This window comes from Colius striatus, chromosome 1, assembly GCF_028858725.1.
Source record: "Colius striatus isolate bColStr4 chromosome 1, bColStr4.1.hap1, whole genome shotgun sequence".
Classification (NCBI taxonomy): Eukaryota; Metazoa; Chordata; class Aves; order Coliiformes; family Coliidae; genus Colius; species Colius striatus.
The window spans coordinates 70,068,789-70,134,583 of NC_084759.1; the positions used below are offsets into that span (position 1 = coordinate 70,068,789).

The 65,795-nt window shown below is 39.0% G+C and overlaps 2 protein-coding genes across 3 annotated transcripts; both read left to right on the forward strand.

Annotated features, from left to right (window-relative positions):
* The first annotated feature begins 20,125 nt into the window (after positions 1-20,125).
* Positions 20,126-31,428, forward strand: LOC104552184 (granulocyte-macrophage colony-stimulating factor receptor subunit alpha). Its single transcript, XM_061988522.1, has 9 exons — positions 20,126-20,205; positions 25,929-26,058; positions 26,151-26,326; positions 27,099-27,238; positions 28,219-28,257; positions 28,986-29,124; positions 29,667-29,754; positions 30,307-30,388; positions 31,263-31,428. Exons 1-9 carry the CDS (start codon positions 20,187-20,189, stop codon positions 31,332-31,334), a joined length of 885 nt encoding a protein of 294 aa, XP_061844506.1. The 5' UTR covers positions 20,126-20,186; the 3' UTR covers positions 31,335-31,428.
* A 9,893-nt stretch (positions 31,429-41,321) lies between these two features.
* On the forward strand, positions 41,322-56,644 carry LOC104552394 (granulocyte-macrophage colony-stimulating factor receptor subunit alpha). Of its 2 annotated transcripts, XM_061988523.1 has the most exons (9): positions 41,322-41,441; positions 47,374-47,503; positions 47,596-47,771; positions 49,064-49,203; positions 52,548-52,586; positions 53,576-53,705; positions 54,098-54,191; positions 55,076-55,157; positions 56,301-56,644. In XM_061988523.1, exons 2-9 carry the CDS (start codon positions 47,376-47,378, stop codon positions 56,373-56,375), a joined length of 864 nt encoding a protein of 287 aa, XP_061844507.1. In that variant the 5' UTR covers positions 41,322-41,441; positions 47,374-47,375; the 3' UTR covers positions 56,376-56,644. The 2 variants fall into 2 exon arrangements, with proteins under 2 accessions (XP_061844507.1, XP_061844508.1); XM_061988524.1 differs by lacking the exon at positions 55,076-55,157 and having other exon boundaries at positions 56,301-56,386.
* Positions 56,645-65,795: the final 9,151 nt, after the last annotated feature.

Here is a 65,795-nt window from a genome sequence, read left to right on the forward strand (position 1 = left end):
TTACCTGGAAAAAAAAACCAAACCAAAACAAAAAACCAAACCACATGCATACATACAAATACATATACATAAAGATTTGTTTATAAAGCTATTTTAGCACAATGCAGTGAACAAGAGATCGTTTAGTGAATGCTGTCATTGTTTAGGAAGTGCTATGAAACACCAGCAAAATGCTTTAAGGAAGATATTTCACCACCTGGTTCATTCTGGTACTGATCTCAGCTGTAGCAGCAGCAGCTGTAATATTTGTGCCACACCATCCACACAGACTGCTTGTTGCACCCAGGAAGTCAATTCTGATTGACTGTAAAGGGAAGGGGTGAGTTGTGTTATTACTGATGCCCCGGAAAGCTATGGTGTGTGGCAAGAGAAAAAGTCAGGGAAAATATCATAGAATCATAGAATGGTAGGGGTTGGAAGGGTCCTTTAGAGATCATCTAGTCCAACCCCCCTGCAGAAGCAGGGTCACCTAGATCAGGTCGCATAGGAACATGTCCAGGCAGGTCTTGAAGACCTCCAAGGAAGGAGACTCCACAACCCCTCTGGGCAGCCTGTTATAAAATGAAAAAAAAAAAAAAAGTAGTTTTCAAAAGTTTATAATACAGCATGGAGTGGCTGTAAAGGGCTAATCCATTCCCATGAAATGGACTAATCAAAATACTCCTAGGAACACATACGTACTTTATGAAAATCAGAAGTAAAGGTGAAAACAAAGATGGAAAACACTAAGAAAGTTGAAATACTTGAGGCTACGTTAACATTACTTTTATGGAAAAGACAAGTCAAAAGGGGACCTGAAACAGGAAAAGGAACAAAATAAATATTCAAGTAGCAACAACTTTCACCATTAGAAACAAAAATGGAAATAATTTGTGAGGTAATAGAAATGCATTTGGTTGGAGAGAGAAAACATGGGGACAGAAAAGTAAGATTTTTAAAGTAAGTCTGAGTAAACTTAGAAAAAAACAACCAACATGAGACAAAGAAAGACATTTCAGGAGATATCATTGCTGTTTCCCAGAGATGACTTGCCTCTAGGAGTACCCTTTGTACAGCACTGAGAGGCACTTCTCCACTCTGTGCAATCAACTCCAGGACCTTGCTCACATGGCCACTGTGACGGTAGACAGTGTCAGCAGGTTGAAAACAGGACTAGACAGATTTGTGGAAAGCAGGTACTCGTAAAGCTTCTAAAAAGTATTAGAATGGATGTTCCTCTCAGTATTCCTAATTCAGCAGCTATAGATGCAGGGGAAATACTTGGGGAATAGGTTGCAGGAGGTAGACAGAGTTGTGGATTATATCTGTGTAGCACTTCCTATTGCCACAGGTGCAGACAGAAGAGCAGGTGGACTGCTGGGCTGACCCCACAGGGGATTTCATTTCTTCATGTGCAATGATTTGGCTCACAGAAAACAGCAAAGTGAAAGCATTGCAACATAAAGACATCCAAAGTGACCACGAGAGAATGAAAAGCTGTCCATACATAGAAGGCTTTAAATTCATAACTTTTCAAATAAAGTGTATATCCATCTATGGCAGCATAGATGAGCAGAAAGACAGAATATTTCTTCTCAGAGGTACACAGACAGCACAGCGTGTTTCAAGTCATGTGCTACAAAGAGCTTTATGCTAGCATATGGTGCTGAAATTCAGTCTATGAAGTGCAAAATAAAATTCATTGACAATATTTTTTTAAAAAGGATTACTGGTAAAATATGCTTGCAGGCAGTCCAGTTAATCTAGCAAGATAGAAAGTATCTCAATAATCTAAAAAATAAACATAAAGGAAAGAAATGCTTTCAATATAGTGCATTTTTTTTGTTTCAAGAAAGTGTTCTTAATATTTAAAAAAAACATACTACACCTATATTTTACTCTTTCTTTAATATTTTGTTTATTTTCTTGCTTTCATTACTGAGCTTCAACTGCAGTCAGTGCCTGTTGGTTGCTGCCCAGCAATGCCTGCTTTACAGTAGTGGATTGGTGTCAGATTGGAGTTGGAAGAAAGAGGAAGTAACATAAGAGGAGCTGCCAGCCCATACGTCACTGCGGCTGCAGACATTGTAAGCGTTTGTGCAAAATCCATCTGCTGAAGCTGGGAAGTAGTCAGTCAAGACAAGAAAAATGAAAGCAGCGAAATCAATCCTCAGGAAACTTAAGAGCTATTGCTTGAAGGTTGGGGAAAATTAACCATTTAATTGTAAAAATTCATGAGCCTAGAGTGTTTTCTGAAGTGTAGATCTGTTCATTCTACATGTTTCTGAATAAAGTCCTTTCTTAAAAATTTGAGGGAATTATAATAACTTCCCAAATACAAAAGTTAACATTTTAAGAAACAACATCTTCTAATATTTTGTTTGAAAATTATAGTAAAATTGTCTAAAAACACAATTTCAAGTCTTGTAAAATATTTTAGTATTTTCAATTTAGAGAGTAAATTCAATTATTAAGCAATGAAATATTTTATTCACAGCTGTAATGCACAGTCTTAGCTAAGGAGAACCACTTGGACTGTTTGACTTATTAAGACTAACTAAAACTTATACTTCTTTTAAGGCTGTCAGTATTTTTTAAATCCCCATATGTGATAGTAGACAATGTAGAAATTGATTAGGAAATGTTGACATAAATAATATAGGTCAAATACATTTTAAAGATCTGGGTAGCTGAAGAATCAAAAGAGCAGTACTATTAAACACATTTTACAAAACTTAACTTTATTTTAATTCTTGTCAAATCATGGATACCTATGCATTGTTTGGGCTGAGAAACAGCAAAGATCAGCCCAGAAGAGTGCCTTGATTTGAGACTATGAAAAATTGAAGAGACTTCTGTTTTTCACAGAATCATAGAATCACAGAATAGTAGCTGTTGGAAGGGATCTTTAGAGATCATCTGGTCCAACTTCCTGCCAAAGCAGGTCCACCAAGATCAGGTCACACAGAAATGCGTCCAGGTGGGTTTTGAAGACCTCCAAACAAGGAGACTCCACACCCTCCCTGGGCAGCCTGTGCCAGGGCTCACTCACTCTCACAGTGAAATAGTTTTTCCTTGTATTTAAATGGAACTTTTTGTGTTCCAGCCTCATTCCTTTACTCCTTGCTCTATCACTGTATACAATAGAAAAAAGGGATGTCCCAACCTCCTGACACCCATCATTTAGATATTTATAAATACTAATGAGATCTTTCCTCAGTCTTCTCTTCTCTAAACAGTCCCAGTTTCCGCAATCTTTCCTCATAAGAAAGTTGCTCCATTCCCCTGATCATCTTGGTGGCCCCGCGCTGGACTCTCTCCAGAAATTCCCTGTCCCTCTTGAGCTGGAGACCCCAGAACTGGACATAGGACTCCAGATGAGGCCTCATCAGGGCAGAGTAGTGGGGGAGGAGAATCTCCCATCCATCACTTAGATGTTTGTAAATATTAATGAGATTCCCCCACTCAGTCTCCTCTTATCTAAACTAAACAGCTCCAGTTCCTGCAGCCTTTCCTCACAAGAAAAATGCTCTAGAGGCCATACTCCAGATGAAGCCTCATCAGGGCAGAGTAGAGGGGAAACAGAACCTCCCTCAACCTGCTGGCCACAGGACCTTCTTGATCATCCCAGGATGCCACTGGCCTTCTTGGCCACGAGGGCACATTGCTGGCTCATGGTTTGTTTGCTGTCCACCAGGAGTCCCAGGTCTCTCTCTGCAGAGCTGCTCTCCAGCAGGTCAATCCCCTGTCTGTACTGGTGCATGGGATTATATACTCCCCCAACCAGGACTCTACATTGGTCCCTGTTGAACTTCATGAGGTTCCTCTCTGCCCAACTCCCAGGCCAGTTGAGATCCCACTGAATGGCAGCACAGTCTGCTGGGGAATCAGCCAGTCCTCCCAGCTTGGTATTATCAGCCAACTTGGTGAGGGAACACTCTGTCCCATCCTCCAGGTCGTTGATGAAGATGTTGAACAAGACTGGCCCCAGAATCGATCCTTGTGGAAGTCCACTGGCCACAGGCCTCCAACTCGACTCTGTGCCATTCATCACCACCCGCTGGGCTCTGTCATTCAGCCAGCTTTTGATCTCCCTCACTGTCCACTCACCCAGGCCACACTGCCTGAGCTTTCTGATGAGGATGTTATGGGAGACAGTATCAGAAGCCTTGCTAAAGTCAAGGTAGATGACATCCGCTGCTCTGCCTTCATCCACTCAGACAGTTATGCCCTCATAGAATGCTATCAGGTTGGTCAAACAGGATTTCCCCTTGGTGAATTCATGTTGACTCCCCCTTTTAAAAGTCTTATTTCACAAGTACTGCTACAAAAGGCTGAAGAGATCAAGGTATATATTTTCTTTCATTCACTAATTCTCGTGATCCCCTCCAGAGTATGTAAACTGTCTCTTCTATTTGCTTTTTCCCATTTAAAACAAACAAATAAACAATCAAAAAGATGTCATACAAAAACCCAATGGAATGTTTCAATTTCTTACTCTTCAAGCCTTAAAAATTGCTGTGTGCTTCTTAGTATACACATCCCTCTCTTTTAATTTTTTTTTTTTTTTGCTGTGATACTGTGACTGGTTTACATTCAGATTTCCCTATATGCAGACTCAATAAATCAGTCATGGCTTGAGATTAGAAAACAGTGCATTTAGGTCCATGTGTTATGTTATTTCAAACACTAAAGTAATTATACAACATAAGGCCAAACCAACTGCCTTTACTTCTAATGATTTAAATCCAGTTGCTCTGGAGAGTATCAGACATGAGGTGTGGGTGTACAAAAACCATGCTTTCTAACAAGGAACCACATAAAGTGAGGTAAAGACTTCTCGAGAATTTTAACTATATTTAGAACTATGATTCTATGCTGCTTTTCAGTGAGAAGAGTGTGACACAGCATCCAATGGTAATAGTAGCAAACCTGACCATAGGCATAGTACTTCATTTTTAAAGTTTAGAAAAATTATTTCACTCTTTTTTCTTCTGCTTATTAGCAAAATATGTCAATTTTATCTGGTTTAAATGTGGTTTGTACATTTAATTTAAGGTAGCACATTAGCAATTCCAACATATTTCTTCTTCCTGTCTTATACCAATAACATACTACCATTGCTGACTTCAGTGAAAAGCCATTCATTACCAGGTGGTATGCTTTCTGGAGCTTTCTTGTAATTTGTAATAATCAAAGATAAAAAGGAAGACACCTCAGGGGCTTACTTTTTAAAAAAATTACACATTGTTAACTTATTCAGAAATGCAAGAATGGTAGGTATTTCACACTTTTTTCCATCCTTAGTAGACTCTCACTCTGAACTGGATAATTGTTTCAGTTCATCAAAGTGCTGCATTGGAACCATCTATGAATTTGGGCTGATCAAAACATTGTGTCATATAATTAAAAATATTCATAAAGCCAATGCACTGTGCAGTACTTCATCCAGGGTTTAGCTGCCTAGAAAGAGGAATATCTGATTAAAAAACCCATAAAGCCAGAACACTAAACAACACTTAGTAGTTAGCAGCTATTTCTTTTATAGTTATCTGAACCCTGTTCTGAGCTGGTTCCAGCGAAGTCCCATGCGTGTGACTAAAGGACAAGGGGTTTCCCTTCTCACATTCCCATGATGTCTAGTTCATCATGTTAGCACAATCAGCATTTGTAGTCATGTGGTTGGGGCATTTGGGGTGGTCTTTAGTTCCACCTTGGTTAAAAACAGTGGTGGAAGAGGGGAAAATCTCTTGCTTTGCACTGATGTGAAAAAGGAGTTTCAGGGATATGCGCTGTTGAAAATGAAATTTCTCACTGCAAATTGGTCATGAGGCAGGCTTGAAGGATATCAGTGGGGTATAGAGGATATCCTGAAACTGATATGTACATGCTATCAGGAAGGAATTTTGATATCACAATTTTCTACTGCAGTGACTAAATTACCACAACTTGGGTCTCTCAGTCTTTTTTTGAAGCTGATCTTATGTTTCTGTTTCACATGATAGGGATGCCAGCTGTCCACACGGTCTTCTACTCTGTAGCCTCAAAATGTAATGTTTCTTTTGTTGTGGATTATTTTTGTGATACTTTTGAAACTAGACAGATGCATATGTTCATATATCAATGGAAGGCTTGCCAGAGAAAGTACTTTCTTGGAGAAGACATCTTTTTGCTTTCCAAAAATTATCAGCTACAGCAAATAGCCATCAATTGACCATGAAAGTAACCTTCAGATATAATGCCTCTGCTCCAGTTTCTTTGGTTTTCTACATCTGTAAAGGTTAAGATCAATTACAGTCAAATCCTACATGCCAAGATTTATGAGACAGCAATGTGCATGTTAGGGGTACATTGCAGGGTGTGCTGACTTTATATCAGGGATGGGAATGAGCCATATAAAGGAGTTCAATATTATATAGGCATGCTTGTTCTCAGAAAATCAGGAGGAATTGGTGAAAGGTTTTAACTATAAAGGTAATGCTGATAATATTGTGATTACAAGTTCATTAGACTAAATCAGACCCATTTAGTGTCTGTCTTAGGATATATACTACTTTTAATGGCAGAGAGAAAAGAGAGGAAAAGATGGGGAAAAAAAAGTCTTAATCTTTTCTGAGTGAGGAACTGAGCCATGGAAAGATTATATAAGTTTTCCAAATCATATTAGAAATAGCTGAAATCACTAGGAATTATCACTGTTCTGAAATTTTCATTTCAAACTTTGTGAACTATATAGAAGAAACACAGAACACTGACCAGAAGCTATCTCATTATGCAAACAAATTCCCTCTGGAATGATGGTCAGATCAGCGATGAATCACAATAATTTTGATGACAGGCAGCCTAAAAGACTAAGGCTTGAAAGAATGACTTATATTTTAGCATGAAAACAATAAATTTGCATCTCGGATATTTCTAGTAACAGAGCCTGCAGTATTGTAAAAGATAAGCTATCTTTCATAAACATTAATTTTCTTTCAAGGAAACTTATGAAACTTATGACACAGAAAACTCCTAGACACATAACATATCATAGAATCATAGAATTGTAGAATTGTAGAATCGTAGACTTGTAGGAGTTGGAAGGGACCTTTAGAAATCATCTAGTCCAACCCCACTGCAGAAGTAGGTTCACCTAGATCAGGTTGCATAGGAACATGTTCAGGCAGGTCTTGAAGACCTCCAAGGAAGGAGACTCCACAACCCCTCTGGGCAGCCTGTGCCAGGGCTCCCTCACCCTCATAGTGAAATAGTTTTTTCTTATATTTAAGTGGAACATTTTCTGTTCCAGCTTCATCCTATTACCCTTTGTCTTGTTGCTAGCTACTATAGAAAAAAGGAATGCCCCAACCTCCTGACACCCACCCTTTAGATATTTATAATTGTTAATAAGATTTCCCCTCAATCTCCTCTTCTCCAGACTAAACAGCCCCGGTTCCTGCAGTCTTTCCTCGTATGAAATATGTTCCCCTGATCATCTTGGTGGCCCCACACTGGACTCTCTCAAGCACTTCCCAGTCCCTCTTGAGCTGAGGAGCCCAGAACTGGACACAGTACTCCAAATGAGGCCTCACCAGGGCAGAGTAGAGGGTATATATTTGCATCTCATCTCTAGTTTATCCAAATTTTCCTGCTCAGATATTCAAGCACTGATGACAGAGTACTTATTAGATATACTTTATCAGCTACGAACTTGGGGAATGAAATAGGAGAATAATAAAGTACATCATGTTCCCCTTTATGTTTAGAGTCAGTTTGAATCATTTGATAGCTGTTGTGCTGCAAACAGCAACTCCACATGGTCACAGGTGCGCCATATGCCCATTGCTGTATTGGTACTACTAAGTTCTGTGTATATTATTGTATATCTCAAGGAGGCAGAAACCTCAATGTCTCCTTCTTTAATTCTATTTATCACCTACCTTGCACAGTTAACAGAAGGAAGCTGAGCTACTAAACCACCACATAGCATGTAGAGTACCTTCTTCATAGTCCTTATCTACCTGGAGTGTGTAGCATATAGACAGAGAACAAAAAAACAAAGAGACCCTACTGGGAGAAGGCAGGTGGAGAAGGCCTTAAGATACATGTTTGGTTGGTTTTTTAGTCACAAATCTGGGTATGGGATTAATCCTCCTTTCAGGTTTCTGCAGTCAAGGACCAGGATTCAAACACCAGCAAACTGACATCTACAAGGAGCTAGGTGTTCAGATTTCCATTACAGCTAATGGAGATCTAGTTAAAGTAACAGGTCAACTACAGAGAGGAAGAAGGGGAAAAAGGAGAGGGAGACTCGTCTCACCTTCAGGTAGACTCTTAAAATAAATCTGATTAATCACACTGTAAACTGCTTTGATTAGATCTCTGCTCATTTCAATTGAATTTCAGATGGACAAATTAAAACAAAAAAGAAATGGACTCCAATAAATGTCTTTTTTTTTTCACTCCATTCCTTTATTGGAGCATCATTAATTTCTCACCATGCTTCCTCTATACAATTCATTTAGGAATGTCCTTCAGAATGGCTGATTCTATTTTCCTTCCTAGACGACATACAGAAAACATTTCAGATGCTCAAAAGCAATCCTTTTAACACTTATAAACTTCAAGTCTTAATTTTTATTCTTCCAACATTAAGGCCTATAACTAGCAGTGGCAAAGTTTCTATTGATTCACAAGCACTTATTAAAAGATTGCTTCCTGTCTAGATTGCTGGAGATACTGTCAAGTGCAGCCTTCTGAATTCTCCATCTGATTCTTTCAATTTACAAGTAAGGAGTCTTCTAGTGTTACCATGGGCCACTCATTACCTAACCAAGAAAGACAACATATATGTGTAGATGACATTCTCAATGAAGACAAGCAGGTCATATAATTGTGCTTGTCCAGACTTTTATCTTCTCATTCCATCTGGAATTCATCAACAAAAGTTCTTCCACTGTGGTATCTCAGTCTACTATCAGTAAGAGTACACTAAGCAAGAAGTCATACGAAATGGCAGTGACCTTTGTCCGTTCATCATGACACTTCCAAGGCATTGTCGTAACTCAACTTGGAGCAACCATTGCACTCTTTGGAGCAACTATTCTGACCCAAAAGACTGATCTATCTACAGGCATTGTTATTTGTCATTGGAGAGAGAGAAGAGAAGAGAAGAGAAGAGAAGAGAAGAGAAGAGAAGAGAAGAGAAGAGAAGAGAAGAGAAGAGAAGAGAAGAGAAGAGAAGAGAAGAGAGAGAGAAGAGAAGAGAAGAGAAGAGAAGAGAAGAGAAGAGAAGAGAAGAGAAGAGAAGAGAAGAGAAGAGAAGAGAAGAGAAGAGAGCATTTTTTTTAATAAAATCTGGACATTTTAGGCATTTAACCAATCTGATTAGAAGACATTTTAGAAAGTTTTGTAAAAAGAACCTTCTGAAAGCTACAATTTTGCCTGAAAATAATTTGAGAATTCATGGTGTTTTTTTTTCTTTTTGCAGTTTCCCAGTGGAAGGTACTTGATTTTTCTGACTAAATAATAAGGTTTTTTCACTTGAGGACTACTGGATAGAAGAGAAGCTGGGTTAAAATCCATCAGCCAGAGTCAGGCTGTTTTAGCACAGTCTTTTGTTCCTTGCCAGAGGAGAAAGTGAGGGTTTCTGCCTCTGGAAAGAATTTCAGAGAATAAACCTTGCCTGAACTTTAAAAAAGGAAAATTGTTAGAACCTACCTTTGACTGAGCTTCACAACTTTGCAGTCCATCCATGAATCACTCCTTCAGTCCCACAAGAAGGACAAACACTTTTCTGATTGAGAATGATTGAGAAGATGAGAGGATACAGTCCTTTATAGTGCTATTCCCAAATGCAAAGCATGGGTAATCCCCCTATAGCATGCTGGAGAGTCCCAATGACCTACCTCATTTTGTGCAACCAGATCAGCTAAATAGTAATTCAGTCAGATACCTCTTCAGTCCCAGTTGCTGTTTCCTTTTCCAAACCCTTACTAGTACATTTGCTCACATAAGCAGTACCAGCTCCAGTGAAGCAAGATGACTCAAAGGTTGCCTGACTGAGTCAGGGTTATCAACATTCTGTTAAACTGCTCCTTACGTTTGGTCGAGTCACATTAACTTAGTCACTTTCATTTTGTTTTATCTGATACACGTATGTGGCTAAACGCTTTTCTTCCTTTTAAGCAGTTATTCCTTAATTTAACACAGGTTTATTTCTGAAGAATCACTGTAAGTGTTCTTATCTGGAAAAACCTAAGGGGAAGATTGGGTAAACTCTGTGCAAGTACAATAGAGATAGCTATTTGTAGTGCGTAGGTAATCACATCACTGAAACTAGCAGCACCAGTACCAGCAGAAGATCTAACTTTACATAGCTGTCTGTTAAGATCTCAGCTTTAGGAAAACAGAAACATATTTAAATCAAAGCTGGTTTGGGGTACATCACATGAAGACTAATCAACATTTTATCTTCTCCTGAAATTACTAGTAAACTGCCTTGACTGGGTCATTATTTCTAATAAACAGTATCTAAGTTAAGGAGTAAGAAGTGTCCCTGCATTTTCTCACCTGTAACTACTTTTGCTGGTAAGAATGACTATACACAGGTGACATCCCAGAGAAAGTGCTGTTAATGTGTTGCTCAGTTTTATTTCACTTCTGGTTTTTTTTTTTTCAGGAAGAAAAATCAAAGCACTGGAAACTGATTTTAACATGCATTGAATGTAGGCAATGAAATGTAGTGATAGATATTGCCAGGACTGCAGGAGGAAGGGGAAAGGGCCTGGGAGAGAGTGAGGAGCAGAGAGAGAGGATAGGGCAAGGGAGAGGGAGCAAAAAGAGGGAGAAAAAGCAAAGCAGAGGAAATATCAAGGCTGAAGAGGAAGATGACCCATGTTCCAGGGAAGGGAAGGGGAGCGGAGGGGAGAAGGGGAAGGGGAGAAGGGGAAGGGGAGAAGGGGAAGGGGAGAAGGGAGGAGAGGAGAGGAGAGGAGAGGAGAGGAGAGGAGAGGAGGAGAGGAGAGGAGAGGAGAGGAGAGAGAGGAGAGGAGAGGAGAGGAGAGGAGAGGAGAGGAGAGGAGAGGAGAGGAGAGGAGAGGAGAGGAGAGGAGAGGAGAGGAGAGGAGAGGAGAGGAGAGGAGAGGAGAGGAGAGGAGAGGAGAGGAGAGGAGAGGAGAGGAGAGGAGAGGAGAGGAGAGGAGAGGAGAGGAGAGAAGAGAAGAGAAGAGAAGAGAAGAGAAGAGAAGAGAAGAGAAGAGAAGAGAAGAGAAGAGAAGAGAAGAGAAGAGAAGAGAAGAGAAGAGAAGAGAAGAGAAGAGAGAAGAGCTAGGACTCAGAGTTAGCTATATCTGTAGCTAAAATTCTTTATCTAAATTATCTCACCTTTTCTATTTTTAAACAATTTGTTGCACATGAAGAAAAAGAGTAGTATTTTGCTTGATTGAAGACTGGATTTAGATTTTAAATAGTGATAGACTCCAGCATAGATTATTTCGTTATGAAGAGCTCCAACAAAGAATCCAATATCATTCTGCAATTAATAATTAAGTAAATTGTTTCTTTTAAAATACTATTTTCATTGCTAGATATAGAAAAATTAGCCCAATACAGGAGCATTTATTTGTTACAAAGTTTTTCTCCATATTATAAGTTAGCGTGTTACCTGCGTATATTTGTTCCTCACCTGACAGCTGCAAATCTGTAGTATCAGATGTTTCCATATTTGTCTGCTTTGATTTGCAGTCTGAAACAAAAGCTTAGAAGCATAAGTTTTTAGTGTGTTTGCTACAATAATGTATATATATATATGTATAAAATCACAGAATGGTTTGGGTTGGAAGGGAACTTTAAAATATTGTACAGTTCAAACCCCTTGCCATAAGCAGGAACATCTTTTACCAGATCAGGTTCCTCATCTTCAATATTTCCAGTGATAAGGCATACGTAACTTCCTTGGGCAATCTGTTCCAGTGTCACACTACTTTCATCATAAAAGAATTCTTCCTTAAATCCAGATAAGTCTATCCTCTTTCACTTTAAAGCAATTGCTGTTTGTCCTGTCACTACAGGCCCTGGTAAAAAAAAAAAAATCTCTCCATCTTATAATCTCATTTTATGTATTGAAAGGCCACAATAAAATCTCTGCAGAGACTGACCTTCTCCATATCAAACAACCCAAACTCTCTCAGCCTTTCTTCAGAGAACAGGTGTTTCAGCCCTCTGATTATTTTTGTGTGCCTCTTCTTGACTTGCTCCAACAGGCCCATGTCTTTCTTCTACTAGAGACCACAGATCGGGCATAGTGCTCCAGGTGAGGTCCTACCAGAGAGGAGAAAAGGGTCAGAATCAGATCCCTCGCCTTGCTGACCATACTTCTTTTGATGCAGCCCATGATGATTGGTTTTCTAGGCTTCAAGCACACATTGGTAACTGATGTCCAACTTTTGACCCACCAGTATCCTGATTCATTATAGGAACTGCCCCAACCCATGTGCAGGGTCTTGCATTTGGCCTTGTTGAACTTCATGAGGCTCACATGGTCGCAGTCCTCAAGCCTCTCAAAGTCCCTCTGGACGGCATCCCTTCCCTCTACTGTATCAACCATCCCACTCATCTTGGGGTCATCTGCAAACCTGCTGAGAGTGCACTCAATCCCATCATCAATGCCATTGTTGATGTCAAATATTACTAGTCCCAGTAGAGAACCTTGAGGGACGTCACCATTACAGATTTCCACTTCGACATTGAGACATTGACTATTTTAAAACTTTGGATATGCTCATCCAACCAGTTCCATAGACATCCAATAGTTCAGGTGTCCCACTCTCTCCAGAGACAAGAATGTTGTGGGGATGCCAAATGCCTTAGAGGGGATTGGCAACTCTGAGTTCAATATGAATAGGCAGAAAAAACACCAGAATAGATAAACCTATATTTTAGAGTTTAATGCATAGAATGGCACAATGCTGTTACTTACAAAAAAAATGTGCAGCTTTTCCTTCTGAAATTAGGGTACCTTTTGTCAGTATTTGGGGGTGAACAATTATAGGAGAGTAAAATAGATCCAAACCAAAGAGCAGAATGTCTGAGTAAGGGATGACCGAGTGCAATCAAGAAACAAAAATATGCCCTCTGAAAGCTTCATCTTGCACGCAGGCAGTACTTTGCTGCTTTCCAGGTTGAGTAATCAGTCTCTTTTTTTCTGTTATTTGGGAAAATTCTCAAAGTGGCCACATGATGGTAGCCTAGGATCAGAGACAAGCAAGCTAAATACCAGAAGTAATGGAAATAAGGTGAAAAATTACCTCTTGTATGCTGAAATCAAATCGAACATCGGGATCAGTCATGGCCATACAGTGAGCAGCTGAGCTATATTTCAGCTTCCAAGTAGTGTAATATCCATGATAGGGCTATTGAGGTTACCTACCGGATAGCCCTATACTGAGATGTGCTAGGTGTCTGGAGTTATGTACTGTTATGGACAAACCTATATCTAACTAACTTCTGCTTACACATCCCTTATTGTGTGAGGTCAGCATATAATCAGTTGAAGTTGCCTACAATTTCCCCTTTTCTTCTGCAGTACAAACAGAAGGATAAAATAACAAATTTACTTAATATAGTCTCAGAGTGCCTTATTATTTTAAAAAACAAATAGCTTTGCCTATATGCCAGAAATGAAGGAAAAGAAGAGTTTTGGACAAAACCAACCAGTTCTGTAGTTTGAAGAGATTTGGCAGTATCTGTACATTTGAATCAAATTCAGACAGCTGATTCTCAGCACTGATTCTTGGAGGAGTATAAACTCTGCTTGTAATATTTGAAGCACAGTTTGATCATGTAAAAAGATTAATACAATGATTGTGTTCTACAAAAAACATCACTGGCCCTGAAGTCAGCCTGAGGCTTAGGTAATTCTACACAGACATGTATATTTGTTGATGGAACAAATGAATTAATAAATTAATTAATAAATAAAACCCAGTTCTAAACTATATCCAAGCTGCTGATATCACTCGCTTCATGACTCTAATACCTCACATAAAAGGTGATAAATCTTAAATAGATTAATTCAGAGGAATAAAAATAAAAATTAATGGAATATTCTCTTTTGATTGTCAACTTCTTCTAGACGATAACAGTAATGATTTCTCCACCTTAGGTAAGACTAAATGTAAATTTTTGAATTCTTGTGTTTTAAGCTAACAGTTACAAAGTTAGTAATATAGTTGATACAATTAGTCTTGTTTTAATAAGAATACAGATTGGCCCCAAAAGCATCTGCTAAAATCTGCTAGTCTTCTAAAGGATGTTTTTAGACTACTCTGGCATGCACTCCCCTCCCTTTAATTACGCAAACAAAATTATCCATCCTATTGCAGAGCAGCTGAGGGGAATTTAATCTTCAAGTTGACTGGTTTGGTGAAAACATCCATGTGTAGGTAAAACACTGATTATGAGACTCTGATTGACAAGACTGGTATGCATATGTAGGACCTCATATTCTATGTAGAGATGATATTGGGCATTTTTGTGAATTTTCATGAAGTCATACATTCCATAGGGTTAGTTAATTTGCCTATCATGTGGTTTACTCTGTATAAATATTTAATGTTTTCACTTTTCTGATCTATATGAAAAGTTTTCATAATTAAGGAAATTCACTTGATAAGAAGTTAAGGCTTTTATAACAACCCAGTTTCCTGTATCCTAATTCACTATAATGTTTACATCATGACCCAGTCTTTCCAGTGCTGGACTCAAGGTTCCAAGTATCATTCTCTTCTGAGAATCTGCAAGGTCCAGTTTCAAGAATTACAGAAGCCGTGTAGACGCTAGCAAGACTCTTTCAATTCCTCTACATTTCAACAATTAGAAAAACCATGTTTTTCTTCTCTCTCGTTTCCTGTTTTATGCAGACAATAATCGCACTGGACAACTTTTCACAGACATTGCCACAGTACAATCCATCCAAATAAATTTTTGGCTTAATTGTGGACTTCTATTTACCTGCTGTTTACTGTCACGCTTGGTACAATTATTCTTTTAAGAACTACAAATAGCCACATAACATAACTCTTCTCAGATCAGTGTCACTACCATTCCAACATGCTCCTGCATCTGTGTGCTTCAGCCTCTCACTGGCTTCAGGAGGGTATTTTACTTGCTAAAGGGACTTTGGCAGGAAGAAGCATCAGCTTTGAAAGTCAAAGAAAATTCTATGTCTTCTTACTGACTCTCCTTGACTCTTATGCATTCTACCAGGCTGAAAGAGACTCTCTTGATTTCTATTTGAAATCACAACATTAACCTTTCTTGGCATGTTTATCCTGTCACCCTCAGTTTTAACATGAAGCCATCATTGAAGGAGAAACAAAACCTAAACCATAAAACCCTTCTGGTATAAACCTCATCACTGGCACTATAACATTTGTTTTTCAGGAAAAGCCTTTTACTGGAAGGCAAAGACACACTTGAAATGTCAATTTTCTGACATTAAGTCTCAAAGAAATTAATTAGCTGAATAATTCTTCACAGTTCTGTAAGTGAAGAGGAGCATTTTTTTTCTTTTGGCTTTGGATTCTTTGCATTGTTATATTTTCACTGTAACTCTGCATATCTTTTTACATTTATTCCCACAAGCCTCCAATGAAAAGTTCATTGCAGAGTGTTTTATGTGATATGGTACTATTTAGAAGGAAGAGGATAAACAAGGTGCAACATTCTCTTAAGAAGAAACTGATGCCTGCTCTCACTCATATTGCATTACTTCATCTGTTATTAACCACAAGATGTGTAGGAATATAACTCATCTATCTACATTTTCTGTTTGTTCTACAAGAAGCTAATCAGAAAAAAAAAAAAAAAGAAAATAATTACAATTTAAGGCAAGTATCATTCCTCTGTGACTGCCTAAGAGTAGATACTGATTATATGCTTTGATCTTTTTCCTTTATTTCTCACAGTTTGTGTTCTAAACCTTTTGATCTGTTTTGGCAACAAATCTGTCCCTTTAACACGTAGCTTTTAATCTTTTTGCTATTTGTTATTGCAGAGAAAGTATCCCAGATAGAACAACTTTACAATCAATAGATGGTGGAAAGAACATTTTAAAACTTTTTCTCTACTTGAGAGCTTGCAAAACAGAGATTTCAACTATTTCATTTGGAAATTAATTGCAGTACTAAATAGAGCTTTGTGGTGGTTTAGCCAAGTGTTCACCAAGTCATAAAATGTCTCCCCCTCCTAAAATGGACAGAGGAGAGAGAAGTATAACAAACAGCTTATGAGTTGAGATAAGGACGGAGAGATTGCTCAGCAATTAGCATCATGGGCATAACAGACTCAATTTGGGGAGAAAAAGGTTTGATTTATTAAAGGAACAATAAGAGCATGGAAATGAGAAATAAAACTGACTCTTAAAAAACCACCTCCTCCCACCCCTCCCTCTTCCCAGGACTCTCCTTCCTTCCTCTGCCAGCGGCGCAGGTGATGGGGATTGCGGTTAGTTCATTACAGATGGACTTTGCTGCTGCTCTTCTCAGGGGGAGGCCTCCTTACACTTCCCACTGCTACAGTGTGGGGTCCCTCCCACGGGAGACAATCCCTCATGAACTTTTCCAGTGTGGGTCCTTCCCATGGGCTGCAGTTCCTCATGAACTGCTCCCTCGCATGGGGACAGCTCCTCACACCCTGTCCCAATTTGGGTCACCCACCGGGAGAACTGTCCTTCAGGTACCGACTGCTCCAACCTGAGTCCCTCACAGGATCACAAGTCCTGACAGCAAACCTGCTCTGGCGTGGGCTCCTCTTTCCACACAGGCTCCCAGGTCCTGACAGGAACTTGCTCCAGGGTGAGCTTCCCACGGAGTCACAGCCTCCTTCAGGCATCCAGCCTCTCTGGCGTGGGGTCCTCCATGGGCTGTGAGTGGATCTCTGCTCCCTAGTGGCCTCCATGGGCTGCAGGGCCTCAGCTGCCACACCATGGTCCTCACCACATATCATAGGGGAATCTTTCTTCCAGATCCTAAGCACTCTCCTCCCCCTCCTTCTCCACTGACCTTGGTGTCCTCAGAGATGTTCTCACATTCTCACTCCCTGTTGCTGCTTCAGTTTTGCAACTGTGCAGCAACTTCTCCTTCTCAAATCTGTTATTCACAGAGGTGTTACCTCCATCACTAATTGGCCAGGCCTGGGTCAGCTGCAGGGTCCATCTTAGAACTGACTGTCCCTAAACCTATCAGCTACAGGGGAAGCTTCTAGCAACGCTGTGTTTAAAGAAGCCACCCCTGTAGACCCCCCACTACTGAAAAACTTGGCCCAGGCAAAACCACTACAAGCTTGAAAACTAGTTCTTCCCTGAAGTAAGCATATAGCCCAGCACTCACAGAACTTCTCTGAAAACGACAATAAGCATAACCAATTCTTCATTCAGAGCTCATAGGTGAATGTAATCTAAGCCTTTCCTTAGTTTGTGGGAGAGACACTAGTAACATGAAACACACCTGTAGCAGCTGCACCCAATAAGAAAGAGTATTGTTGTGTGGATCCTTGTAGAGGTTTTGACTGAAGCCATTCCAGGCATTTGCCAAAGCATACCCTTCCCACACACATGCTCAGGATGCAGAAATGCTGATAGAAAAGAGAAAGGTCACAAAATTAGTGTTTTGCCTGCAGCAGTAGACTAACTTGATGTTTGAGTTTTTGCCTTTGTTTCATCAATAAACAGACCATGAGTAACTTGCATGCTGGATTGTCATGAGAGTACTTGTCTTACAAAGTGTGCCACAAGTGCTACAGAGGTGTAGTTGGTTTGACTGAATTTACTCTGGTTGTTCAAAGTGTCATAAGTAATGTGATTTTCCCAGTGGCCAAATGGAGAATCCACACTAGTCCCAAGATCACTGGTTAGTTTTTGTTCTACCTAAATATATTTATCTAAAAGAATACTTCACAGCTTGATGATTACTTTTCTGTACACTATAGAGTAGTGAAAGGCAGGCAGGGATGAAGATCTTGTTTTCCATAAGAGCAGTCGGCTTGCCTGAGAGATGTATCAGTTTGCAAGTTACCTAGAACTCTCATAATGAAAGCTTTTTTGTTTCTATTTTGATAGTTTCACTAATTTTCTGAGATTTGTTCACAATTTAGTGGTTTTAATTGCAAACAATTAATATATTCTTTCAGGAAAAATGTAGTGAGTGCAACTTATGTGCAAGTTCACTAGGTATGACATCTTGAGGCTCAATTAAATACTAAGATCTGAACCAAAAATAAGTTCTTTCTCTCTCATTCCTAACAAAGAAAATATCACAAGTTTTATTCTGCATGATCTGAAGCTGCTCTTTTCATGAGTGGCTTCACCTGATGCCCCCTGTGTTTGGTCATGGATTACCTAGTGATGTCTATGATTCTAGATCAGGTCCTGTGTTTTTACTCCTGGTTGGCATGTAGAGAGTGTATATCTAGTATTTGATTGTCTAGAAGACTATATATATTACTAACGAGATTTTGACTGCTTTCTTCTATGGCCTTTCTAAGTACTTCCATTTCATTAACTTCCTTTTTTTTTTTTTTTTCCTTGGCAAGCTGCCCCTAACAGGTTTAAAGACACAGTGGGAATATGCTTTTTTATTACTTCATTAAAAGTGAGTATAGAATTAACTGATACTTTGGAATGCAGCAATCTTACCAAAGGACATAAAATACATAACCATAAAAATCCAATAAATGACTGGACTATTGCAGTTGTTTTCTTTGATAATTCATTTCTCTGCTGATGGATGATTCATACCTCAGTTAAATGTTCTAAGAAGTTCTCATTTATTAAACTAGAAAATAATACCAACAGGCTTGCAGAAGAACTAGTATTTCCTGCCATCCCAAGAAACTTTGACGTCAGTGTGATTACATATCTATATCCTTTCCATAGAATATTTGTTTCACTCTGTGCAACTTTTAGGTGCATATGACAATCAGTTGTTTGGCTTCGAATCTACACAGCATTGCTGTTATCTAGCTGTACAGATTACACATACCTTATAGACAATGAGGTTTCAGGTTCACAGATATAAATCTATCCCCAAACCATAATTCACTCCAATTTTATAGAAGGTTTTACAACAGAAAGTGAGAAAGAGAACAAAAGGTCTTACTTCTGTAGGTCCTGAAATTAAGTGTCTTAGCAGTGAACATGTCCTGTTGTTTATGAATAAAATTGAGGAATTGAGACCTGAAGAAGAGGAAACATCTCAAGAACCTCCCCTGAATCCTCCTCTGCCCAAAAGAGCAACAAGAACAAAAGCTGATGGGAATTAAGCTGTGCAAAACAGGGGCAGACAGAAGCAGGACAGATTTGATCTGATTTACCATCCCTCCAGTAAGATATAACAAATAGTTATAGCAAAACTCATACACTCAGTGAACATTACAAGTAATCAGATTTAAATGCTGTTGACTGTTTTAGCAATTTCATTTTCCTGTTCAAATTACTTAAAGGTGAGAAAGGCAGGGGACTCTGTAGTCAGACTGTACTATGTAATACATGAAAAGGCAGGTGCTGTTTCTCAGAGTTCACAGAGAATTGTTTTGCTGGACAAGACTTTTTCAGGACCCAGGCATACTCTTCCATGTCAAAAGCTGTCAACATGGCAGAAAAAGCTTTGGCTTTCTCATTTCAGAGCCTGGTAACGAAAGCATTTGTGGATGCCTCTCTCTGGGCTAGTGTAAAGCTAGGAATGGCTGTTGCCAAGCCCAGAGCACCACGCTTAATTCTCCTATGCAGAGTGGTGACCCTAAGCAGTAAGCAGAAAACAGCAGCATGAATTGAAAAAATGATACCTGACTTATACCTGAGCAAGAAAATCAGTTCCTATATTCATCTACTTTTGAGATTGTGCCCTGTACAGAAGCCTACGTGAAAAAAGTGTGGTAGAGATGAGTGAAAATTATGTGAATGAAGCAATAGTGTCCCTCTGCTCTGACCTATTTGTCTTCCCATAGAAAAGCAAAGTCTGTAACAGCACTTTTCTCGAGTGCATTACAGAAGTACAGGGTAAGGGAAATGAGTAAGAGGAAGGCGGGATTTTTACACCCTGTTACATGAGAGGTTCAGAAGAACTTAATAATGAAATCACATTGTCAAAGCACACAAAAATAGGCCACCAAGACAAATTCACAACTTCCATCCTTTTTGAGCCTGTTACTGGAACTGCCACAAGGAAATGGTTATTCAAGGAGGAGGTAGGTTTGCTTTTGGCTTTATCTATTTTACTTCAAAGAAGCTAATCAAAGAAATACTGCATTTTGTTATTTGTTCTGTTTTTAATGTTAAAATAACTATGAGAGGTGGATAGACAGTACTTGCAAATGCATGTTTGGCTAACTAAAATTAGCCAATATTTTAATGGTGTACTTTTTCTACAGTCTGAAAATAATATGAAAATATTTATAAATTAACAGTTCCCAGTATTAGGCCTAATTCTCATAGCACTATTTTTCTTTCTAATTTAAAACCTGCATTATAGCATTGAAAATTACCCATATCACTTTCTCTTGAAAACACAGTTGAACTGAAAATGTTCACATTTTAGCTCTTTATATCTACAGTGCAGAATCAGTATGTAGAGTGAATTCCTTTTAGGAATACTGGCATTTAGGTGCCAGTAGAATGGAGGTATGTTAATTTCTTTTCTCTTATTGCAATTTTAGTACTGAAGTAGAAGTTTTCACATATATGTATGGCTCTCTGAAAATGTCTTGTGAACATAGGCACAATTTTTTCCTCATAGCACATCCAAGATGTAAGCAATAATTCCATTTCAAATATTCCCCCAAATAAAAATAACTTTCCAAGTATTTCAAAGGCAAAATTGGGAAATAAAACTCAGAAGTCTAGTCTTAAGTACTATACCCAGCACAGACAAGATATTTCATTAACCAAAAAAGAGTCATATATATTAAAAAAAAAAAAAAAAGAGGGGAGGGGAGTGTTGCTTTTTTCAATTAAAAACCTTCCTTTCATTGGTTATAAAAATCATAGCATTATTGAGACATGATAAGCTACACATAACAATAATCATCAGATTATTGGGCAGATCTATTTTCATTTAATCAGTAGAGAATCAGAACTTCAGCCTCAATGGTATTTTCAAGTTGGTAACATGACCACCTCCTGTGGACATCTGTCAGGATTCAGCATGCTTTGAGAGGTAGCTGAGTGGCTTGTGCTGTATCAGGGAGTCCAGTAGTAGCCAATTTTCATAGAAAGTTTATAAACTAAAGTGCAGAAAGAAAACCACTTCACACAGAAATATTTACAATTACTTAAGATTTTTGTCAACATTCTTCTCAGGAATTATTTGAGATTTTAAAGAAAGTTTGGACCACCTCTGGTACTGTTCTACTGCAACTGTTTTTTCTAAAGAGACTATCATGCTAGCCCAGATGTGAGAAAGAGGAGGAGAAGACATTTTGAAAAATAAATTCAAAGTTTTCAATGAGAAAAGAGTAGTGTCAACATTTGTGTTTAGTACTTGCATTTGGATTCCAAATGATGTAAGAGGGGAAAAGAATTAAACTTCCTGGATTCACCTCACAAAGGTGGATAGCTTAGCCTTAGAGGAATCCCTCTTATCCACTGATCACCCTGGACTATCTTTTCAGTGATTGGCAGGAAATAAAGAGTGAAGCCTTCATTCATCTCATTCTAGACTAGGCTGAATCAACTGTGTATTGAGTAGCTCTTTCTTTCCCGACACTATTAAGGCAGCGCAGAATTACCTGTAGGCGTGTATACACAGCACTTGGGTAAGTTTAGGTATGACAAACCACATCCCCAAATTTGAAGGCATTAAGTTAAAAGGTTAAAGCAATTTGATTTCCTTTTGTTCACTTCCAATAGTAAGCATGTTATTTACAATCCTTTACAAATTGTCTGATCCATTGTGTCCAAGAGTCAAGAGCAGTGTATATATTTTCTATTCAAGGACTACTGAATAAAAGTAAAAATTCTCTTGGGCTCAAAGCTCAGAAGTGAGATCCTGTCCTTCTTTATTACTAATCCTGATTACAATAGTGGATTGCAGAGCCAAGTTTTATTTTCTCTGATGTTTTTTTCTGCAGCTACCTCTCCTACGCAGTTCCCAATATCTGCCCAAGAAGGGGGAGGTAATCTAAGATGACTCAAGAAAAGTAAATAAATAGATCAATAAAAGCTCTATGTGTGGTTAAAACAGTGGCTTGTTATGCCTTTGAGTGCAATCACAATCATCACATCTGTCTCAATTAAGTTCTTTACCTCTTTCATGAAAATGTGAGGAATGTCAAGAAAGTTTTCAAATACAGCCAAAGAAATTAAAATATAGGAAAAGCTATTTGTGTATGAAACTAAGGATGCTAGTAAGGATATTAACATACTTGCATACTTGTATTTCATTTCCATTATCAAATAATATAGGAGACAATTCAGAAGGAAGAGTGCACTTCAGAGACATGAAATTGTTCTTTGCATCACATCTCACAGAAAAACATCATGAGAGTATGGTCCTACATCTTTTTTTAAGGAAATAGTGCTAAAGAAGTTACAAATAGGGAGTTACTAAGTGAGGAGTGGTTAGATGAGAAGCCACTAAAACAATTCATCTAGTCCTCAAGTACCAACTGGAAAGAGGGGAAAAAAACAATTTCTCAATGAAATAATGGGAAAAAATTTTCATGAAGACTTATTTCTGTTCCAGGTGTTGCTAAATATAGGAGTAAAACTGTAACACACTGTGAATGAATAAAATAGTCACAAAAATAAACCTTAAAGGAAAGTAGACATACTTGCTTACTCTGCTAGACATTTTTTAGCAAATCCACACAAAGGTGAATAAATAAAAAATGAAAAATAAATATCCACAAAATCTGGAACAAAAGATCTGTCAGAAAAAAACCCACATTGACTCACACTTACCTGAGTGATCTTCTCACCATGTGCTTGATGTTGGCATGAATGTGACACATTACACTTGATTGTGGCTATTGTGTAGGCAGAGTAATGTTTTGTCTGTAGAACTTGGGCTGATTAGTTTACAGAATACCTGAGTATAGACAAATCTCTGGAATATAAAAAACTGAGGCCATCGCTGAAGAGGCCAAAGTTTTGGTTTCATTTGCCTTTTCTTTGACCACAGTAATTTTAGCAGTTGCTTTCACCCAATTTCTCACGTTGTCAGTCAACTCAATTGCTTATTAGGGCACATCTGAATTGGGTTGTAATCTAATTTGACACTAGAATAACCTTTTTTTCTTTTGATTTGCTGCATTGCCCAAGACTTCAAAAAGCCCTTCCCTCTAAGACCCTTGAACAGCACCTGTCATCATACTTTGGACTGCCATATTTATGTCACAAATTCTTGATGGGAAAAAGACTCCTCCATTTCTCTTGTCAGTGAGGAAGTGAATTACACAGATTTGATTGACCCTGAGTCATAAAGTGAATCTGTGGCAGACCAGAGAACTGGGTAGAGTTCTCCATCACCTCAGTACAGTACCATAATCACTGGACTCTTGAGAGTGTCTATTATATACACATATCTATAAACTTACACAGAAGTTGAATATAAGAAACTCTATACTGAGAGCTTGGATGCCTCATAACTAGATAGGGGTCAACTTTTCTTGCAGCATCAGAGAAAGCTTAGACTTACTTCTCTCCTCTGTATCTTTATCAGTTACCCACACTGACATTTCAGATGAGCTTGTTCTATTGTTTCTGGTAAAGGATGATAAACCAGATTAAAGAAAAAACAAGAAGAAACAAAACCTGCTGGGGTAGGATGAGCATTATTCTTTTTAGTGATGATCACTTATTCAGAACTACTCACTGTGGGGCCCCACAAGGAATGGCACTAGCACAGCCAGGGAGGCGAGATGGAATCAGAAAGGAGACACAGAGGGAAGGACAGGGATGCTTAGGCCCAACACTGCTGTTGAAAGTGTTACTGAATCAAGCTCTCAAAACAGTTTCAGCCTTCCTCTTGGAAGAGAGGAAGTTGTCCAGAAATCCAGAAGTATTCTAATAACTTATTATCTCTTGAACAATTCTTCCTTATTTACAAAGTTTTCAAAATCAAGTAGTTGCTAATCTTGGGACTCCTTTGCAAAGTCCTGTCCCTGACAACATTTCTCCTGGTGCATGCTGACTCTCAGTGTGATGAATGTGAAGTGAACACTTCCATAGATGTGTTCTGAGGGATGGGGTTTAATTTGACCAGGTCTATTTGTGGCTAAGCAGCACAACATCGTATTAGGTCGGGTTTCCTAGATAACAGCCTTACCCTCTGGAAACTGTGATCCTAGCCAAGTTTATTATGTCTATAATACACTACCAGTGTACTACACTTGTAGTACACTCAGATGAAAGAATTTTCCTTCTATAGAGTAATTCTGAAAGCCTTCATACAGTCTGAGGCAAGCCATGAAAAAGTATTAGGTACAAGCATGTGTTTGAGCTTCTTCTCTTCTGGAGAAAAAATGCCATTTCTCACATTACAGCTTAAGAGAAGGAACCAAAAGGAAAATACAACTTTTGAATTCTACGTTTGCTCATATGTTGGCAAAGGATATAGTAGACTTCAAAAAGGATTCAAAAGGAATGAAGGAAACTAATGGGAGGTCAGCCTTTCTCAGACTGCTTAGCACGGTTATCTGTGAGGTAGCTTTAACTCACCAGCTTGCTGGTAGCTGAGAGAGCATGTAGGTTTACTCAGTACTTCCTCTCCCCTTGTATTTTCTCTCTAAGTGTTCAGTGAAGGCAAAATGCTCAATAACAGCATTTCTTATGGAATCAACGCGGTCAACTGCATGATCGGATGCTTGTGGGAACATAAGGAAGAAGAGACTTCCAGCTTGGACAGGAAGCAGCCACTTATATTCATAATATGGTAGCTTCTTAATCATATCTGAGAAGATATGTTAGATATATAGGGAGTCTTAAGGATAACTTGGGACATACATGTAAAGGTAAACAGTGGTGATACTTAAACTCAATGAACTGCTGTCATGGGAAGCTGTGACCTGGTCCTTCAATTCATGATGACAGTAGTTAAAAAGAGGTATCACAAGGTCATTACTTCCTGTGGAAGGTCTCACCTTTTACTAGGAGATCTCACCTTTTGCTAAGGAAGAAGCAACACACAGAATTCATTCCGTATGGGAATACACAACCTGAATAGTCTGCTGACTTAAGGGAACTATCAACTTATGCTTCAGCTTTCTCTCAGTTTTATATTAATGACATGGATATTCAAGCCTGCTTCATTCAAGTTCAGTGAAAATAAAATTCCTCTCGTCTTTGAATCCAAAAAACCAGAATCTCAGCGAATGTTTTCAATTCAACACAGAAAAACTATGTCATTCTCTTTAAAACTGTGACACTTCTGCAGGGACTAGCTTCAGGAAGCAGTCTCAGGGTTAGGTTGTAATCACCCAGCAATCTGTGTAATCACACAGAAGAAAATAGTGGACAGCTTATATGAAATTTGTAGTCCTTTATGAGTTAAACAAGGGGCAAAGTGTTCAAGATAAACAGGGAAAAGAGAACTTGCCTTGTTCATGGCTATATATTGTAGAATTTATACCCCAGGGTAGACTGGACCTTAGATAAACAGGGGATCTAAACAGAAGATACAGCAGCAACTGTATATGTTGTTATCTTCCACTGCATCACTGTCCCTAAATTGATTAAATCCTAGTCACATTTTCCACATCTGTAACACTGTCAGATAATCCTCAAGACTCAACAAAAATAAAATCACAAAGTAAAAACACAAATAAAACATTAAAGTTATCACAGAACTGGAAGATCCAGACAATATGCAGGTGGCTAAGTTACTGAATGAGGTTGCCAAGATCTGCATGATTTACACAATTATATGGACCTTCTGCAGAGTACACATAGGATATTCTTTCTGTGTTTGCAGGTATGAATGGGACAGCCATTGAAAATTTTGCCTGTGTCATTTTTAATGTTTCCTTCATGAACTGCACTTGGCATGCAGGCAGGACTGCTTCAGGAGATACCCAATATTTCCTATACTGGAAGACCTCAAGGTAAGTAGGTCTACTTGAACCCAGGGAATTTTGATTTCTGATCTGATATGTGACATTGTCAGTGTTTAACTGATGCAATATGTCCTGTAAAGGAAAGAAGATTTCACGGAATGCCAGAATTACATCAAAGACAACTGGGGAAGGCATACAGGATGTAGATTCCAAAATGTGACAATAGAGAATAAGAGAGCATATTTCTTGGTAAATGGGTCTAGAAGTGGAAAAAACATTCAATCATATGAGAAGATTATTGTTCTGTACAAAATTGGTAAGGATTCTGCTTTAATTTTTTTTCCAGTTTTATACTAAAGAAATGAAGATTCCATCCCTAGAAAAAAAAAAACATCTCCTCAAAACAGATTTATTTTTCTTTTACTTTTCTCCAGCATTCATGGCTGAAAAGTCAAAAGTTAAAGAGTGACAAAAACAAAGGAATGAAAATCTGAAATCATAGGTCAGAGAATTGCAAATATTTCAATTCAATATTTATTCTCTGAAAGAAAAGTACCATTTTTGGGGATTAACTACCTAAGAATGCCTGAATGGGACTGTCTGGAAGCTGATTTTAAACATTATCTTGTAATTCTGTTCTTCCACATAACATAACATAACATAACATAACATAGCATAGCATAGCATAGCATAGCATAACATAACATAACGTAACTTTGTGAGCAAATCTTTTTTTAATGAAAGAATGTTGCTAATGAAAAAGTAATTTAAAGAAATTATTTCTGTTTAAAATGAACACTTTACATAGAAAATAACAAAACCCCACACAGATTATATGCTGAATTCATTAAAATATAACAAAAAGTTTGTGGTTTTTAATTTTACCTACTATTGCTGATGATACTCCAGGATCCTCAACTGAGTGTTTGTGGAATCCTGCTTCAGAATATGGGGTGAATATAGAAATTATGGTAAAGATACATTAAATCTTTTTAGATCAATTGCTTGAACATCTATCCATATTTTAAAAAGGCAGAGTGAAGAGAATTGATTATTAATCCACTGTGTTTCTAATTATATTATTATAGAAAAACTCACCCCTCCATTAAATGTCACTGTGAACTGCACAGAAGCTTCTCATGGTTGTGAAATTCGGTGGCAACCACCTCGCACAAGTCACGTGAAAAAACATAATTGTTTCAAATATGAACTGGTAATAGAAAATAAGGTAAGAATAACTATGACTCTTAATAGTATTTTGTATGCTTGCATTTTTACCACACTACTACACAACAAATACCTTCTTCTCTTTTCTAACTTATCTCTCCTTTTTGATATGGAGTACCCCACTTGGACATGAGCTGAGGACTACTTCCACTCAAATACAGGGGCAGCAAATTGAGGGAATGCTTTCAGTTCACTATACAGGAGATTCTTAAAGAAACTGGCTGTTCCACACTGAGGATAAATAGCTGTTTGATCACATGTAGATGAATGGACCATTTTACCTGACAACTTTATTATGAACAGTAGTGGGATACATCAAATATACTACCAAAACAAGCAAAGTTACTGTTAAATTGGATGCAATAGATTTTATGTGTCCCTGTAAGGAAGTTTGTTTATTATACATTTCAACTATTGCAAAGTATGTTGTAGACTTAGATGAATATGGAACGCAGTATTACATCAATCAGAATTGATGTAATATGAAATATTGAAATATTGTAATGATATTGAAATATTTGCAGAAGTATTTCTGAATTTGTTATTCCAACAGTAAAATAAACCATTTTAAAATGGAAATAAATGTAGTTAAAATAAATGTTTAAGAACATAAAAGCTGCACAGATGAAAGTTTTAATGGATATGACATTGTCTAAGTTTACTCATATTTTTCAGATGCTTAGTTTTGTACTGGTAAAATATAACATTTAAATTGATGGGCAACCTGAGCCTTTTTTCTTGTTTAGTTCTTTGATACTCAGGTCTGCATTCAGATTTAAAGGATACAGTATTTCAGAGCTCCAGTGATGAGGAAAAACCTTAAAGTGAAAGAGCAGCTTAACTTCACAGTCTGTAAAGGAAGGTATTTAAAATATTAGATGCACTTTTTTTTTTTTACCTTAAAACCAAACAGGCAGGACCCTTTATTATACAGTAACAAAAAGAATAATTATAACAATTAAAATTTTCTCTTATTCCTAGTCTGATCCTGAGAAAAACATCAAAACAATATCTAAAACAGTAAGTGTTTACTACCATATTTTTCTTATATTTATGTTGGATTGAAATTTAATCTATATCAGATCATCCTCCAACCTTGTTCTGGTTTCATTCTGTTAGTTTCAGTGTACCACATATGCTTTTTACTGACAAGTTCCCTAAACTCGGTTTTAAACTGTTATTTATAAAACATGGTACAAAACCCACCCACTTATATGGAACTTTATATTTTCTATGCAAGTCATGAAACCTTCCATTTTATAGTCTTTTATACTTCCTACTAAAATCTTATATATGTAGAAATATGGACTATAATTCCACGTTGCATTTAGACACAAGAAATGGGGAGAATTTTTTTCTTTGTTAGTGATCTCTGCAATGAGTTGAGATGGGAAAGGCAAGAAAACATAATCTGAAAAATTAAACCGTTAAGCTATTATGGTTGTGGGTTTTTTTTCCACTAAGTGTTATCCTTTAGCATAGGCTAAGGAACCAGGGAATTATGTTGCAAAGTTCATCTTTATGTCATCAATGACAAAAATATTTTTTTAAAAAATAGTAATCAGGATGGAACAAGCTAATTTATTAAGAGATCATTTTCTATTTTTTATTTCACTCCAGTCTATTCACAGAAGGATATATAAAATTTTATTTTGTAGTTATTTGTATCATTAAATGAGCTTGATGTATTCTTGACATCTGTACATCTAGTGAATAAAACATTCTCAGTCCAGTTGGTTTGTATTTAGGAAAAAAGCATCACGGTAAACTCCTACATATTCGAGAGCTTCAGCACAGAAAAAAGGTACAGCGTCAAAATCAGAGCAACTGACAATGGTTGTTTGGTAAGCCCAAGCTGGGGAGAGTGGACTGCACCCATAGAGTTTGGTAAGAATGAAAATCACTTCCTTGACCTAGTTTTCCCTCCATTGTTAGTTGTCTGCCTCATTTATTACTTTGTACTCACAAATGGAAAACCAGTGATGTTTGCACATTAATTTGCTAGGATGAAAACAAGCAAAAAGTAGCATATTTTTTAACATGAGGGAGGTCTCCAAGCATTCTGCTGTGAGAGTGGGTCCTTCTTGCAAGGAGATGGTGAATAAAGCAGAACTTTTTGCAATCTGTTACCAGCTCTTTTCCTTCTTCCATTTCTGCTTCTGGTTTTCTCTATTGCCTTGTTACCTTGGATTCTGACGTATTCTGTAGGCCTCAGTTCCTCACAAAATTCTTGGTAAGGTCTCAAGTTATCACAGGTGATCCTCTCAGCTGTCCTGTTCCTTCCCATGTTACAAGGCAATGAGGTGCTAAGCTAAAGAAGCTGCCCACTACATACTGCTTCTTAATATGCAAAGCAGTCTGCATATATCTGTACAATCATTCCTGTTCTGTGATACTAATCAACATTTTCATGATTGTTTGTCTTCCAGGAAAAGAGAAACTTACCTCTACTTCATCATATCCATTCTTTCTGATACCAATGCTGGCAGTGAGTCTCATGCTTTTTCTCTGCACAGTGTAAGCCTCATTTCTTACTCAAAATTTTTATTTTGTAGTTCAAATAACTCTTTTTTCCCCAACAGAAAATTTCTTTTCTTCTTTTAAATGAGAGGAGAGAGGGAGTAAACCAACACTGAACTATAGGAGGCATGATGATCTGCTTGATATTCCTGAAGTGGGGCCTGTATTTCTGATTCCAAATCTTCATGCCCATATTGCAATGCTTCCCAATACTAGGACAAGACCATATATCAAGGCTGCTTACATACCATCAAAATCTGCGATACAGATGGGTTGTACATTAAATAGTTTCCTTGTTTGGAGGATATTTCTCTTTCAGATACATAAAGAAAATCTTCTTCCCATGATTCGTTAATAAGTCAGAAAATAAATCGTTGTCATCCAAATTCTGAAATGACACCATTCTATCCAGACTATGTATTTTTTAGTTACACATTCACTACTTTTTTCTAAGCAGAATAAAATAATTCCTCAGGAGCATTATGATATAGTATCTGTTCATATGTTTGCATACTAAGTCTTTTCTTCAACAACTTTTTGTTACTGTAGAAACAGTTATTTGAGTAGAACATCTGCCACAGTACCACAGCCAAGAGATCTCTTCCGTGAGCTCTCTCCAACAGATTTCCAGGTACGTATATAAAGATCCAATGCAATCTCAAAGGTACGACCTAAACGTCAGAAAGATGCATAGAAATAAAGATAGGTTATTTTTCTTGTTCTTGGGGCATTGAAAGAGAAGATCCATATGCAAATAAGTATTGTTTTTTTCTTTTCCATTCTGAAACATTATCATCTGCCTACCTGGAGCACTGGAGAAAATACACAATTTCACTCTAGTCTTCCCATAAGCCATATGCTCTCACTAATGTAGTTCTAAGCCTAAGCTCAGCACAGTAAAAATGTAGAATTAGGTTGTTGGTCAGCTATAGAGAGAGAAGGCACAATGAAACCTACTGCTGCCAAAAAAAAATTGTGCCATAGCAAATGTTCAGACTCATGTTAGTATTTGGCAACGATGCTGAAAGAGAAAAAAATTCCAGGGTACAGTAAGCAAGAAAGCTGGAGAGATTTATGAGAAGGAGGAACAGAGAGACATACATTACAAGTAAAAGAGGGGAATAGCCCATTTAGAAAGCATGTTGCAAAGTTTGCTGCAATTTTCAGTTTGCAGTCTTTAACTTTGGCTACAGCCAAACCTGAAAGCAAAAATGTGTCTGCAAGAACAGACTGAATCACTGGTCAACCTTCACTTTCTGTTCTCTTGTCATGTTTAAAAACATGAGCTTTCTGGCTTCTGAATTGCAGGGAGGTTAGACTAGATGATCTCTAAAGGTCCTTTCCAACCCTATAATTCTACGATTCTATGTCTACTTCAGTTCTTTGGTAGAATCCCACTACAACTTCTATATGATAAATGAAACTCTGAATTATAAAAGATTGTAAATTAATGGCTAATCTCATGCATGAAGCACTAACGAAGTGGTTTATTCTTCTTTTAATAGGTGGAACATAAGAATCAACTAATAAAGCATGAAACCGAAGAAATAATAACAATTATTGAGGAAGTGACTTAATTGCATGCAAATGAAATAAGCAACTCGATTTTTTTCAAACAACTATATCTTGTTTGCAGTAATTTATATTTTTCTCATATTCTCTCCCTCTTGCAAGTAGAAAAAATAGTGTTACCTGTAGAGACAATTCCACAAGAGCCAATCTTCAAAAAACTTTTTCTATTAGTTGCTTTTTCCTTAAATAATTTGAGTTGTTTGGACTAATTTTGTTTCTTACGGTGAATATTCTTGCAATATTTCAGAAAAAAATCTTTTCAGTAGTGTTTTGAAAGTTATTATATTACTTTCCAACATTGTGTAAAAGTATAAAATAAAAACAACCAAGCTGAAGTGATTCATTCAAGACCTCCAGTGACTCAGTGCCTTGGAAAAGGTACAGACATATTGAGATTGTGATCAGAAATAAAAATTTATCATCTGTATGAAAACCAAGTGAAGACAGGCCAAGATTAAACCTTTTAAAAATGATAATTTGCTCATATAAAATAAGAATTTTTAAAGAGTTCAGAATAAAATTTTATCATAGGTCTATTTACAGTCTTCAAGCTGTGATGCTACACTACATCCTTCAGCACAGCATGCCCTAGATGTTACTCACAGCCATTTACAAAATCAAATATTTCATCCCTCTTTTCGTTCCTTCATATCTATGGTAGATGAAAACATACCTTAAAATATTATTTACAATCAGTAAAATATAATTACGTGCATGTGTGTGGAGTGGGAAATGTTGGAAATTGAATTTCCAAGCTCTTCAGCAGAAACCTGCCACTTGCTAGCTGCAAATGATACAGGCTGGTTGTGTGGATTTATAACGTCTCAATAAAACAGAAGTGGGACATCCCAAATCCTCCAATAAGTAAAGAGATATGAGACAAAACCATCAATTTGGAGGCTAATCACGTATTGCGCTTCTATGGATTAACTATTTAGATTGGTAAACCAGAAGTTAGAGGCCACATATAGCTATGAAGACCCCAGTGACATACAAGTATCCCATCTCTTATGCAGACTCATACCTCTACACCCTATCCCATGTTTTTACTTCTAAAGGCCTCTGAAATCATCCAGACTCATACTGCATGTCTGTGAGACTTGTAAAACCTTGGTAGTACCATGCAAAAATAAATGAAAGTAAAACAGATTAGCCATGGACATCCAGTCAATCAAAATTACAACTAGGTCAAAAAAAGTTCAAGCAGAGCTAGTCTGGCAAAAGAGATCACCATATCCCTTTCCACTTCCCCTCCTCAGGAACCTGTAGAGAGCAATGAGGTCTACTCTACTACTCTAGGAAATTTCTTCCAGACTTGCACCAGCTTTGATGCTTGATTTTGGATGCATTCCAGGACCTTCACATCCTTCTTAAATTGTGGGCCCTAGCACTGCATGCAGCACTCAAGGTGAGGCCACAACTGCACAGAATATCAGCCTATTTGACAGGCTGCTTCTGCTGTGTTTGATGCAACCCAGGACGTGGTTTGGCCTCTTTGCTGTCAGGACATACTGTTAGCTCCCCTTGAGCCTGTTGCTGACCAGCACCCTATATCCCTTTCTGCAGGACTCTTCTCCAGCCTCACTTCTCCCAATTTATAATCTTGCCCAGCACTAGCTATCTAGATGCAGAATCTAGCATTTGGATCTGTTAAATTCCATCCCATTAATCATTGTCCTATGCTACAATTTATCTAGATCCCTCTGCAAGGCCTCTTGTCCATCAAAAGCATTTCCCACTTTGATAACATCAGAAAACTTGCTAATCATACATTCAACTCCTGCTTCCAGATCATGGATAAATACATAGAACAGAACTGGCCCTAGATTTAGCCCTATTCACTACAGCCCTTTGAGCTCTGGCCTTCAGCCTATGTATTAAGAGTATAGCCAGCAGGTTGAGGGAGATTCTTCTTCCCCTCTACTCTGCCCTAGTGAAGCCACATCTAGAGTATTGTGTCCAGTCTGGGCTCAAGAGAGACAGAGAACTTCTACAGAGAGTCCAGGGCAGGGCCACCAAGATAATCAGGGAACTAGAACATCTTCCTTATGAGGAAAGGCTGTGAGACCTGAGGGTCTTAAGCCTGGAAAAGAGAAGATTAAGGGGGGACCTCATCAACACTTATAAATACCTAAAGGGTGTGTGTCAGGAGGATGGGGCACCATTTTATCTGTAGTGCCCAGTGAAAGGACAAGGGATAATGGACATAAGCTGGAACACAGGATGTTCTGCTTAAACACAAGGAAAAGCTTCTTTACTGTAAGGGTGAGGGAGCCCTGGCACAGGCTTCCCAGGAGTCTTCTTCTCTGAGTGTTTTCAAAACCTGCCTGGATGTGTCCCTGTGTGAGTTGATCGAGGTGAATCAGGGGGATTGGACTAAATGATCTCTAAAGGTCCCTTCAAACTCCTACCATTCTGTGATTCTGTGAAATCCACAAGGTTCAGAGGAAGTAAGTCATGACAGAGGGCACAGAGACCTGGGGTTTTGAGGTATGTGAAGACACCTCTGACACAGTAGATTGTGTTCCAGGGCAAAGGTGGAAGTTGTCATGAGCTCTTTAGAGACGTTACTTAGGACTGCAAGGGATGAGCTACTTTACATGTCTTGGTATCCAAGACACAGGAAAGAACAGGTAGAATGTACTCGAGGCTAAACCCAAACTGCTGGCAGGAATCCAGCACATCCACAGTGGAAGTCTCTGAATTACTAGCAACATCTCAATTAAGAGCTAGGAGATGGCCAGAACACCCCGTCTCAGATCCTCTTCTGCACTGAGTAAGCTGAAGTCTGGTCTTATGAAATTCGATGTATATGGCATACTATTTGCTTTCCTTCTTTCTCTCAGGATTTTAAAGTCTACCACAGCATGATCCTTTCAGTCAAGACTGTCAACAACTATCACATTTGTGATCAGTTCCTTGGTGAGTTGCAGATCTGTCTTACTATCTCCTGCAGTTATCTTGCCCAACAACTGTATTGAAATATTGTTCCTGATGACCTTTGGAATTATCCTGGCTTGCTCGTACTCTGCCATTTTGCCCTTCCAGAAGGTCTCAGGGTGGTGAAAGTCATCTCAGGTGACTGAAATACTGTCATAGTAACTAAAGTTCTCTCAAGGTCCACTGATCCACTAGATCAGATTACTGCTAAGAAGACACCTTTGAAGCTATTCTTTTTTCTGTGATTCTGTGGCCATTGGTGAATCCCTTACATCCCCCCTGCATTCACTGCGAAAGCTGCTGAGATGGCAAACACATTCAGAAAACTTCATTACTAGCTCCCTGATGAGAAAACCAGAAATAGTGGAGGTGCATGTAGGAATGGGATTAAATCATCCCTTTCCATCCCTTTTCCCATACCTGTGCAAAGACCCAATATAACACTCACTGGGAAAGAATGGTCAGGCTTCTAACCAGGTGACTCAGATTTTCACACAAGAAGTCATTTACTCTAGTGACCCATGACCGTCTCTTTGTTCTGTGGAGAAAGATACTTACTAACAAACTAGAAAGTTCTTGTTGTAGAGACCAAAGAGGGGGTCTTGTCTCCCATTCATATTTTTGCAGTCTATGTGAGGGCTGTAACACACAAGCATAGCAAAATGCCCAAGCGATTCTTGTGAGCAGTCCTGTTGTTCTTGAGTAATAAATTATTCTTCAAGTTTTTGGGACTTTTAAGAAATGTTGGTTTTAATGCTGTTCCTGCAGTGACTGTATTCCTGGTAGATCCACAAGTTTGTAAATAGCTCCATTGTCTCTGCCCAGCTGTCTCTACTCTCTCTCTTCTTCTTTCTCTTTCTCATTTCTCTTCCAGCTCCTGGGTCTAGAAGATAACAGACTTTGGTAATACCAGCTTTGCTTGGAAATTTGTAGGGTTGAGGGTTTTTTTATTTGTTTGTATTTTTTAAAACCTCAAGTGAGGACTTACCCCAATTACAGGCAAGCTAAGAAATCCCCTGGGTAGGACAGTTCCTTTGTCTGTGGTAAAGACACTGACTTTGTATTTTGCTTGGATTACTCTGCTGCAGCAAATTTCGGTTTAAAAACAAAGTACCTAAACCCCAAAACCTCAAGATCCAAACTTCCTCATTGTGTTACAGAGATGTATAATTCGAGAGAACATCAGAGAGCACACTGCTCTTCTGCTGCCTGCTATACAGGTCCAGGACATCTTCAGGGGTGGAACATGAGGCTTTGCCTGGGGTGCACAAATAGCCACATGTTTGAGAGTTCAAGTGGAGAAAGAGAACCCAACACTAGATAGAAGTATTAGTCCTTGTCCACTCATTGCAAGATGTATAATTGAGATAGCTCAAAGTCTGGAAGTTGACAGCACTTCCCAGGACCAGATTTAAGCACAGAAAAAACCATGCTGTTGGCCAGAGCAGTCAATGTCCCACTGCACCAGGGCAATCCATCAATCTAGTCACAGCTGTCCGTGGTCCAACTGCTTCTGCCAAGAAATCTCCAGAGAAGAGTGAAGCTATAGCCCCTTCATAGCAACAGCTGTCCTTAAACATTATCCCTGAAGTGTTGCAGGATCGGTAAATGCAGCTTTGGTGCAGCTAATCCTCATCTTCCTCCTCCTCAGCCTAGTCTCTGGGATGCATGGTTCACCTCAACTCCTTCTCTTCACTCCTGCAATGTGAGGTGCCAGAGGGTGCGCAGAGCTCCTGCTTTGGATGTGTGTCCTGTGATAGGAGACTGCCTAACCTGCTGGAAACTGACCTACGGGAGGAGGGAGATGAAGGGAGGTGAAAAGCTGGGGGAAAGGAGAGAAAAAAGCAGATGCATGGAAACCGTCACTCTTCATTTTACAGAACCTCATTTGATTCTTCATGGCATTTGCTACGTCTCTGATTTTATTAACCTGGGAACTTTTCCCTCTGCCTTCTCTGAAGACTGTTACTGTCATTAAATCAAGTGCCTTTCTTCTAAAGATGAGAACACAGTAAAACGTGGGGGGTTTTCTCATTCTTTGTGATTAGAAATCCTTTCTTTCATCTTTACAGCACCATAAGTTTTTTACAAATAGCTACATAGATAAGTATGGAGTTTCTTTAACCTGGAAATACAGTGAAGCTTCTGACAATGAATTACCTTTGCCTCTGAATGACTATCATGGTCTCAGTCCTAAACTCTAAACTTTCAGTTGATATTTCTGTTGACGTGGTAGTGATACTGATAGTGATTGTTATCAAAAAGAGATTCTGCTATAACTAAATCTGCATTTTGGTAGAATATCTACCTATTCTTATTTGCTTCATAACTATTCCTCAGAAAAACTTAGTTACATTTTTACCCTCCTAGCATTTGAAGAAAATGACTACCCACTAATTGGTTCTTCTAATGCCACAATTGCCTTAGATCTTTCCTTCTGAAACTACCAAAGACCAAGTGTTGTGTTAAAGGTAAAAGAAATTCAACAGAAAATAAATCCCTTTACATTTCAGTTTGTCCTCAGATATCAGAGGGACTGGAAGAGGCTGGGCTTATATTTTGAGTGATGCCCAATTCAGTACTCTAAGTCTGATCATGTTCAGTACACTGAACGGTCAAGCTTATAGACACAAATATGCCATGATGTACCTTCAGTCCTGTTGAATCCATGAACCAGCATGGCCAAGCTTCAGAATTCAAGTCACGTTCAATGAGAACTCTCACAGTTGTATTATTGAATAGTGCAGTTTATTGAAGCAACAGAAGTGTAGATTCTTTTGGATTGCCATTGATAAATACACTGTCTGCAAAATATAGATGGAGCCAAACACGTTAAAATATAAAATGACTCTATAGAGATTTCTAAGTTTTCTGGGACAGCACTCGGTATAGCCAAGTGTTTGAATCTCACACAGCAGGCATCCCTAAACCCTGAGAGGTTCAGTCAATCAAGTGATCCCTGAAGGCAGTGATAATGTCCTCATGACTTGCCTGCAATGGTATCTTCTGAAACATTCCTTCTCTCTTAAGTGACAATTATACTATTTGTTTACTTTTAGGTGCAACTTGAGGGACTCTAGTCATACATACTTTTGTTATAATGGGTGTAAACTTTCAGTGAGAGGTGCTCTCACCTTGGGATAGGATAGCTCTTAGGATGTTTGGTAAAAGCTCAAGCATTATTTCAATGATACAACCATTTTCGCATATGCCACGGTATGTATGCCCCAGGATGTTTTATTCTTCAAGGACAGTAACCCTTGATTAGAAGCACTTTAGTTAATCACCTTCACAATCTTCAGGAGCAGACTAATCTAACACTTGCTCAATATTTACACATTTCCAAATAGAAAATTGCCATCTGAAAGCAGCTTTTAAAATACAATGACTTGACTCAAGGTAGCAATTAGGTAGCTTATCATTTCCATGGTACCATCAAGTTTCCGTCCCTGTATCAATAACACAGAGCCTGGCTGCAGTGTCTCCACTGCACTCCACTCTGTGCTGTTTCTCTTAGGGTCAGCATACCAACCTCCACTGGTCTTGCTGACATCTAAGGTTGTGGGTTATGTTGCCTAGAGAACTATCTTGGAACAGAACAGATTCCTTGCATATCAATCAGCTGCATTCCACCCTGAAAGTTTCCTTAGTGCTATACTTTCTCTTAAGATATGGATATAAATTCTCAATAAGTCTCAATAAGTCATCTTTAGTAATTATTCCACACCAGGACAGACTCTGTTGATTCTCTTTTCATCATGGAGCAGTGGCACAGGCTGCCCAGAGGGGTTGTGGAGTCTCCTTCCTTGGAGGTCTACAGGACCCACCTGGACATGTTCCTATGTGACCTGATCTAGGTGAACCTGCTTCTGCAGGGGGGTTGGACTAGATGATCTCTAAAGGTCCCTTCCAACCCCTACCATTCTATGATTCTATGATTACTATTTCCAGCAATAACTGAAGGCTTTTTAAGTTCTTACGGTGGTTTATCCATGGCTGGGTGCCAGGTGCCCACCAAGTCATATTATCACTCACTCCCCCTCCTAAACTGGACCGGGGAGAGAGAAATATAATGAGAGGTTTGTGAGTCAAGATAAGAGCAGGGAGATCACTCAGCAATTACTGTCACGAGCAAAAGAGACTCAGCTTGGGGAGAAATGGTTTGATTTATTAATGAATCATCAGAACAGGGAGATGACAAATAAAACTGAATCTTAAAACACCATCCCCCACCTCTCCTTCTTCACAGGACTCTCTTTCCTTCCTCTCCCAGCAACACAAGGGATGGGTGATGGGGGTTGCAGTCAGTTCAGTACAGATGGACTTTGCCGCTGCCTTTTCTCAGGGTAAGGCTTCATCACACTTCCCACTGCTACACTGTGGGGTCCCTCCCATGGGAGACAGTCCCTCAAGAACTTCTCCAGTGTGGATCCTTCCTATGGGCTACAGCTCCTCATGAACTGCTCTGGCATGGGGCCTCCCACGGGGGCAGCTCCTCACACCCTGCCCCAACGTGGGTCACCCACCTGGAGAACAGTCCTTCAGGGACTGACTGCTCCAACCTGAGTCCCTCACAGGGTCACAAGTCCTGACAGCAAACCTGCTCTGGTGTGGGCTCCTCTCTTCCCACAGGCTCCTGACAGGAACTTGCTCCAGGGTGAGCTTCCCACAGTCACAGCCTCCTTCATGCATCCACCTGCTCTAGCATGGGGTCCTCCATGGGCTGTGAGTGCATCTCTGCTCCCCAATGGCCTCCATGGGCTGCAGGGGCACAGCTGCCTCACCACGGTCCTCACCACAGTTCACAGGAGAATCTTTCTTCCAGGTCCTAAGCACCCTCCTTCCCCTTCTTCTCCACTGACCTTGGTGTCTGTGAAGATATTTTCACATTCTCATTCCTTATTGCTGCTGCAGCTTTGCAACTGCGCAACAACTTCTTCCCCTTCTCAAATCTGTTATTCACAGAGGCGTTACCTCCATCACTAATTGGCCAGGCCTGGGTCAGCTGCAGGGTCCAGCTTAGAATTGACTGACATTAGCCTTATTAGCTACAGGGGAAGCTTCTGGCAGATCTTTGTTTAAAGAAGCCACTCCTGTAGCCACCCCACTACCAAAAACCTGGCCCACACAAAACCACTACAGTTTTGGATGCTTAAGGTGAGCTATTCGTCTCTTCAATTGATATTGAGTTACTAACAGGCATGATCAAATGCATGAATACAACTCTAGGATGTCACTTAACACATTGCTTTTCAGTTCAGACCTTGCTTTATGTTTCCAGTGCCATATTTGAGCAGAAGTGGAGCTGGTTCTTTCTTTTTTTTATTGTAGAAAATACTTTTGTAGTCAAAATGTTGCTAATATGATAAGTATATTTGCTGTGCTACATCTCTTCTCTTTATACTGTATGAGTTGTGGAGAAGAAAGAAAGTCAGATATTCACTTTGGCATGCTGGCTAGCCTCAATGAATACTCAGTATCATTCATGTTTACAAGTAATGTAAGAAAATGAACTTGGAAAACAGTGGCACACATCATCATCAGTCTCTCACTCTAGCAGGAATTTAGGAAACAAATGCTCATGAGCCTAGGCATTTCTGGATCTCTGATAATCTCTCTTGATACCCAAAAACAGTCAGCACAACATCTTTTGTTTTCTCTTTTGGAAATAACTCTGACTTATGTATGAATAGCTGATACATGAACTACTGCTGATATGGTTATATCAGTTGATATGTCAATAAAGAAGCAACAGGGCAGGAATGACCCTGGAATTTTGGTGAAGGTGAATCCTGGAGCATCCTGGAAGGGTGCTGGGCAGCAGGTGACGTCTTCCTAGTATAGTAGGCAAAAAATAGGAGTGGAAGAGTAGACAATTCTCTCTCCTACAAGTTTTTAACTTCAGTACAATATATTTGCCTTTCTAAGAGGAAAATTTTGACATGTCTTGCTGTTTGCAAAATGCCATATTTTGTAGTCATGATTCAATTTTACTATATGGAGAAATGAAATGACTTTACATGGATTATAAATCTCCATATTAAGTAAATTGCATTGTCTTCTGTGAAGCAAAGCCAGTCAAGATGTAAGGGAGCTTTAGATGTTTTATACTGTTAATAATAATCCTTTCCTTTAGAAAATGCACAGCTGCGAGTTGAGAAGGCAATAAATGCTCAGCAGGGGATTCTGGAGTGGTTATTTTACAGTTGTATGCTTATTATTTGCAATTCTTTTTTCCGTTTTTTTGCAATAGTTTCTGGGCTTTTTTGAGACTAGGATAAATGGATTGACAAGAAAACTCAGATCACAACTTTTTATATTGATGTATCTTATTTGGAGATTCCATATCCAAGACTTTAAATCTTTTTTTTTTTTTCCACAGGCTTAAGAAACTTCTATAATTTGAATTGTCATCTACCTGAGTGCCCTCATAGACCATCCCTGTCCAATCCCCTGGGGTTCCCCCCACCTTGTTAAGGATCCAAGACCCCATGTCAGAGGTCATCAATTCCAGTCTCTGCATTATTGCAGCAGGGACAGCCTTATTCCTGCCTGTGCTTGGGCCTCACCAAGCTGGTTCTATTCATGGTCCCATGTCCTGGCCTACCCTCAGTCAGTCCCTGTTCCCTGGGAGATGCCCAGTGCCTGGGGCTGGGGCTGCCCTAGTACCCCCAGCTGCCCTGCTCCTGGCCGGGGATGGGATCAGCCCTGGCTGACAGACCCTGCTCTGACCCATCATGGGGACCTCCCAACGCTCCCAGCCCGTAGAGATGGTTTGTATTGAGAGATGTTTTTGTACTGCTCAATATTATTCAGAACTACAGAGAAATACCTTTAAAAAATATATCTTTTTTTTGCACTCACTGGACTCCTAAACACCAGTGGACTCTGTACAACAGAAAGGAAAATGGAACCAGCTAACTGCTTATTCATGTTACATGAAATTATGAGTTGTGCAATTATACGAATTTGGCAAGAGTCAGCAGGGAAGTGATGAAAATCGTATTTTGCAACATTTCCGATGGTACTGCAGTTCCCCAAAATACAAGCAGCAAGGAAGACAGACCTATTTATAGCTATGTAACCATTTAAAATGCAACTATTTCCATCTTCTCTGAGCCCGAGGACTATGAGGGAAAGATAAATGAGATAAGGACATTTTGAAATAGAAGGTAGGTTCATCTTTGTTTTTCTGACTATTTTGTTTGCTGAGATATTCACTGAGATGCTGGGAAGTCCAGGGTTGGAGGGGTGATGCCTCGGGCAAAATCTCAAAACCCGTCAGAGGAATATATGGAGCAAAGCTGAATTAAGTGTTTTGCAAATAAAGTACCTACTGCCTGCTAAGAAAGGCCCTAGCCACAGTTTTGGTTTTCTTACTGTTTTGGTACTTAATTTGTAGAAGTTAGACACTGCTCTCAGATTCACTTTCAAGCATATACTCAAAAAAATCCTTGAAAGTACATGAATTAACACCCTCACTAAATTTACTTTGATCACTATTGAGTAACTTGAGATGATTGATATTACTGTGAGGTATTTTGATATTTTCTGTTTGCAGCTGTTTAGCCAGATGCTTGATATCTATTCATACCAACCTTTGTGTATTGTAGATACATACATAACCTTCAGACCTTAAGACAACAGTCACCAAATATATGTATGTAACAGCTATGCAGTGCTCAGTGGGATCACGAGATTTGTGAATCATCACACCAATCATTTTGTTATATAAAAGTATAACTTCTTTAACTTTGTTACTGGTTATTTGAACATTTCTCTGACTTCTTGAGAAGCCTATCTAATCTTTTTTCCTATCAGAACTGATTGATGGTCAGATGGTGTATAATCAGGCAAATGTGCAGATCAGACTACACGTGTTTAGGAGTGATTCACACAAATGTCTTTCAGATTGAGCAAGTTTCACTGTCTTTGTCTCCAAAGAGAAAGAGATGGTTGCTCCTCTTGCATTCATCTTCATGACCCAATGGATGTTGCTAGTCACTCAATTGTGTGTTAGCTGGCACTGCATAGACTGTGAGTAGAATGCTTCAAGGGGGCAGTCCTTCAGGGTCGAGTATAATGTGTTTCTCATTACAGGTAGTTAGGCTTAAATTGCTGCCTTAGATGTGCTAGGTAGCAAACTCGGCACCCAAAAATATGGGAATCGGTCCTGTACCTTACTGATCCTATTATGTGACACTAGCAGCAGAGATGCCAGACTCAGCTATTTGAAATTTGATGCTTAATCTGTGGAAAATGGAACTGATACAGATGAGCAGCACACATTTCACTGAGATCTGGTGTTCAGTGACTGCAGGAGTTTTACAGAGATTATAACGGTAAATTTGCTATGTAAAGTTTTAACAGGAATAAATCATTTGTTTCTTTCATATCCTTAAGCAACTGGAAAAAGTGTCCCTGGTAGGAACAAGATAGTCTATGTTTTAGCAGATTTTTCTAGTTTTTGTAGAGACCCGTCTTTGGACTGAGGCGTATCTGCCCCTTCTGGGTGTTCTTGTGAAACTATTGCCTTCAGAGGACTCTTGTGGAATCAGGGCCTTGATGACACTGAAGTGTAAGATCATCTCTTTTTCTGGCTTCAGAGGAGCTTTGGTGAGAAGCATCTCATGCTGTGTAGATGAGAATTTTTAAGTCCAAAGAACAGACTGAATTAGATATACAGGTTCATAATGACTTATCTAAAAGCAAGGCATAAGCATTTAGGGACATTGGAGATACAATAATGGGCTTACTCAGGGCTGATTGGTTGTTGTGTCAAAGGACAAAGTACTTTGGCAGAAGATAAACCCCCTTGTATTCCGGTTTACCCTCAGATGTCAGAGGGGCTAGAGATGGCCAGGTTTAGATTGTGAGTTATATCTAATTTGATACTGCTAGTCCAGTCACATTCAACCTCTAAGAACCATCACAGTTATGGATGCACTAATAACATACCACAGATTCAGCTTGATGTAAGATTATCTCGCTTTGCTTTTGAAGGGTAAGAAAAGTTCAGACAGCATGCTAAGTGAGAGGTGGCAACACCTCATATGTGGATAGCTTTTGGGATGGAGGTGTGTTTTGTTATTACAATGGGATTGTAATGAGCAAAGATCACTCAATGGATGGCATTTTGTCAAAATGACAGATCGTTGGCCTAGGGTATCAAGTATGCAGTTTATCAGTTCTGTAATACCGTGCAGTACCGTTCATGCAACATCTCACAGAACCTGGCCATGGAGTCTCCACTCTGTCCCAGTCTCCGCGCTGGTTGCTCAGGGCACCATGGATTCCTTTCATGACAGCTGTGCTTCTCCCTGCAATCCTTTGTGATGTTGTACCTTTCCTTAAAGTGTGAACAATACTATACTTTAAATATAAGTTTAATATCTAAATTTTTTCTAGAAATTATTCCACACTGGTGTAATACAGAAGTCTATGAAGACATGATATTTCTGGAGTGGCTCTTGAAGGCCAAGCAAGTTCAGACAGTCATAGAACAGTTCAGGTTGGAAGGGAACTTCTAAAGATCGTGTAGTTAAATCCCCTCTGCCATGAGCAAGGACATCTTTCACTAGATCAGGTTCCTCAAAGACTCATCCAACCTCATCTTCAACACTTCCAGTGAAGGGGCATCCACAACTTCTCTGAGCAATCTATTCTAGTGTTCTACCACCTTCATCACAGAAAATTTCTTCCTTATGTCCAAACTAAATCTACCCTATTTCAGCTTTAAAACATTGTCCTTTGTCCTGTTACTACAGGCCCTGGTAAGAAGTCTTTCTCCATCTTTCCTATAAGCCCCCTATAAGCATTGAAAGACTACAGTAAAATCTCCCCAGAGCCTGATCTTCTCCAGGCTGAAAAACCCCAACTCTCTCATCCTTTATTGATAAGACAGGTGTTCCATCCCTCTGATGGTTCTTGTGGCCCTCCTCTGGACCTGCTCTGACAGCTCTATGCTTTTCTTATGCTGGGCACCCCAGAGATGGACTCAATTCTCCATGTGGGTTCTAACAAGAGCACAGTATAAGGGAAGAATCACCTCCCTCAACCTGCTGACCACTCTTCTTTTGATGTAGACCAAGATGTGATTAGCTTTCTGTGCTGCAAGCACACATTGCTGGCTCATGTTCAATTTTTCAGCCACCAATATCCTTCTCTGCAGGGCTGATCTCAATCCATCTACCAGTCTGTACTGATACTGGGAATTGCACTGGTCCATGTGCAGAATCCTGCATTTGGCCTTATTGAACTTCATGAGGTTCACATTGTCCCATTCCTCAAGCCTGTCAAGGTCTCTCTGGATGGCATCCCTTCCATCTACTGCATCAGCTGTCCCACTCATCTTGGAGTAACCTGTATACCTGTTGAATGTGCACTCAGTCCCACTCTCCATGTCATTAATGAAGATATTATGTCATATTTGTTCCAGCACAGACCCTTGAGGGACACTATTCACTACTGGTTCCAACTGAACATTTAACCATTGACTACTATAAGACCTTGCATGTGCTCATCCAGCTAAATCTTTATCATCTAACACTCCCTCTGTCAAATCCATACTTCCTCATTTTAGAGGCAACAATGTTGTGGGGGACAGTGCCAAAAGTTTTACAGAAATCCAGGTAGATGACATGTTTCTCTTCCCTTATTGACTGATGCAGTCACTTAATTGTAGAGGAGTACTGGATTACTCAGGCACAATTTGCCTTTGATGACTCTATGTTAGTTGTCTGTAATCACCTCTCTGCCTTCTGTATGCTCCTAGGAAGATCTGTTGCATAACTTTACCAGGCATGGAGGTCAGACTGACTGGTCGGTAGTTCTCAGGTTTCTCCTATGACTCATTTCAAAAATGAGTGTAGTATTAACTTTTCTCCAGTCACCAGCACTTTGCCTGACTGTCATGACTTTATCATATTGAAATATGATGTAGTGCCTTGGCAGCTACATCAGCCAGTTCTCTGGACACGGGAATACATCTTGTTGGGTCCTATGGATTTATGTATTCTGAGATTCAAGTGGTCTCAAACCTGATCCTCTCTTATGATAGGAGAGACTTTGTTCCCCAAGTCTCTGCTTTGAGATTCAGGGATTAGAGAGATGTGGGAAGAATGATTGCTAGTGAACTCCAAAGCAAGATTTATTTAATCTTTCTTTTCTGACCAATGTACCTGTAGAAGCCCTTACTATTATTTTTCACATTCCTTGCCAAATTCATTTCCAGATCAGGTACAAACTTTGGCTTCAAATCAGATACAAACTTTTTGTAGCAGACAGAAGATCTAGTACATAGATCTTGTGTAAATGGATAACTTGAGAAGTGTCGTGATTTCTGAAGAGGCAACTTCTGCTTCTGATTTAGCCTATTTTCAGTGCTTGCATAGAGAAGACAGCAAACTAAGCATTTCCTATACTAAGCTACTATGTTTGTTAAGCAAAATGGTTTTCTCTTTAAATGACCTCTACAAGCTGAACAAATACTTCAAAGTAAGTCATCAAGTTTTCTTCTTAGAATTATTCTTTTCACCATTTGTGTATTCATCCTTGCCTTAGCTAAGTTCTTTTCCTCTAAACCTCAAAGCTGTCTCTATCCATTTGGCCAATATTTCTTTTGCATTTGATTGGGTAGGTCAGCTGCAAAATACAATTGTTTCAGGAACTGAAACTGTTACAGGAAGGTGTTGGTTTTGACAGACTGTTTTGTATGAATAGAGAGAGAGTATTTCATGCTAAGCTAGGAAACAAGATACACAACACATCTGTGGGAAACATTGTTTCTACAGGCAGTTTCTAGAAAATTCTGACATCTGAGGAATCCTCTGATGCTCCCTGGAGTTCTATCACCTGTATCTGTAACCACAGACTTTAGTAGATCCATGTCACTCTTATTTCAACTGTTTAAGCATAGAAATTATAGTCCTCTAAGCTCCAATAGATGTTACTAGAGAGTTACAGCCCCTGATTGAAGGCAATATATCTCATTCATCTTATATGCCACTGCCTGTGCCTTTTTTCACCACTGCATAGATGAGGCATCTATATGACACATCCACATTAGGGGCTAGATTTTAGAAAGCTAATATTAGGGGAGATGAACCTCAAGCCAGGTCCTTTCCCAGGCAGTCATTTGTGAAGTATGTCACTTTTTATTTCAAAAGAGCATTGATTCTCTTGAACAACATCTCTTGATCTTCTTGATGAGTGTTGCCATCTGTTGATTCTTATAAAAGCACATATGCTCTGTTTTGGGGTGATTCAACTGATTTGTTTGACCAATTTGGTTCAACTGATTTGATTATGGGCAAAAGAAGAGGAGAAACTGCTATTTCTAACACGGAAGGAAAGGAAGTGATGAACTATTCACCTTGCACTGGTAAATGTTTATTGCTCAAAACTTCTGGTAAGTGAGTTCTCAAGCCTGGAAGAACATTGGTACCCACATCACTATTGTAGTAGCCCCACTGCTACAAGTCAAGCACAAGCTTAAGTGCTTTCTACAGGTAGTAGCACTGTATAAAAAACTGATTAAAAACTAAAGAGTAAATCTCCTACATGATTTTTTTTGGGTAGAGACTATGAAGTGCATGTTCAGAAATATAGCACTCCCTCTGCACATGTTTTTCTGTCATTAAAGTGAACATGAGTGGCACATACTCAAGCATATACAAGTATATTCTTTAAGGTAATATGCTAAACTTTAGGGAAGCATTTGTCTAATTCCAGTGGCCTGAAGGTAAAAGAGAAACTGAAACATTTCCTTCCTTAGTTCATTTATTTCCTCTAGATTGAACACGTTCTTGTTCACAGCCTTATGACAACGTTTCAGTGAAAAGGAGTTTTCTGCAACTAGCTCAGCAATTTTTTAATCCTCAGTTGCCACCTTGTTTTGTGCCATCTTTTTCAAATTCTTTCTTGTATCTGTCACTGCAAATATCTTCCAGTGTTATTGCATAAAAATGAAACAAGTCATGCTTAACCCAAGCAATAATCAGCTGGAGCTGCAGATGTCTAACATGTGCTAAGCATGTGCTGAGATCCTGCAGCTTGGAGCAGTCACATGATTTCTCCTCATCATGGATATTCCCGTGTTTGCAGGCATGGATGGGTCAGCCATTGAAAACTTCTCCTGTGTGATTTATACCATTTCCCTCATGAACTGCACTTGGCAGGCAGGCAAGGATGCTCCAGGAGACACACAATATTTTCTCTACTGGCAGAGCTCAAGGTAAGCATGTCTGCTTGAGTCTAAGCAAGCCTGAATTCTGATTCGACACATCACACTGCCCACGTTTAACTAAAATACTTTGCTATTTACAGATATGACAAGGCAATGGAATGTGAGCTTTACATTAAAGATGAAAATGGCAGAAACACGGGATGTAGGTTCCAAAATGTGACAATAATGACTGAAAAAGCTTATTTCCTGGTGAATGGGTCTAGCAAAGTCTCTCTAATCCAGTTCTATGATGAATACATTCAACTGTATAAAATTGGTAAGTAAATAATTTCTTTCTGCTTTACTTTCATTCTTGCATAAAAGTAGTAGTTTGTCCCTGAGAAGGAGCCAAGTGTGCTTTCTTTCCCAGAGTCAAAACAGACTCTGATCTTTTCAAGAAAGTCTATTGCCCAAGCAAAAGAGCAATAAGGGAAATTAAGCAAGAAAAGTCCATAGCTGCAACATGCCTCAGATTCTTTAGCAATGTATCCTTGCTGCTTTTAGGATTTTCTCCAACAACATCCATGAAACTCAAGAGATTCTACTTCCCCCTGCTGTGTTTTTAGATATTGCCAAAAAGAAGTTTATCTAAGGACTGATTTATTTTGTCATTGACAGTGGAGATGACATAAACTGAGACCATGCCCTTGATAAAAGAAATTGATACGTATATAAAACACAGGTTTTCATATACTCTTTCACATGTGGTGCTCTCACTTTGAAGTATCCTGTGCAATTGGGGAAAAGCCTTTTTGGCAAAGTCACAATCATTTTGGTATTGTCTCCAATAAATGGGAAAGCAGGTCTTTATTCTATGAGGAGACAAAATTGAGTTGTAATATTACTCACGGTATATGAAGAAAGACTGTTCTTTGATCAAATAGTCCATTACAGATAGGCCAAGACTACCTGTAAAGATAGATGTAAAGCAGTAGTCTAGCTGAAATTTAGCTTTCCTCTAGTAACCTTTTATCCCCCTTTCTGTTATGAGTGACTGTCTTTTGCTGTTACAATAATCAAATCCTTGGTGATGACCAAAATAGAAAGGTCTTTATATTTTTGCTCACATATAGAGGAAATATGTGAAGAAGTTGGCTAGATTCTTAAAAGTGAAGTTTCTTTCTTAAATTTGCATGGTTAATGTTTTTGAAGAGGGGGTAAAGTACATAGCTCACAACACCAAGCAAATAGCACCTATATGTTAGAGAGCATCATGTCAGGAGACTTGAAAGAAAAGACCTTTGGATTTCTTACAGTAGGGTTAGGATAAACTTGTCCTTTTGCAGTAAAAAATATCCTTGTAAAAAGAATCTAGAACTCCATTAATCTAGAATATTAAATGGAAGAGGCTTGTCTCTTTATAAGCTTAGTCCCTATTTTTTCTGATCCCAGGCACAGGATTTAGAGAACTTTGATCTTTCAATGATTTCTAACAAAGTTCCTAAGAAATACAGATACAAATGAGTATCTTTCTTGACAGAGAAGATACTTGCAATTTCACTTTTTTTATCAAAACAAAAAGAGCTCAGGTGATTTTAATTATTGGAATTCTTGGTTATATCATTTCAGAAAAGCTCATGCCTCCGTCAAATATCACTGTCAACTGTGATGAAATTAAAAATGGTTGCATAATTCAATGGCAACGGCCCCAAACAAGTCATTCTAACAAAGACAAGTGTTTTAAATATGAACTAGACATTAGGTATAAGGTAAGAGGAATTTCTTCACCTGCATTTAGCATTAATAGATAGATATGTTTGCATTTATTAATACACATGAGTGAAAAGAAAATCAATCTCTCTACATATGGTGTAACCTTCTCCATACATAGTACCATATTGCTTTGTGATTGTGCCCTTCAACAACCCTGTTATACCACACTGATTCATTTTGTTTTACCCTTATTCCCCTGGGTGAGACATTGCTGGAAAAACACTGAGTGACTGTCACTGTGTGAGACTAAGAGGACAAGCATGGTTGATCAAGATTTGAACATATCACAACTTTGGCTATGACAAAAGTCAGAAAAAGCATTTCTTTTGCTAAGACCTATTGGAGCTGTCTGAGTTAGAGTACTTCCAGCGATGACAGCATGTCTGTGAAAGGACAGAGCTGGATTGTAAATACCGAATAGAGAAAGCAGCATCCACTTAACAAGTATGAGTTAATGGTGATGAACAAAATTTATCTCTATAAGAAATGTAAATAACATATAATTATAATATACAAGCAACATATCTTTACTGGTCCGTAAGACGTTGTATAATGTTAAAAAAAAAGTTTAAAAAAAAAGTGAAAGAAAAAAGGTGATGTCAATATGCAGAAGGAATTATTTAAGCTACTGAAAGTCAAATTCAGACATTAACTTTACAAGTGTTCCTACAGCAACAGGGAAGGAGTGAGATTGCTGTGTTCGGCTGCAAGATTAGACAGAAACTAAACTGGCAGAATTGCGTCAAATGACCACAGGGTGGCAGAGAGTGACTTTGTAGTCAAAACCTGCCTGTATTACAACCAGATTCGGCCACTTAGTGGCTGATTGAAAGCATTCCCTAGATTTCCGATATTTAGAACTACTTCTAGACTCGCAGTCTGGATAGGGAATGTTAGTAGTTATGTCAAGGTCCAGCAGATACTGCATTGCAAAATCTTTTGCTTTATCAATACCAGGTATAAACTTGTATAGCTTTACTAATAGGCTATGATCAACCCATATTGTATTACAATCAGCCTGTAAACTTAATTTTCACAATAGGAAATCACTTGCACTGGAAGCAAACAAAGAAAGGCTAGTACCTTGTGCAACATAATTTCAATCATATTTTTTTAATGTCTGACATTGATAAACTGAATTTGCTGAGGCTCTTGCTTTCCTCTTCAGGAATGTTTTAAATCAAGGCTTTCTAGTTTGGGCTATCTGGGAAATCTGAATTTTACTTAATAATGAAAACTGACCTAAAAAGGCACCAAGTACCTCAGCCTTTCTCACATCTCTTGTTACTGGATCCCCCAAGCCAGTGAGCAACAGACCTGCACTTTCCTTAACCTCCCTTTTGTTGACAGTGCAGCCACAAAAGTTTTTCTTGTGTTCATCTCCCTCACTAGCCTAAATTCCAGCTGGGTTTTTGCTTTCCTACCTCCATTCTTGCATGTGTAGATGATGTCTTTGTATTCTTCCCAAATCCCTTCTTCTATGTTTTGAAACAAATGATATCTCTCTCATGTCTCTGAGCTCAGATTCAAGCTTCATGTCCTACTATGCTCACCTGGCACACGACAGATTTTCTGCACACCAGAATGAAACATTCTTGTGCTCCACGGGGGCTGTCCTTGTAGGTCAACCAGCAACTTTGCCTTCTAGGGCAGTTTTCCTTGAGTACCAAGGCCAGTGGCTCTGAGGCTTTCTCAAGATGCCTGAAAGGGGTCCTGTCTGCTTCCTTTTCTTGGTTGGGACATCTGGACAAACACCTACTACATTGACACCTGTATTGCTTTGTCCTCTAGTGCCTGCTCACAAGTTCTCTTACTGCTTCATCATTTGTTGCAAGAACAGAAGTCTGTATACTTGAGACACTCCTTCACATAAAGCACAAGAACCAGGTTAACAAGCCTGTTTGCAGGGATACTCTCACCCTACTTGTTGAGATGCATCCCATGCCTGCTCAGTAGCCCCCTTTTCTCAAAAACAAGTTCACAGAAGTCAAAACCAAAGCCCTGCCTGTGACACCAACTACACAGACTATGTTGACCTGCTGTATGAATGCAATTCTGCTCAAGCCTTTCCCTGGGCTTCCTGTCCTTCATCATCTCCCCAGTACTCTGCAATCACCCTTGAAACCATCCAGGTTACCCCTAGCCTTATCATTGGTGCTCACACAGAAGAGCAAAAAAGGTTCATAGTCCAGTGGCCATATGAGTCTGTCGGTCTTTCTGCAGCATCTTGGATGCTGACCCACGGCAAGCAACAGATCTCCATCAGGTCCGGTCAGTGGATTGGTGCCACCATTCCCTGCAGGAAGGAGCCTCTTTAAGTCACACACATTTTCTTCTTCATTTTTTCAAATGCGGTGCCCTTCAATACATCTTCCAAAATTTGGAAAAGACCACCTGTCCTTGTAGAACTCCGCTTCCCAATTTCTTCTGTGATCTCACTGTTTTCATTTCTCATATATTATTTTAGTATAAACACATAAAAAAAGAAAAAGGGGATGGGACTATACTGTTGCAGTTTCTCCTAGATTGATTCTTGTGCTTAAGCTGGCTTTTTTACTGATTCTAGAAGCTGTCCTGTACAGCAGCATGAGTTGCAAATTCACATTCAGGCACCACATGAACATGCATCCAGTTATTTGGTAAAACAAGTTTGGATTAATTTTGTTTTGTTTTCAAATGGAGTAATAGAGAATGCAAAATAATTTTTAAAATACATAACTCAGTCTAATGGAGATGATAAAGTCTGCAATCATTTGCTTTGTGTGGCTGCTACATTACACAGTATTCACTACAGTTTTTCAGAAGAGATGAGTGAATTTTCTTCTATCTATCAAAAAATGTGGTTGGAATGCAACCTAAAATACCTGTCAATCTATATCGATCCTAAATGTTTTGACCTGAGGGAAAAGGAAACAATATTTACATGGTATTTGCAATTAAATATAGTGACGTTTATTGTAAAATACAACCCCTAGATGTAAACTAAAAAGTGTATTGCATCTTTTTTTCCTGGTGTGTGTGAGAATAAAGTTACAGTTTTCATTCAGGTCTGGGTTGCTTGTCTTTCAGTTTAATCACTAATCTGTAATAAAATTTATTTCTCAACTCCTGTGATAAGGAAAACAAATACTTATCCATAGAAGAATTAGTTACTACACAAACTTCTCGTAGATGAATTATATATTAGATACTAAATGGTGAAAAGATTACTAGTTTTTCTGAACTGTCAACTAGATAAGAAAGCATAATACAGAAAAAGGGGACAGTAGAAAAAAATACATATTACCTAAATACAAAGCAAGCAATTGTAAAAATAAAGATTTTTTTCCTCAATTTACAGGATAACCCGGAGGGAAAAATTATATATACTTCTATACAAGTAAGTCTATATGTTCTATTAATCAGCAATGGTTTTTAGTTTTGTAGTATTTGTGAAAAGCAAGTAGTATGCAAATGCCTTTAAATCAGTATGTATTCAACGTTCTATGCTTTATGGGATCCTTATTTATAAAATTCATTAATGTGTCAGACTTCTAAATCATCATGACTTGTGTCATTTATTATACATCCAAGGACAGAACATTATTACAACTCTGAAAGTATTTTGAGAAACCTTCCAGTTTACATTGTATTGTCCACTATCCCCTCCAAATATTTTTAACAGATTTTGAAGTTCCACATCAGTGAGAGCAGAGAAAAGAGACAGAGAGGAAACACCTTCTAGGAATTTTGTTTATGAAACACAAATATCACAAAAGCCCTTTGTGGTGGGGGCTGTCCTCCTTCAAATCAGTCCAGCTTACATGTCTCAGTTCCACCCTGAAAGCCTTCAAGAGCAAGCATGTTTCAGTAAATTCAAACAACTGTATTACAGTCTTCTACTTTTTCAATTGGTTTGTCCAGAAAGTTATTAATTTCCTGAAAAGTCATAATGCAAAGTCTGAGGAAGGCGAAGTACACAAAACCAGTTTATTCCTACAATCACTCGATTCTAGTAATATTGAAATGAGACGGTTTAGGATATTTTTCTGCTTCTGTCTATGTGCTGAGGGAAATTCACAACAAATCAGATTATATCATAAGAAATTACAGGATATAGTGTAAAATATAAAGAGCTTCTAAACTCAAGAAGTTTACTGAGTGACGGGTTATTTCTGAGATAAATAACTGCAATATATTTTATTATATATAATAATTGAGATATTATATACGTAGTAAACATCAATACATTTATTTTTTTTGCTCTGAAACAGCAGTCTACTTTAACAAGCATAGCCTTGTAAAAGTCTCACTGGTAAACGAACCTGCATATTGTCAATCACTGGACATGCAGCAGAGAAAAACAACTCAGTTTTGCTTTGTTACTAGGATGGGGAAAATAGTCAGATATTTCCAAGACCCAATACCAGAAGGACGTACCTCTTGAAAATGAGAGCAGCTGGCAGTGCCTGCTTTGTGAGCCCATTCTGGGGAGAGTGGAGTGCACCTGTTAAGTTTGGTAAGAACAAATCCATGCCTTGGGCTACTCTCCCTCTTGTGATGTCCTGTCTACATTACACACTGTTGCACACCTATAAGTACAGTAACGTGTAAGGGACTGGCAAACATTTTGTTTCACTCCACACCAGAGAGAAGAAAAGGAAGAATAAATCTCTAAACACTCTAACACTGGAAATAAAAGTTACACATTTGCAGCTGAAGTGTGCACCTGCTTACACACTTGATGTTTAGCCCAGAAGACATTACTGCTAAGGTGGTAAAGAGTTGATTTTTAAACCAAGTGAAACAAGATTGACATTCACCAGGTAGTCACCAGAGTAGATATTTGACACAGCTGGGCATCTATTTCTCTGTATTAACAATAACACTTTATGATTGTTTATCCTTCAGGAAATGAAGTTATTTCTTCTTCAGTATGGATTTTACCTCTGGTAGGAGTCGCGACCCTCTCAGTGGCAATTGTCACAGTTTTGTCCTGCAAAAGGTGAGCTTAAATTATGTTGGGATTTTTTGGTTGATTTTTTTTTTTGGGGGGGGGGGAGGGGGGCGGGGGGAGGTGGAACATCTACAGTTCTTAAACAAATAAAGTAGGGTGTGTCTGTAGTATGGAAAGAAAAATTTCACTCGCACTGTAGTAGAAACCAATCCAAGTGAGTGATGCTGAGCCAACAGTGGTGCCCAAAGTTCCTCCCCAGAATGCCCACGCAGCTTTTTCAAGGGCCTCTTCTGTCAACATGGCAAGAAGACCAATTATATGCAATTCCTTATATTAACAGTACACCTACTCTGAATATTTGCAACTTGGACTATCTAAAAAATAGGTTTTCTGATTGCTTGAACTGCTGAATTTATTGCAAACACACAGTTTATTTGCACTTACCAGTAAAAATTTTGCAGTGTTCACTAAAATTGTCCTAGCAAACTGAATGCATCTGAAAGCACATAAACTAAGCAGCTTGCTTCTTGAAATTAACCATGTAAGTGAAACAGAAAGCAAAAATAAATTCTGCCATGTTATGTCCTTTGTATAGAAGTGTACAGTAATTCAGAGAAGATATTGTTCTTCCAACTTGTTAAAAATGTTATGCCCACTTTTCATTGGTTGTATTGACTCAAGGAGTTGGACAAATTCCTTTTCCTTGCAAAGTAGAAAATAACTGCTAGTGGATCTTTAACCAAAAGTTAAACTATTCCCATTCAAATTCTTAATGTTCTCTTGATATGTGTTCATTTGATGCTGAGATGATGTATATTTTTGATTGCTCTTCTATTCTGGAAGAGGAAGATAGCTGTTTCAAGAGTGCAATGGTTTTGACACATGACGGTTACTTAATTTTTCTTTTCTATTCCATTGCTTTTGATCTCCAGGACTGGCTGTTGGAAAGTAGCATTTCCAAAAATTCCAGAGCCAAAAAAAGCATTTTGTGGACTGCTTGATACAAATTCAGAGGCATGTTCTCTTTCTATTTTTCTATTAAATGTGTGAAATACATATAAGATGCTACTGCAGGTATTTTTTAAATGATAAGGAATTTATCACAGAGAATAAGTCTTCTCTTTGGAATTACAAGAGAAAATCAGCAGGCAAATTTATTAAGGGAAGTCTAATGTGTTGCTCATCGAGAACTAAGGGGTTTCTCCTGTTCCAGCCCCACAAGTGTAGAGGCTGATATTCCCATCAGTAAATAGAGAGAGAAGCAAGGGCTGTGAGTTCTCCCAGCACAAGGCATGCACAAGCACAATGACACACACAGAGGACATAATGCAGCCAGCCACAAAAACCACAAAAACCACCCTTTACCAGCACCACACCAACACCAACAGCAGTCACATAAATAGTTACAGATATCCCAGTCCTCCTGCTTCTCTCCAGATGAGCAGGGGTGAAGTTTGTCAGTGAGACAAGCATACACTCTCTTCATTCAAGAAAAATATAAGTTTACATGTTCCTCACATCTAATCTCCAGACCCTAGGTTTCCCCCACCAGGTCACCAGCTCTCACCTTGAGTCTTTCCAGGTGCAGATCTCTCCCACTCACCCATTGGTCCAACTTCAATGAAGTTCACTAGCTAGTTACACACACAAGATAGGGAGCAGGGTGACATAGAAAACAGTTCAAAGTAGGATTTTGTAAGGTAACCAGACAGACTGCAAGTGGTCACATAGTGTTTGATGAGACCAGCATACTAACCAGCAGCTTTTCTTGTCCAGCAGCTTGTCATGTTATGCATAGTAATTTCCCATGGTTTATCCAATTAGCTAAACCTCAAAGTGCACTCATCTACTTTCACACCTTAGCAAAGTTAATACTTTTTATTAATTTGTTCGAGATGATTTGTGCTAATCTTCATGGAGAAAAACACACTTCTCCCTGTCCACTGCCAGGCCAGTCAAAAATCATGTGTCAGCTTTACAAAGTTGTTGAAATTTCACTGTGTCCAGCTAGGGAAAGCTTATCAACTCAGAAACAAAGAAGCGAAATATTTCTTTAAAATATGCAACAAAATTTTAAATATTCTCAGAATTGTTCATAAGTAGAGGCTAACCCAATCTCATGTATAAAACTAACAGAAGCTTTTCTTTTCTTTTCAGCTGATGGAGAGCAAAATTCCGTCAATAACATCTGAAAATGAAGAGATAACATTGGTTGCTGACATAGTAAAATAACAAGAAAAACTGAGGAATTCGAAAGTTCATTTCTTTACCTTGGGAAACTGTATATTCCTATGGAAAGTCTCAAATAATATATAAGCTTTTCTAACTTTCTTCCTTTTTTTTTGGCCAAAACAGTGGTGCAGCCAAGAGAGAATGATACTTTACATGTAATTTTTGTTTTTAAATGTCATTGTATTTGCTTTTAAGTTTGGCTGACATTAACTGTCTGGGTAACTTGTCCTTATTGGATATTTTTGATTTGTGAATATGATTGAAAAATTTCAGGCAAGAAGTTTTAGTTACATTTTAATTTGTTTAAGGAAAATTAATGGGTTTGTCTCATATTAAAAATAATTAATTTATTGAGATGAACAGAACGTTTATAAACACAAAAAAAAATTCTCGAGCCTGAATGCCACTGTTCTACTGTCAAGAATGAGCTTATTTGTACTTTAAGTTTCCTTTGATCTCTTAAAGTACTCATGAGCAAGTAGAAAATTAAGAATGTGAGCAAAAACAGGACAATACACTGAATCATAGAATCATAAAATGGTAGGGGTTGGAAGGGTCCTTTAGAGATCATCTAGTCCAACCCCTCTGCAGAAGCAGGTCCATCTAGATCAGGTCACACAGGAATGTGTCCAGACAGGTCTTGAAGACCTCCAGAGAAGGAGACTCCACATCCTCCCTGGGCAGCCTGTGCCAGGGCTCCCTCACCCTCACAATGAAATAGTTTTTTCTTATGTTCGAATAGAACTTTTTGTGTTCCAGCTTCATTCCATGATCCCTTGTCTTGTTGCTAGATGCTATAGAAAAAAAGGGATGCTCCAACCTCCTGACATCCACTATTTAGATATTTGTAAATATTAATGAGATCCCCATTCAGTCTCCTGTTTTCTAGACTAAACAGCCCCAGTTCCCACAGCCTTTCCTCTTAAGGAAGATCTTCCAATCCCCTGATCATCTTGGTGGCCCTGCGCTGGACTCTCTCCAGAAGTTCTCTGCCCCTCTTGAGCTGGGGAGCCCAAAACTGGACACAGGACTCCAGATAGGGCCTGTAATCAATCTCGAAGAACAGAAAAATGTCTAAAATCCTAACTATCCTAGAGCTTAAATACATTCCTTAAAACTTAACAGATCAGCCACCATTAACTTGATATCAACCCAGAATTTACTTCTGTAGATATCTAGCTCTTTATATTCTTACTGCTCACTTGATTTTTGCTATTTTATTTTAGTATTTTCAAATATGGAGTACATGACTCACTTAATCTCTCTGTTCTTTTGTTAAAATAGAGGGCTTCACTACTGAGCTCAATGCTAAGTTTTCAGAGCCATAGGGTTATGACAAGGTGTTGGGAAAACCAGCCAGGCTGTTGTCAGATGCAGTGACTGGTTATGAAACATACTACTCAAGGATCAATGCTGAGGCTCATAGTAATAGTAGTAACTTGGACAATGGTATGAAACATAGCCTTAATGAGACCACAGATTACAACAAATTGAGGACACTGTCTAATATACTGGAGAGCAGGCCTGGTATTCAGAGAGCTCTTGACAAGCTGAATAAATGGGTTCATAGGACCTCCTGAAGCAAATACAAAGTGGAATACCTGGTAAAAACTAACTGGGAGTATCCTACACTACTTACTTACTGTGCCCTTGCGTTTATCCTGACATACAATGCATTTGTAGAGAGCAACAGTATTATCGGCTCTTGGCTAAAAGCAAGCCAGTATTAATAACCAGTCAGTAGAGCCTGGGAGATCAGCAAAGAAGACAAGAGGCAAATACCTTCACCTCCTGAGACGTCTCCTGGTACCCTTGACAGTGGTCAGAAGCATAGTAACAAACTCTGTTTTACTGGTATGATTAGATTTCTGGGCTCCTGTCTTCAGGAATTAAGCATATTTCAGTGAGGAAGTCAGAATTTGATAAGCTGATAGCAGAGCACAGACAAAATTTCCATCTTCAGTTACAGTCTAATTCCATACAATGCTCAGCCTTGATCTGGAGTTATATAAAAACAGAGTCTTAGCATCTGAATTCCTAGTTTAGTCAGTTGGTCAATTAACCATTTACTTGTTACTACCTGAAGATATAATGCTGGAAGCTCACCAAGACTTCTATGAGTCAAAGAGAAAATGCTTATTGATATACTCCTTTAATAGAATTAGACTTTCAGCCACAAGGAAAAGGACCTCTAAGCAGCCCCACTACTTTTAATAACTCATATATCTTGCTACTCCTTTTGGTCTTTGAGATTCAGGTTTCGGGGGGCTCACAATGTTTTTTATAATGAATCATTGACACATCAGGTTTATGCTTTAGTGTAAGATTCCTTTTCACTTGGAGATTCAGAGCCTCAGATTTGAGTACTAGACAGTTGAATATAGATATTTGATTATTCTAGTCTTAAATTGCTAACAGTCATTTGATTATTACATAAATACTCTCAGGACTACTTTCTTGCGCTGAGGCCAATTGTCATGTAAGAGCTGAGACACATTTTATTAAACCTCCAAATAAGTTAGACAGGTGCAAATTGCCTTTAGAAATTAGCCCTGACCTGAGCTAACCTCTGGACTACATCCAGGAGTTGTTCGGAACATTGCTTGCAAATTCTAGCTAAACCAGAGCAGGGAACAGTTGTTCCTGGACAAATTCCAGCATGTGAAGCCTTCCAGTTACCAGTGCAGCCAGAGGCCATCCCCCTATCCAGCTTCTACTGTAGGTAGCTGGATGCAAACAGCCCTTGGCACACCTACTGCCTTTGACAAAGTTAATGATTGCCTTTTTATGAAAGACTCACCTGGGAAGCTTTTTGCAGGAGATCAGAACACGATCAATTTCTTAATGAGGCTGAGCTCATGCACATATAAACCATCTTTGCATTTTTCTCAGTATGAGTCAGTGGCCAGAAATTACATGTTTGTTGTTACTTGCTAAAAGGGTAATAGGGTTGTACTAGATTACACTACTTTATACAGCCTTTCACAATATCTTTTCTCTAGGGCAAAATTGCGGGAGCGAAACATGGTTTGGCTCTAAACCCACCAAAACCTAGCCATGAGCTGTGAACCATTTGTTGGATCTCTGTAGGAAAGGGAATAAGAAAGTGTAATAAAGGTAATACTGAGACACTCAGGAGATGGCATTATGGTCTAGCTAAACAAACACCTCATTGTTTCCTGTTTCTCCTGAAAAGGGACAACTTATTCAGGAAAGGTGTTATACCCATGTTCAAAAAAAAAAGGCCACAAGTTCAACTTGGAGAACTGTAGGCCCATCCAGCTGGAAAAACTCATGGCACAAGTCATCTTGGAGCACATTTCTGGGCACATTAAAGAAAAGGTGGTCACTGGGAATGGTCAGTATGATTTACAAAGGGTAAACGCCTGTGAAAAGTGGTGTACCACAGTGGTCTATCTTGGGACCTGTCCAGTTTAACATCTTTATCAATGTCCTGGAAGAGGTGATGGAGTCATAATGTTTGTAGATAACATCAAACTGGGGGGACCAGCTGATTTGCTCAAGATGAGGGCTGCCATCCAAAGAGACTAAGGCAGGCTGAAGGAATAGTCCAAAAGGAATCTTGAAATCACTCACTACTCACTGGAATTTACCTTGTCTGGAAGAGAAGAAAGTCAAAAAATATAACATTATTTTAAAAGAGTTTTTTCAGAAAAAAAAGTGTTTTGAGAAATTGTGCTGTACGTTTGTTTCCCAGAGCTCTGTACATTACATCAGCCTTTGTTAATCAGTTACAAAACAGCTTCATACAACATTTGGCAACTTCTTGAACGATCTGAACACAATTGTTTCATCCACTGCTTTCTTATGAAAGGTGGATAACATTTCTGAAGCTTTTGTTAGCCTGATGTTTTTGTCAGACCTTCTCCTAATGCTGCCAATGTTAATGCTGAACTTATCATTAACAGATTTTTCACACCACGTAGAGTGAATTTCCCACCTTTCATTTATGACAAGCTGTTGGATAGCAAGATCTACATCAACAGTGTGGAACACCACCTGCAAAAGATTCCAGCAGACCACTCTACACATGCAGACCAAGACATCTCTTGCTGGAAAGCACTGTCTTGGGAGAATGGGAGAGGCTTCTGCCCCTCTGTGACCACTCTAGGAGGAGTCTCAGCCACTTATATTGACAATACTGAACCAGAACAAAACACAGAATATCATATCAAACTAAATGGAAACCATCGCTGCCTTATCATAAACACCAGGCTGTGGCAGTTCGCAAGTTGTTGAGATTACTGTTCCCAGGAGAAGATGGGGCTTGTTGAAGTATAACACAAAAGATTCTATATGTCTTGAAAAAAGCTGGTCTGTAGGAACGTAGTGTCCTAGTCTTGTCCAGGACTGACAGCCGTGTGGCCAGAAGAACTGTACCCTCCTCAACCAAGGTACCCTCCTCATCAAGGGAGCACAGGCAGCCAGACCGTGAAAAGAGGGGAAGGGTGTCTGCACCAGTTGGTGCGCACAGAGTCCCAGGCAATTAGTCCAGACTAGAGTTTAAAAGGAGCAGCTAAAACTAATTCAGCTGCCTGAGCAGCTATTTGGGCAACCTGAAGGTACTTGTCAGATAACACTGTAAGAGTAGCCTCAGGTTATCCACAGCCTGACCAAACATGCCACCACAGCAGAATGCAAATCTCTTCATCAAAATTAATCAGGCATATTTTGCATCACAAATATGTGTGGCACAGGAAGATGGTGCTATTAAAAAGTCACACGAAGTGGTAGTGGTCACTGAGGTTACTGGTGATACCCAAGTAGAGCATATTTGATGAACAGGTAATTTCAGACCACATTGACACACGTACTAACTGTGTTCTTTTTAGGCTTCATAAAATAAGCAAATTAAATCCTTTAAGACTTGAAATATGCCAGTTCTGTACCAAAAAAGCTGGCAAGGACTGAGACAATTCTAGGTTTGTGGTTCAAGATACTAAATTCTGCAGCTGAGCCACTGCCTCACATGCGCTTTGCCTTCAGGGTTACTCACAACTTATCTTTGTTTTTTCACGCATAATCTCAAGGTTTTAAGATTTTAATATTATTAACATGCCATTCTGATGAGGAATTAAGGCAAAAACACCAGGCCTGCATGGATGAACAAGGAGATCCTGGGCAAACTCAAACACAAAAAAGAAGCCCACAGGAGGTGGGAGCAAGGCCAGGTAGTCTGGGAGGGATACAAAGAAATTGACTGAGCAGACAAGGATCAGGTTAGGAAAGCTAAAGCCCTGATAGAATCAAATCTGGCCAGGGACATCAATGGCAACAAGAAAAGCTTCTATAGGTACATCAGTGACAAAGAGAAAATGGGGGAAAATGTGGGCCCTCTCTGGAAGGAAACAGGAGACCTGCGTGGCACAAGTTACAGAAGGCAAAAGCAGGATGGGGAGCTTGAAGAACCACCTGTTGTAGAAGAAGATCAGGTTTGAGATCACTAAGAGCTAATCCTGCCTGATAAATTTGATGGCCTTCTACAGTAGGGTCACAGCTTTTGTGGCTAAGGGAAAAGCAACTGATCTCATCTACCTGGACTTGTGTAAAGCATTTTACACTGTTCTGCGTGACATCCTTGTCTGTAAATTGGAGGGACATGGATTTAATAGATGAACCACTTGGTGGATAAGGAACTGGCTAAAGGTTACACTCAAAATGTTGTGGTTGACAGCTCGATGTCCATATGGAGAGCAGTGACATATAGTGTTCCTCAGGGGTCAGTGGTGGGATCGTCTCTTTAACATCTTTGTTGGTGACATGGACAGTGGGATTGAGTGCTTGCTCAGCAAGTTTGCCAACAGCCTCAAGCTGTGTGGTGTGGTCGATACAATGGAGAGAAAGGATATCATCCAGAGGGACAGGCTTGAGAGGTAGGCCTTGCAAATATCATGAAGTTCAACAAGGACAAGTGCAAGGTCCTGCACATAGGTCAGGACAATCCCAATCACAAATACAAACTGGGTAATGAATGAATTGAGAGCAGCACTGTGCAGAAAGGCTAGAGTATCTTGGCTGAGAAGCAGCTCAATGTGGCCCAGCCTAGAAAGCCAATAGTATCCTGAGCTGCATCAAAAGAAGTATGACCAGCAGGTCAAAGGAGACAGTTCTCCCCCTCTACTCTACTCTCATGAGACCCCACGTGCAGTATTGTGTTCAGCTCTGGCGACCCCAACATTAAAAGGACATGGACCTGTTGGCCTGAGTCCAGAGGAGGGCCACAAAGATGATCAGAGGGCTGGAGCACCACTCTTACAAAGACAAGCTGAGAGAGTTGTGATTGCTCTGCCTGGAGAAGCCTACAAGGAGATCTTATAGCAACTTTCCACTATCCATAGAGGGCCTATCAGAAAACCAGTGAGTGACTTTTTTCAAAGACATGTAGTGATAGGAACAATGTTTGATGACTTTAAACTGAAAGAGGGTAGATTTAGATTAGATATTTGGAAGAAGTTCTTCCTTGTGAGGGTGGCGAGGCACTGGAACACGTTGCCCGGCGAGGCTGTGGATATCCCCATCTCTGGAAGTGTTCAAGGTCAGGCTGGATGGGGCTCTGAGCAACCTGGTCTGGTGGAAGGTGTCCCTGCTAATGGCAGGGGGGTTGGAACTAAATGATCTTTAAGGTCCCTTCCAACTCAAACCACTTGGTGATTCCATGCGAAAAAAGGAGGAAGTGGCCAATACTCAGCACAACCCAGAGCCACATCTAAAGTTCCTGGAAGTTAAAGAAAATATTGTGGCTCAGACTCATATTTATGTGATTGCAAAGTCTTTTGCAAACCTGACATTAATGAATTCAACAAATGCTTTGGATATTTTCTTTTAATATGAAAATTCAGACACTTTTGCACCTAATCTATGATAATATAGCCAAAGATGAACTAAACAAAACCAATTCAAAATCGGGCAGTTAAAAAGTTCAGAAATTTGGATCTGTTATTTCCTTGCCACATTGCCTACAAATATAAAAGAGAATTTTCTTGGCTGCTGGAAAATACATACTAAAGAGTGATTTTTCTCAAAGGAGAACCTGGGCTGGTGCAGAGATCATGGACAACACATACAGCCAGTCAGGTGCTGACAAAAAAAAGGCCGTGTTGTTTTAATCATAGTCACACAACACTGCTGTTTTTTTCCAGAAAATATTGTTTGTTTGTGGGAGAGGTACTTCTGTGAGTATAGTCACATATTGTGATCTCTGAATATTTACGTATTTTTATACAAAGAGTTTGCATGTTGTGACTATTAATGCTTAATTCAACCAACATAACAGGAAGGGCTAGTTGCATAATCAGTTCACGTGAAATCATTAACATCTGCAAATTAGGAAATGTAAGGAAGTTCAAAAGCAGTATGGGAAATGATAAACTGAGTCACTTTGCAGCTCGCAGCATTTGCTTCTTAATACTAGCGTGCAGTAAGAAAAGTTAGCTTGCATAGCAAAACACTTTGTTGATGACAGCATGACCAAAACTGCAGTTTCAAGCGCCCTCGCTGATGCAATCCAAAATTAAACAAGGTAAAGGAGGAGGGTTTTTTCAAGAGGAGGTATGTCTCTCTATGTTGTCTGTTGTTTTTTCTTGTGTCACAGAAGACTTTGTGTAGAATACAAATGTTTGCCAAGGATTAAGTTAGATACAGTTATACTAGCACATGTACAAGATCTGGATTAAGTTCCTGCTCAACAAAGCTTAGGCAAAATTCTGCTGATGCTTCAGCCTGTTTGATTAAAATTGTAAATCTGTGTATATATACAATTTCTAAAGCTTTCTGCAAAATTCAAGGAAGCCTATGAAATGTCTGTGATGTCTGTTATGCTGTTTAGCATTGTTATCTGACAATTATTTTGCAAAAACTGAAAGAAATGCTGTTTTGTGTACTCTTTTTATTAATTAATCTAATTAGAAATATGTGGATTTCTATTTCTTGCAATAAAAGTAAATCACAGAAGCTTGGGATGGTTGAGGCTGGAAGGTACTTCTGTAAATTGTCTTGTCCCAGCCCTTGCTCAGAGAGAGGCCAGCCACAGCAGGTTACTCAGGCCTTTGTGCAGTCAGGTTTGGGCATCTCCCACATTAGATTTAAACAATAAAGCTCACATAAAGCTATATATGAAACATATATTTTTTAAAAATATATTATATCCTTCCTGTACTGGGGATCGCAGAACTGGACACAATACTTCAGAGTCTGGCTGAGCAGAGGGGAAAGGGTCACCTCCCTCAACCTGCTGTCAATGCTCTGCCTAATGCAGCCCAGGATGCCTTTGGCATTCTTTTCTGCAAGAGCATATTTCCAGCTCATGGTTTGTTGTCCACTCGAAATACCAGAGTCTTCTCCACAAAGCTGCTTTCCATCAGATTGTCCTCAGCCTGTGCTGGTGCCAGGGGTAGTTCCTCCTGAGGTGCCGGACTCAGCACTTTGCTGAAGTTCATGAGATTCTTCTCAGCCCATATCTCCAAACTGTCCAGGTGTCTCAGAAGCAAAATAGTAGTATGTCAACCCTTTGTCTTAGTTTTCTGTATAACCTAAATAAATCAAAATACTGATTTGAAGACTAAATTGATTCTGGGAAAGCTGCATTTAGGCAGCAATTTGAGAGGAATAATTCATTGCTTGGCATGCTTGGTAAGACTTTTATTCCTATTTCTATTTCTATGCCTCCTGGTATGCTTAGCAAGTGTGTGGTACTATCCATACATCTGTAATGTATAAGCATCAGTTTATCCTCACATCACTCTAAGAGTAAAATTTAAATTCTCTTTTCTGGAAGTGGACAGGAGTAGTTTCCCCAGTGCTTCTCAAGAAAATAAAGCATTCTATACAAAATCTTCTATGGCAATTCTGGGAATCAAAACCAAGGAATCTTGTTCTCAGGTTACATTATGAAGCAGCATCCTGCACTCACAGCCTAAGAGTGAAGACAATAGACTGTATAGACTAAAAGAGGATGAATTAAAAGAGAGTGAGTACTTAATAGATGCTTTCTGTAAAAACTTGTATAGGTATTCCACAGCTTTTCAATGTGACTATATTTTCCTTTTGACACATTGACACTGAAATCATTCTGGAAAAGACAGAATTTGACCATGTTTTGCTAGAAATTACCAAATGAACTCATGTTAGTGAGGATCAAACTTACCAGGACTATCATCACTACTGTCAAGTAAGATACATTAGATAATAACTTTATCAATATGTTCATTGATAAGAGTTTGCTTGTGAAAAAATTTAAACATACATGCTATGCATATATCTCTGAACAAAAGAAAGCTCTAAGGCCAAATATCACTGGCTGGCTTATAGTCACAAAGGTTAGGTGTCCAGGAGAAAAAAGAGGAAAGAAGCAAAGCAGAAACAAGCATAGAGTCAAGGATGAAGGTTTTCACCCAAATAGAT

Excerpts from the sequence above, each read along its gene's own strand:
- LOC104552184 (XM_061988522.1), top strand. Across the intron at positions 26,059-26,150 it reads CTATACTGGAAGACCTCAAG|GAAAGAAGATTTCACGGAAT; the intron begins GTAAGTAGGTCT and ends TGTCCTGTAAAG. Across the intron at positions 30,389-31,262 it reads TCTCTCCAACAGATTTCCAG|GTGGAACATAAGAATCAACT; the intron begins GTACGTATATAA and ends TTCTTTTAATAG.
- LOC104552394 (XM_061988523.1), top strand. The coding sequence starts at position 47,376 with ATGGATGGGTCAGCCATTGAAAACTTCTCCTGTGTGATTTATACCATT. Across the intron at positions 47,504-47,595 it reads CTCTACTGGCAGAGCTCAAG|ATATGACAAGGCAATGGAAT; the intron begins GTAAGCATGTCT and ends TGCTATTTACAG. Across the intron at positions 53,706-54,097 it reads GAGTGCACCTGTTAAGTTTG|GAAATGAAGTTATTTCTTCT; the intron begins GTAAGAACAAAT and ends TTTATCCTTCAG.